We start from the raw sequence: 72,089 nt of genomic DNA on the forward strand, positions 1-72,089 counted from the left end.
CTCCAAAGCCATTTGATCCTCCCGCCTCTCAGATTCTTCTGAAAACCGAATGCTGCTTTTTGAACCATAGAATTTGGTGGCACAAAACGAGATGGAGGGAAGAAATTCAAAGTGGTGATTTTCTGAATTCCTTATTCTAATTATCCTTCATTCTGTGCCTCCACAGGCAATCCACAGGTTCCCCTAGAAAATGGACAATGTCTCCACGGTGACAGAACCTGTCCTCCTGGGGTTCTCGGAAGGCTCCCGGGAACTGCAGCTGATCCACTCTACGTTGTTCCTCCCGGTCTACCTGGCGACCCTGATGGGGAATCTCCTTATCGTTGCTGTCGCCATCCTCGACCGGCGCTTCCACAGCTCCATGTATTTATTTCTCAGGCACCTGTCCTTCATAGATGTTTGTTACAACTCCGGCACTGTCCCCAAATCCATCTTCAACTCCTTAACCAATAACAGCTTGATGCCACTCCAAGGCTGTGCCACCCAGCTCTTCCTAATAGGTTTCGTTGTTACTTCAGATTTGTCCATCTTCACGACGATGTCCTATGACCGCTACATCGCCATCTGCCACCCACTTCTGTCTGATGTGGAGACAAGGGGAATGGGCATAGAGATGCTCTATTGGGGTAGGGCAAGGGGGAGGCCCTGGGAGTTGGGAGAGGAAGGGGGCAGCAGAGCTGAACGAGAAGGGCTCCCCTTCCACTTGACTTTCTCCACACTCATGCTATTTTTATAGTATTTGTTAAATGCTTACTACATACCAGACACTGTACTAAGCGCTGGGGTAGATACAAGGTACTCCGGTCCAACGTGGGGCTCACTGTCTTAACCCCTATTTTACTGATGAGGTATTTTATTAATGACAATAATAATAGTATTTATTAAATGCTTCCTATGTGTTAAACACTGTTCTAAGAACTGGGGTAGGTACAATAAAATCGGGATGGACACAGTCTCTGTTCCACATGGGGCTCACAAACTTAATAAAATAAATGAATAATAATACTCATAATATATTTGTTAGTAATAATAATAATCATAATGGTATTTGTTAAGCACTTACTATGTGACAAGCACTATTCTATGTGCTGTGGGTGATGCAAAGTAATCCCCATTTTGCAGATGAGGTATCTGAGGCCCAGTGAAGTGATTTGCCCAAGGTCACATACCAGACATGTTGTTAAGTTTGGATTATAACCCTCGACCTTCTAAATACCAGGCCCTTGCTCTACCGACTAGGCCATGCTACTTCTTGTTCTGCTCCACCACCACCTGACTGGACCAAGCCACAACCTCTACACAGATGTTTCCCAAACCTCCCTCTCCTGTCCAGATCTCTCTACTTTTTTTCTTAAATGATATTTGTTAATCACTTATTATATGCCAGGAACTGTACTAAGTGCTCGCGTAGATGCACAATAATCAGGTTGGACACAGTCCATGTCCCTCATGGGGCTCAAAGTCTTAATCCCCATTTTACAGATGAGGTAATTGGGTCACAGAGAAGCAAAGTGACTTGCCCAAGGTCCCACTGCAGACAAGTGGTGGAGCTGGGATTGGAACCAAATTTCTTCTGATTCCCGGGCCTGTGCTCTATCCGCTGGGTCATGCTACTTGCCTTATTCTTTGAAGTCTCTCATTTCTTCCAGTCTTCAGGGTATCTCTACTTGATGTCCAATCAACACATCAAATTTATTCAAATTTATCAACAATTCAAATTTATTCCACCCAAAATCTGTCCTTCGGACTATTCCATTACTGTAGACCCCGCCACCATCCTCTCTGTCTCTCAAACCCATAACCTTGGCATTATCCTCGGCTCACCACTCTCATTCAACCCACATATTCAATCTGGCACCAAATCATATCAGTTCTACACAAGCCAAACTGCTAAAATTCTTCCCTCTCCTCTCCATCCAAACTACCACTACATGTATCCAATAATTTATCCTATCCTGCTTTGATTACTGCATCAGCCTCCTGGTTGACCTCCCTGCCTCCTGCCTCTTCTCACTCCAGTCCATCTTTCGCTCTGCTGTCCGGATCATTTTCCTAAAATGACGTTCAATTCACATCTCCCCACTCCTCAAAAACCTTTAGTGGCTGTCTATCCAGCTTCGCAACAACAGAAACCTCTTACCATCACCTTGCCCCCTCCTACCTTACCTCTCTGATTGCCTACTACACCCAATCTGCATATTCTGATTCTCTAATGTCATGTACCTCAATCTTGTTTGTCTCACCAATGATCTCTTGTCCAGATCCTTGCTCTGGCCTGGAACTCCACCTTCCTTCATGTATAATAGACAAACACAGTATTTGCTAAGTACTTACTATGTGCCAAGTCGCTCATCAGGTTGGGCACGGTCCATGTTCCACATGAGCTCACCATCTTAATTCTCATTTTACAGATGAAGTAATTGGGGTCCAGAGAAGTGAAGTGACTTACCCAAGGTGGTGCAGCAGCCTCATGGCAGAGCTAGGATTAGAACCAAGGTCCTTCTGACTCCCAGGCCTATGCTTTTTTCACTATTCCATGCTGCTTCCAACTATCTCCACCTACAAACCTTTATTAAAATCACATCTTTTTCAAGAGGCCCCTTCCAGCTAAACCTTCTTTTACCCTACTTCTGCCCCTTTCTACATCGCTTTACACTCAGATATGTATCACTAAAGCACTTGATACTCACTCCCCCCTCAGAAACAGAGCACATGTGTACATATCCATAATTTATTTTAATATCTGTCTCCCCTTCTAGATTGTAAGCTCTAGACAGAGAACCTCTCTACCAACTCTGTTGTATTGTACTCTCTCGAGAGCTTCTTACAGTGCTCTTTACACAGTAAGTGATCAATAAATGCCACTAATTTATTGAAAGACAGACTGTTCAGTCTTAATCAAGGCCAATGGCTACCCTAAAATGCCCCAGGGCCACATGGGTGCGGGAGGTAACACTCGTGGCACAGTCTGAACCTTGATGAACTTCAGGGATGATGTCACCAACTGGCTCCGGGGTTTCCCAGGTAATGAGGCCTCTCAGGCAGAGCTCAGGGCTGGTCCTCCCGGTGAAGCCCCCTCCCCCACCCTGCCCAAAACAGCAGTTGATTTAAAGGGACCATGAAGACTTTGGGGGAACATTCAGGACAATTTGTCTCACAAAGTCTTTCCTGTCACAGCCACCAATGTGTAATAGGAGGAAATTTGAGGAGAGAATACAGAATCAGCAGGAACCCCTAACCCTAGATCGTTCCAGTGAGTCTGGTTGGGGGGACTGGTGGCAAAAATAGAGGAGAAAGTTAATCGTCCAATTTCCTCACCTCAAAGTGATATTTTTGTTTGGGACATTTATTAAGGGCTTACTATGAGCCAACGGGTGGGAAAGATAGAGGAAGAACAGAACAGGCCTTCTGCCACTCAAGAGCCAAGCAATAGCACAGCAGGGGCCATAACCCCATTTTATGGAGAAGGAAACCAAGGCCCAGAGAGGTGCAATGAGGTGCCCAAGGACTGCCAATGGCAGAGCTGATAGCAGAACCCAGGTTCTCTAGTCTTACCACTATATCATGCTATCTCTAAAGGAAAGACCTCCCATGAGGAAAATCTCAGACTTTCTTCGAGGTGAATACGGGTTCACAAATTTTCTCATAGAAAAGATTCCTGCCCTGAACTAGGGTCTTATCTTTTATTCATGTTTCTCTTGGCAAGCCCGGCAGCAGCAGGCTGAGTTGTCGATCATCTGGGCCTATTCCTTAAGGGTTGTTAGTTTGGGACAGGGTGCAAGCCCTGACAGAAGGAAATGGATCTGTCTTTCCCCACCGACTCTCAGAGAATGGAAATTCGTAGACATGGAAGGGAGAATCTAGCCAGGCTTGGAAACATGAAAGTTTTTATTTGTGGGGGAACAATTATGTAAATGTATTGCTGCATTGTACTGTCCCAAGCTCTTAGTACAGTGATCTGCACATAGTAAGCTCTCAATAAATACGATTGAATGACTGAATTCAATCGTACTTATTGAGGGCTTATTGTGTGTCGAGCACTGTACTAAGCGCTTGGGAAGTACAAGTTGGCAACATATAGAGACGGTCCTTTATTAAATGAATTATTAAATATGTGTGTGTGTGTTTCTGCGTCTGTGTGCAAATTTGTTGGTGTTTTTGTGTGTCTGTGCAAACACATGAATGTATTTCTGTGATTAATAGGAGGTGTTTACGTGTGAGAATGCATCTGTGAGATCATGTGCTTAAAGCAATGTGTGTATCAGTTGGCATTATGTGTGCATGTATGTAAGATTGTGAGCAGAGCAGGAAATGAAGAAGTATGCAACTGTGAGTGTTTATCTGTAGTCACACAAGACTATATCAGTGAATGTTTGTGTATATATGAGTTCAGGTGTGTGCATGTAGATAGAAAGGCGGCAGAACACTCTAGTAGAAAGGACCCAGGTCTCTTTTGGGTTTTTTAATGGTATTTCTTAAATGCTACGTGCCAAGTACTGTATTAAGTTCTGGATCCAAGCTAGTCAGGTAGGACACAGTCCCCATTTTACAGATGAGGGAACTGAAACTCAAAGAAGAACATGACTTGCCCAAGGTCACACAGCAGACAAGTGGAGGAGCAGGGATTAGAACCAAGGTACTTCTGATTGCCAGGCCCGTGTTCTATCCACTAAGCCATGCTGATTCTAATCCCAGCCCTGCCATTGACATAGTATATGACTTGAGGAGAGTCACTTAACCTCTGGTGTGTGGGTTTCTGCATTCTTAAAAAGGAGATTAAATTCAAACACTTAGTACAGTGCTTTGCAGTAAGTAAAGCACTTACTTTGCAGTAAGTGCTCAATAAATACGATTGAATGGATATCTGTTCTCTGCAACTCTTAGATCATGAACCCTGAGTGCGATAGGCAATGTATCCAGTCTGATTACCCAGCACCAACCCCAGCTGTTGGCTAAGTGCTTTGACATGGAGGAAGCACTGAACAAATAATTATCTGTGTTAATGTTTATCTCTCTTCTTAGACTGTAAACTCGTTGTGGACAGGGAACATGTCAACAGATTCTTTTGTATTGTATTCTCCAAAGCACTTATACAATGCTCTGCATAAAGTAAGCGCTCAATAAATGCCATTGATTGATTGATATACTAGAGTTTAATATTCATGAACAGAGGTGAGCATGTGGGACTTTAGGTAACCCTGATGGTTCTATGGATATCCAGACATTTGCCAATACACCTTTTGTGTAAGGGACAGTTATGCATAACATTCCCTAAAATGTGTACTATCACAGAGCCATAATGATGCACACAAAAAATGGTAATTTCAGAAATGCAGAAGCAGCATGCCTTAGTGGAAAGGACACAGACCTTGGAGTCAGAAGACTTGGATTCTAATCCCGTTTCTGTCAAACGCTTGTTGTGTGGCCTTGGGCAAGTCACTTCACTTTTCTGTGCCCCAGCCCTCTTGTTCTCCCTTCTACCTGGACTGTGAGCCCCATGTGGGACAGGGACTGTGTCCAACCTGATTAGCTTGTTTCTACCCCAGCGCTTAGAACGGTGTTTGACACAAAGTAAGTGCTTAACAAAGACCATAAAAAAATATTTCCAGAGCAGGTCATCAAGGGACTATGACCTCAGATCCCATTCTGCAGTTCCAAAGCCTTCCTAGATCCCTGTGAAATCTGAATGCTGATGTTGGGGAGCAGACGCTGAGACAGAGGAAGGCTGGGTGCTGAAACTACAAGTGGATTTTTTTGTTTCTTTCAGACTCCTTTCTGTAAATTATGACCCTCCTCTGAGTTTCCTTGAACAGCCCACAGATTCTCCCAGAACATGACCCACATCACCACTGTGACCAGATTCCTCCTGTTGGCGTTCTAGGAGGTCCGGGAGCTGCAGCTGGACCACACCGCGCTGTTCCTCCTGATCTCCTGGTGGCCCTGATGGGAAATCTCTTAAGTGCTGCAGTCACTGTCCTCGACCGATGCCTCCACAGCCCCATGTACTTACGTTCTCAGGGACCTCTCCTTTGTCGATCTTAGAGAAGGAGTGTGGCACAGTGGAAAGAGCCCGGGCTTGGGAGTCAGGGGTTATGGGTTCGAATCCCGGCTCCCCCACTTGTCAGCTATGTGACCTTAGGCAAGTCACTTAATTTCTCTGAGCCTCAGTGAACTCATCTTTAAAATGGGGATTAAGATTGTGAGCCCCGCGTGGGACAACCTGATCACCTTGTATCCCCCCCAGCACTTAGAACAGTGCTTTGCACATAGTAAGCGCTTAACAAATGCCATCATCATCATCATCATCTCTGCCTCACCTCCGTCATCGTCCCCAATTCCATCCACATTCCGACCCAAACATGATCCATCTCTTTCCTGGGCTATGTAGCTCAGGTATTCTTGGTGGTTTTGTTAGTTGTTTTTTTTAATGGCATTTATTAAGTTAGTTGGTGCGGAACTGATCATCCTCACGGTAATGTCCTGCAATCCCTACGTGGCTATCTGCCTCCCACTGTGATATGATGTCACCATAAACCGAGAGACCTGCGTAAAGATGGCCGCCTCCTCCTGGCTTGGCGGGGGTATATTTGGGGTGATGTACACGGTGGGGTCATTCTCCCTGCCCTCCTTTGGGTCTCCTGTAGCTCCTCAGTTCTTCTGTGACGTCCCTTCCTTGCTGATGGTCTCATGTTCTGAGACTCACATGGTTTTTAATTTCAGTTGGCCTCTGGGTTTGTTTGTTCTTCAGTCTCCTTTGTCTCCTTCATCACCTCATACATCCGCATTTTCTGGGCCGTGCTGAGGATGCCGGCCACTGAGGGCCGGGCTAAGGCCTTCTCCACCTGCTTGCCCCACCTCGCTGTCGTCATGGATTTCATCTCTACGGCTTCCATTGCCTATCTTAAGCCACCCTCAGACGACCCCTCAGCCATGGACCAGCTGGTGTCCGTTTTCTACACCACGGTGCCCCACACCCTGAACGCTCTCATCTACCTCCTGAGTATCAGGGATATGAAGGCTACCCTGGAGAAAGTCCTGGAGTGGGGGATCCATTCCTTCAGAGATGCAGTGTGTCCTAGTGAGTAGAGCACTGGCCTTGGAGTCAGAATCATCTGAGTTCTAATCCTGACTCCGCCGCGTATCTGCTGTGTGACCTTGGGTGAGTCACTTAACTTCTCTGTGCCTCGTTCAACTCATCTGTAAAATGGGGATTATGATTGGGAGTTCTTTATGGGACAGGGACTGTGTCCAATCTGATCAACCTGATCAACTGGTATCTTGTACTTGGCAAGGAGTAAGAGTTTACCAAATACCATAAAAAACCCCTTCTCTTTGTTCTGACATTGCTCTGCGTGGTATTTACTAGCCACTCAGGCCATTGCCAGTTGTGGGGGTTTGAACCAGTAATGGGATTCATCAAAACTCACTAAGTGAACTGGAGTACATAAGTTTTTCATTCATTCATTCCTTCATTCCTTCCTTCATTCATTCATTCTATCGTATTTAGGGAGCACTTACTGGGTGCAGAGCACTGTACTAAGTGGAAGGGAGACTACAATATAAAAATAGACACATTACCTACCCATAATGAGCTTACAGTCTAGAGGGGAGACCGACATTAATATAAATAAATAAATTACAGATATATACACAAGTGCTATGGGGCCGAGGGAGGGGATAAATACAGGGAGCATGTCAGACTCAGAAGGGAGTGGGAGAAGAGGAAAGGAGGACTTAAGGAAGGCCTCTGGGAGGAGATGTGCCTTCAGTAGGGTTTTGAAGAGGGCTTTTACTTTCTCTAGTGACTACTTTTCCCTTTTCTACCATATGTACCCTCCCCCTTACTGGCTTCCAGTTTCCTTGTTTATTTTGCTTCTTTTATAGTATTTGTTAAGTGCTTACTATGTGTCAAAAACTGTTCTAAACACTGGGAAAGGTACAAGTCAATTAGGTTGGACACAGTCCCTAACCCGCCTGGGGTTCACAGTCTAATTAGGAGGACGAATGGGAGAACTGAGGTAGTTAAGTGACTTATCCAAGTTCACGCATTAAGCAATTGGCAGGGATGGTTCATAACCCAGCTCCTCTGACTCCCGGGACAATGCTCTTTCTCCCTGAAAAGTGGTGGACATTCACCCAGTTTCATACTGGACATTCCAAATCTCATTTGGCCTGTCCTCTGTCCTTTGGGGAGACAACGGTGACGGAAATGGACATACTCCAATGGGGATGGGCAAGGGAGAAACCCTGGGATTTAAGAGAGGGAGGGGACAGCAGAGCAGAACAAGGATGGTTGTCCCCCTCCCCCACCAATCTCTCTATTACCTGTTTGCAACTCTTCTCTGCTATGGAGTTCCCCCACTGCCTCGCACTCTGGAACCAATCATCAGACTGAATCCAGCCATCTGGGGGAGGCAGGGGAATTTCTGATTAGTTCTCATCTTAATATATCCTCCCAATTCATTTATCTTAACATTGTTATAAATATCCTTACATGCATCTCAACTTCTAGAGTGTAAGCTTCCCTTCGGAAGGAAGTGCACCACTTTTCTAATTCCCAAGTGCATAATGCAGTTCCCCACACCAAATCCACACTTAATAAATGTTGCTACTACTACTACTCTCTCCTATGAATCAATGTCTTCTTTTGACAGAAGAGTTTGCTTAAGCTAATGAAGCTTAGAGCTATGCCATACAGGGTTACCCATACTGGAAAAGTCTAAGCTGAAGCATCACAGTCAAGTCACCTGTGCTGGGCAGCAGTGGCATGGAAACGAATCAAAGGCAGATGATGAAGTTATCAAAACAATGAACAAAGACAACAGCAGAGACTCGGGTTTTCCTGCTTAGAACAAGGCAATGGTAAACCACTTCCATATCTTTACCAAGAAAATTTTATGGATACGCATACCGGAATGACCTCATGGCAGAAGATGTGACATTCTGGAGCAGGTGTGCTCAAGGAGTCACTTTGGATTGGAAATGATTTGACGCCATTTGAAGAAGGATACTGCTACTACGGCCACCATTTCTACTACTACCTTTGCCGCTATTACTACTACTACTATTACTATTATACTACTACTACTATAACCAGTACTATCATTATTAGTATCAGAGAAGCAGTATTAGTACCAGAGAAGCAGCGTGGCTCAGTGGAAAGAGCACGGGCTTTGGGGTCAGAGGTCATGGGTTTGAATCCCGGCTCTGCCACATGTCTGCTGCGTGACTTTGGGCAAGTCATTTAACTTCTCTGAGCCTCAGTTACCTTATCTGTAAAATGGGGAATTAAGACTGTGAACCCCACTTGGGACAACCTGATCACCTTGTATCCCTCCCCAGCGCTTAGAACAGTGCTTTGCACATAGCAAGCGCTTAACAGATGCCATTATTAATTAATTAATTATTACCGCTATTATTACTTGGATTTTCACCTTTTATTCACCGCACCTTTAGCTCCTAAGCACTAATGTACATATCCACATTTTTTTATAGTAATATCTGTCCTTTCTTCTGGACTGTAAGCTCCTTGTGGGTAGGGAGCTCTGTTACATACAGTACTCTCCCAAATCCTCCGTACATTGCTTTGCACAAACAGTAAGTGGACAATGAATATAAATATTTGACTGATTACTACTACTATCACTACCACTACTACCACTACTACCTGTACTATATGACTACTACTGTTGCTACTACCAGGCTACTACTACTACTGCTACTACTATTACTACTATATTTTTATGGCGTGACATTCAAGCATTCAGTTGCATTTACTGAGTACTTACTGTGTGCAGATCACTGTACTAAGTGCTTGAGAGAGTACAAAAAAAAATAAACGGACACATTCCCTACCCACAACAAGCTTACGAGTACCTAGTACTCAGGAGTGCTAAACCATGCATACAGTAAGCACTCATAAATTCCATTGACTGTTTCATTGATTAATGGCTATCTCCTCCTCTAGACTGTAAGGTCCTTGTGGACAGAGATCATGTTTACCAATTCTGTTACATTGTACTCTCCCAAGCACTTAGTACAGTACTCTGCACACAGTAAGTGCTCAATAAATACCTTAATTGATTGACAATTAACTCTAATTTTGTGCACAGAGAACGAATCTACCAAGCTGTGTGGCCTAGTTGATAGGGCATAGACCTGGGAGTCAGAAGGACTTAGGTTCGTGTCCCAGGTCTTCCACTTGTCTGCTGGGTTACCTTGGAGAAGTCATAAGTCATGTAACTTCTCTGTGTCTCAATTTTTTCAACCATAAAAAGAGGGTGAAATAGACTGTGAGTCCCATGTAGGAGAGGGACTGTATCCAACCTGATAAACGTGTATCTTCCCCAGTGCTTAGAACAGTGTTTGACATGTGGTTTAGTGGAAAGAGCATGGACCTGGGTCATGGATTCTCATCCCGGCTCTGCCACTTGTCAGTTGTGTGACTTTGGGCAAGTCACTTACCTTCTCTGTGCCTCAGTTACATCATCTGTAAATTGGGGTTTAAGACTTTGAGCCTCATGTGGGATAACCTGATAACCTTGAATCTACCCCAGCGCTTAGAACAGTGCTTGGCACATAGTAGGCACTTATGAAATACCATTATTACTATTATCATCGTCATATGTAGTAAGTGCTTAACAAACACCATAAAAACTGTTGTCCTGTACTCTCCCAAACACTTAGTACAATGCTGTGCACACAATAAGGCCTCAATAAATACCATTTATTGATTATTTGAACATAGGGTTGGGCTGGAGGGATGGTGGCAGGGTGAAGAGGGAGAGATTTCCGCTTAGATCTTTGCTCCAGTGACTCCTTCAGAGCTCAATTACTTGCCCACACCTCCTCAGGGGATAAGTCAAGCTCACAATGTCTCGTGGACATCTTTTTGCAGGCAGTAGGATCCCAAAGAGATGGGGATCGCCAGGGCCTCCTTAAAGCAGAAAAAGCCACCATCTTCTTGGCACCTCTACACCTCCAGCACCCCAAATCAGGGAGTAGGGTCATTGTCGGGATTTGGCTTGGGGTTTCAGCTCCCAGACAACATCCTCAGCTGCCTTTGGGACCCCAGATTCACGCATCTCTGTGGGTCCTGGACAGAAGACGCCTCTGGGAGCAGGCCCCAACCTGATGCCCAGTGGAGGGACCAGTCCAGTGGAGAGACTTGGGGTTGCCATCTCTGCAGTTTGCCCAGGTGTCCCGGGTAGGGGACAGAAGCAGGATCAGCCACAGGGTAATGTCCAGAGCCAGTTGCTATCCCTTTGACCAGTTCCTGCAGCTACATCACTGTATTCATGACCTTGAGGTCTGCCCAAGCCGGCCAGGAGAGATCTGTGGACAGGGTCACTGACGGGAGCTTTCCCCCCGGACTGGATAGAGGCATGTGGCTGGGGCCAAGGACCAAGAGCTGCGAGGGAGGGGGGAGGTGACACTACCTGGACAGAGGAACAGTATTTTTTTATATGTGAAAGAAGGTGTCAATGGGGAGAAGGGAGAGGAGGGAAGAGGAGGAGAGGAGAGGAAAGAAGAGAAGAGTAAACGGAGGTGGGGGCAGAGAGAGGAAAAGAGATGAGGAGGTGATGAGAGAGGAGAGGACAGGAAGGGAGAAGAAGGGTGGGGAGTGAACTAGAGGGGAGAGGAGAAGATTGGAGAGGAGTTGAGGATTGTTATTTGTTGCTGAGTGCACTGTTCAAGAGCTTGTACAGTGCTCTGCACACAGTAAGCTCTCAATAAATACTGAATGAATGGATGAAAAGCAAGGAGAGGAGAAGAGGAGAGGAAGAAAACTGGGGGAAGAAAGGGAGAAATGAAAAAAAGGCGAGGAGAGGGGATGGGAGGCAAGGAAGAGAGAGGATGAAAGGGGAGAGTAGAGGGGAGGAGAAGAAAGGAGAAAGGAGGAGAGGAGATAAGGAGGGGGAGAATAAATGAGTACCGAAGAGGAGAGGAGAAAAATGGTGGGGAAGTGGAGGAGGGAGAGGGGAGAAGATAGGAGAGGAGGTGAGGAGGAGATAGTAGAGAAGGAGGGAAGAAGAGAGAAGAGGAAAGGAAAGGATGAAAGGGGAGGGGAGAGGAAAGAAAAGAAGGGACAGAAGAAGAAAAGAGAGAATAGGGGAGGCGAGGGAACAGTAGAGGAGAAGAGTAGGCAAGGATAAGAGGAGAGAGGAGAAGAGAGGTGAGGGAAGAGGAAAAGAAAGAAGAGGGAAGGAGAAGGAATTCAATTCATATCAATAGTATTTATTGAACACTTACTGTGTGCAGAGCACGGTACTAAGCTCTTGGGAGAGTACAATACAACAATAAACAGACACATTTCCTGACCACCATAAATATAAGCAAATAAATACATAAATTACAGATCTGTGCATAAGTGCTGGGGGGCTGGGAGGAGGGAAAATGCAGGAAGTAAGTCAGGGAGACACAGAAGGGAGTAGGAGAAGATGAATGGGTGGGGGTATCTTGTCAGGGAAGGTCTCTTGGAGGAGAGGTACCTTCAATAAGGCTGTCAAGGCGGGGAGAGTAATTGCCTGTCGGATGTGAGGAGGGAGGGCGTTCCAGGCCAGAGGCAGGATGAAGGAGATGGGTCAGTGGCAAGACACACAAGGTCGAGGTACGGTGAGAAGGTTAACATTAGAGGAGCGAAGTGTGTGGGCTGGGTGGTAGTATGGGAGTAGCAAGGAGAGGTCGGAGGGGGCAAGGTCATTGAGTGCTTTAAAGCCAATTGTGTGGACTTCATGTTTGATGCAGAGGTAGATGGGTTCTTCGAGGAGTGGGGTGGCACGTTCTCACTGTTTTTGCAGAAAACTGATTTGGGCAGCATAGTACAGAAAGGACTGCAGTGGGGAAAGACAGGAGGTTTGGAGGTCAGCAAGGAGGCTGAAGCTGTAATCCAGGCAGAATAGGTTGAGTGATTGCTTTGATGTGATAGCAGTTTGGATGGAGGGGTAAGGGTGGATTTTAGAGATGTTGTGAAGGTGGGACAGACAGAATTCAGTGATGGATTGAATACATGGGTTGATTGTGAGAGAGGAGTCAAGGATAATGCCAAGGGTATGGGCTCGTGAGACCGGAAGGATGGTGTTGCTATCTACAGTGATGAGAAAGTCAGGGACAGGCTTTGGGTGGGAAGATAAAGGAGTTCTGTTTTAGACACGTTAAGGTTGAGGTGACGGGAGGACATTCAAGTAGAGATGTCTTGAAGGCAAGAGGAAACGCGAGACTGAAGAGAGGGAGAGAGATCAGGGCTGGAGATGTAGATTTGGGTATCATCTGCATTGAGGTGGCAGTTGAAGCCATGAGAGAGAATGAGTTTTCCAAGGGAGTGGGTGTAGAGTAGATGGAGAATAGAAGGGGTCCCAGAACTGAACTATGAGGGACCCCCATATTTAGGGAGACAGAAGAGGGACCCACAAAAGAGACTGAGAATGAACGGCCACTGAGACGAGGAGAAACTTGAGAAAACAGTCAGTGAAGCCAAGGTTGGATAACATTTCCAGGAAAAAGATACTCTCCACAGTGTCGAAGCCAGCCTAGAGGTAGAGAAGGATTAGAATAGAGTTGTGGACGTTGGACCTGGCAAGAAGGAGGTCATTGGTGACCTTTGAGAGGGCTGTTTCTGTAGAGTGAAGGGTACAGAATCCAGGGAAAGAAGGGAAGACGAGGTGAGAGAAGGAGAGGAGGTAAGAAGAAGAGGAGAGAGGAGAGGAGAGGGGAAGGACAATGAGAGGAGGGGAGATGAGTGTGTAGGAAGGATTGATGATGATGATGATGATGGTATTTGTTAAGCACTTACTATGTGCAAAACACTGTTCTAAGCGCTGGGGAGGTTACAAGGTGATCAGATTGTCAGACGGGGGGCTCACAGTTTTAATCCCCATTTTCCAGGTGAAGTAACTGAGTCACAGAAAAGTTAAGTGACTTGCCAAAAGTCACACAGCTGACAGCTGGTGGAGCTGGGATTTCAACCCATGACCTCTGACTCCAAAGCCCGTGCTTTGGAATGAGGATGCAATGAAAGCAAAGAGAAAGAGACAAGATTCAGCACTTTTCCACATTAAAAAAAAAATATTTTATGTATCTATTAATTTGAGTACATTAACCGTTTCGTCCTGAAGTTGTGTTTTTTTGCGGGGGTTGGGGGGGAAGAGGGCTGCTTTATCTTTGTTTATTGTACAGCTTTAACTGTTGTGAATTATTTTTCTCTGTGCATCTTTTCTGTTAGATGGTAAGCTCCTTGAGGGTAGAAAACATGCATCTTGCTACTGCTGTACTATCTCATGTTTTTTTTTCAGTGACTAGCCCTCTAGAAGCATACAGTAAATCATCATCATCAATGATATTTATTGAGCAGTTCCTGCATGCAGTGCATTGTACTAAGCGCCTCAGAGGTTACATTACAACAGAGTTGCTAGACCCGTTCCCTGCCACTGTGCCTCCTCTCCGTTTCCTGCTCTGCCTTCTTGCTACCTGGGTCATGATAGGCATGATGGCATCTTGGTACCCCTTCACCCTCTCTACCATGCCCCTTCGCTGGGAACTGGGCAGTGTGAGCAGGGTGTCATCTGGGACGTAAGACAGTGCCCTTCCCTATGCCCTTCTTACACCAGCCTCTCTATTTTGTAGTGAGGGAGACAACAATGATAATAATAATAACGATAACAATAATAATTATAACAACAATAATGGTTTTAGTTAAGCACTTACTATATGCCAGGCACTATACTAAGTGCTAGGTTAGACACAAGCAAATCGGGTTTGGCACAGTCCCTGTCTCACATGGGGCTCACAATCTCAATCCCCATTTTAAATATGAGATAACCGAGGCCCAGAGACGTTAAGAGTGACTTTCCCAAGGTCACACAGCAGACAAGTGGTGGAGCCCGGATTAGAACCCCTGACAACAAAAGGGCAAGTGTCAAATCAATTTTCTAGAGACCATTCTGGTCACTCCTGTTCATCCCTATGCCCCCAGCTCTTGTAAATATCCCCTGTAACAATAATGATAATAGTGATAATAGTGGTATTTTTAAGTGTTTACTATGTTCCAAGCACTGTACTAAGTGTTGGGGTAAATACAAGCTAATCAGATCCCACACTGGGCTCACAGTCTAAGTAGAAGGGAGACCAGTCATTGAATCCCTATTTTTCAGAAAAGGGAACAGAGGCAGACAGAAGGAAATTGACAGGCAAAAGCTCACAGCAGGCAAGTGGTTGGGCCAGGATTAGAACTCAAGACCTCGGACTCCCAGGGCTGAGCTCTTTCCATTAGGTAATACTGCTCTTCATTTCAGTCTTAGTCCATCATAGCATCAATAGTGATGGTATTTATTAAAATCATGAATAAGTGCCAGAGCATTGGAGTAGTTGCAGGATAATCCTATCTGACACAGTCCCTGTATCACATGGGGTTGCCAGGCCAAGATGAAGGGAGAACAGGTTTCTTATCCCCATTTTAAGGATGTGAAAACTGAGGGCCAGAGAGGTTTTATCCATGGGCACACAGCAGGCCACTGGCAGAGCTGGGATTAGATTTGGGTCACTTGAATCCCAGGATGATGTGTTTATTCCATTATGTGGTGTCTTTCTTCCTCTGTACTTACTCTCTTTCCTTCAATTTCAAAGGAGTGGGATATCCCATGTAACAATAATAATGAAAATTGTAGTATTTGTTAAACACTGACTTTCAGGCACTCTACTAAGTGAGGAGGTTTATACAAGATAATCAGGTTGGACACAGTCTACATCCCATATGGGGATCACAGTCTTAATCTTTATTTTACAGAGGAGGTAACTGAGGTCCATAATAAGTGAGTTGCCTAATGTCACACAGCAGGCAAGGAGCGGAGCTGGGATTAGAACCCAGGTCTTTCTGACTCCCAGGTCTGAGCTCTATCCAATAGGTCACACCACTTCTCACCTATGCTAGGTGCAACTGCCCTCAAGCAATGCTGGAAACCTGGATTCCTCTTCCATCTTCCACTTTAGTGTCAACATTGCCTCCATTTTCTTCCCTTGTTTCTTCTCCCTAGGCAAGCAACAAAACCTCTACGGAAATGGCCAATCACACATTTTTGCTGGAATTCCTCCTCCTGGGATTCTTGGAGGTCCGGGAGCTGCAGCTGGTCCACACCGCATTGTTCCTCCTTGTCTACCTGGAGGCCCTGATGGGGAATCTCCTCATCTCCTTGACTGACTCCTCCACACCCCCATTTTGTCTTGTTGTCTGTCTTCCCCTTCTGAACTGTGAGTCCGTTGTTGGGTAGGGATTGTCTCTATATGTTGCCGAATTGTACTTCCCAAACGCTTAGTACAGTGCTCTGCACACAGTAAACGCTCAATAACTACGATTGAATGAATGAATGTAGTTCTTTCTCAAGCACCTGTCTGTCCTCGATCTCTGCTACGTCTCCATCACCGTCCCCTAATCCATCCACAACTCCCTGACTGACCATAGACCCATCTCCTCCCTGGGCTGCGCTGCCCAAATCTACTTTGAATTCACTGGATATCGCCCCGCTCACAGTGATGCCCTATGACCGCTACGTGGACATTTGTCACGCCCTGCGCTATGACGTCATCATGGGCGGAGGGGCCTGTGGGCAGATGACCGCCATCTCCTGTCTCAGTGGAGCTCTCTCTTGTCTCATACACACCGTTAACATCTTTCTCTTGCCTTTTTGTGACTCCATCATAATCCGCCAGTACTTAAGCGACATCCTCCACCTATTACCTATGTCCTGCTCTCTCTCCATTCTGCCAGAATTGGTCATGATAGGCATTAGCGTCATGTTGGATTTTGGCTGCTTCCTGTTCATGGAGGTTTCCTATTTCCACATCTTGTCCACTGCACTGAGTATCCCGTCTGCGTAGGCCAGACCCAAAGCCTTCTCCACCTGCCTGCCCCATCTCACTGTGATAGCCATATTTTTCTCCTGTGGATTTATTGCCAACTTATAAATGTTCTCTGATTCCCCTTCATTGCTGAACATGCTGGTATCTGTGTTCTATACGATACTACCCCCCACACTCAATCCCCTCATCTACAGCCTGAGGAACAAAGACATGAAGGTTGCCCTGGGCAGGGTCCTCAAGGGGAAATCTCCCTGAAAAGCAGGGTGGTCTAATGGATATAACTCAAATCTGGGCGTCGGAAGACCTGGGTTTTAATCCCAGCTCTGCCAAGTGCTTGCTGTATGACCTTGGACAATTCCCTTCAGTTCTCGGGACCTCAGGTTCCTCAACTGTAAAATGGGGATCCCATACCTCCTCTACCTCCTACCTAGACTGTGAATCCCATTTGGGACAAGGACCCTGCCTGACCTGATTAACTTGCATCAACCCCAGGACACATAGTGACTTCTTCCTCTTGCCTTTAAGACATCTCTAGTTGGATGTCCTCCTGTCATCTCAAGCTTAACATGTCCAAAATTAACTCATTTTCCCACCCAAACCCTGTCCTACCCTTGACTGTCCCATCACTGTAGATGACACCAACATCCTTCCTGTCTCAAAAGCACCTAACCCTGGCATTACCTCTGATTCCTCTCTCTCGTTCAACCCACATATTCAATCCAGCACTAAATCCTGTCATTCATTCATTCATTCGTTTGTATTTATCTCTAGAGCACTCTATTAAGCACTTGTAAAAGCATGATATAACAATAAACAGTGACAGTCCCTGCCCATAACGAGCTCCCACCTTTAAAACATCCCTAAAATCAAACATTCCTCCCCAGCCAAAACTGCTTCCACATTAACGCAAAGACTCATTGCATCAGGCCCGGACTACGTCATCAGCCTCCTTGCTGACATCTCAATCCCCTGTCTCTCCCCACTCCAGTATATACTTAACTCTGCTGCCCCAATCATTTTTCTTCGAAAACGTTCAGGATATATTCCTCCACTCCACAAGAAACTCCAGTGGTTACCCGTCCACCTCTGTATCAGACAAAAACTCCTCATCATTGACTTTAAAGCACTACATCACCTTGCTCACTCTTTCCTCACCTAACTACCCTTTCCCCAATCCAGTACTCACACTTTGCTCCTGTAGTGCTAACTCTGTGCCTCATTTTTTCCTGTCCTGCCATGGGCCCCTGGCTCATGTCCTGCCTATGGCCTGTAATGCCCTTCCTCCTCAAATCTGACAGGCATTTACTCTCCCCGCGTTTAAAGCCCTATTGAAGGCACATCACCTCCAATAGACCTTTCCAGACAAGACCCCTCTTATCCTCTTTCCCCACTTCCTTCTGCTTTGCCCTGACTTGTTTCCTTTGCTCTTCCTCTTACCCAGCCCCATAGCACTTATGCACACATCCAATTTATTCACTACTATTGATGTCTTTCTCCACTTTCTAGCCTGTAAGCTCACTGTGGGATGGGACTGTGTCTGTTTATTGTTGAATTGCACTTTCTCAAATGCGTACTACAGTGCTCTGCACACAGTAAGTGCTCAATAAATATGATTGAATGAGTAAATGTAAAAAAAACCTCTCCTCCTATTTCATTTGGGAGGCGCTGAGGCCAAGTGGAAAGAGCAAGGGTGAGCCAGAAGACCCAAGTTCTAATCCTGGCTCTTCCATTAGCCTGCTGCGGGACCTTGGGCAAGCAACATAACCTCTCTGACTCAGTTTTGTTCTCTGGAAAATGAAGATAAAACATCTTATCTCCCTCCATTTTAGCTACTGAACCCTGTGTGGAACAGGAACTGTGTCTGAATGGAGTCTTCTGTTCCTCTCTCCTCAGGACCCTACTGCTATTTTTATTATTATGATATTTGTTAAGCACTAACTATGTGCTCTACTAAGCTCTCAGATAGCTACAAAGTAATCGTCAGACATAATTCATTTCCCATATGGGGGTCATGGTCTAAGTAAGGGGGAGAACTGGTATTGAATCTGCATTTTACAAATGAGGAAACTGAGTCACAGAACATTGTATATGGGTTTCGTGGTCTAATGATAACATAATAATGGTATTTGTTGAGTGCTTACTTTGTGTCAAGCACTGTTCTAAGTGCTGGGGTAAATACAAGCGAATCGGGTTGGACACAGTCCCCATCCCACATAGGGCTCACAATTTTAATTCCCATTTTATAGGTCAGGTAATTAAGGCCCAGAGAAGTGAGGTGACCTTCCCAAAGTCACACAGCAGACAGGTGTCCGAGGGGGATTAGAACCAGGTCCTCTGACTCCCAGACCCATGCTCTATCCACTAGGCTATGCTGCTTCTTGGTTCTAAGTGGGATGGAGTGGGGTTTAATCCCAATTTTACAGATGAAGAAACTGAGGCCTGTAAAAGTGACTTATCCAAGGTCAAAATGCTGGTAAATGGCAGAACTGGTAATAGAACCCAGATCCTCTGACTTTCAGGTCCATGCTCTTTCCATTAGACCAAGCTGCTTCTTTGTTTTGATTGTTTTTAATTGGTATGCATCTGTCACTTTCTTATGTTGTTGTAGGGTTTTTATTATGAGAAGCAGCATGGCCTACCGTCAAAAGCATGGGTTTGGTAGTCAGAGGACGTGGGTTCTAATCCTGACTCCATCACTTGTCTGCTGTGTGACCTGGGAAAAATCAATTCTCTGTACCTCAGTTACCTCAGCTGTAAAATGGGGATTAATACGGTTAGCCCCATGTGGTGTAAACGCGGTGTGGGCAGGGAATGTGTCTGCTAATTGTTATGTTGTAATTTCTCAAGCACTTAGTACAGTTCTATGCACACAGCAAGCACTCAATAAATAGGATTGAATGAATTATTAAATGAATGACAAGAACTGTGTCCAACCTGATTACGTTGTATCTACTCCAGCACTTAAAAACAGTGCTTGGCATACCGTAAGTACTTAACAATTACCATGAGTATTGTTATTATTATTATTACTTCTCTATTTTCGTGTTTCACAAGTTCCCCTCTCCCCCATTTTATACTTAGAATCTGAATCCTTTGAGGGCCGGGAGCCATGTCTAATTCCCACCTGAATACTCTCTCCCAGATTATTACAATACAGTTGACAAAGTGAGCACTTAATGCATACTATTACTATGACTACTAGTATTGTTCCAATGCAGTCCTTTGGCACAGAGTAATGGCTTATTAACAATGCCAATAGTAATAGTCCTTATGATAATTGTCATCATTGTTTGAAGTTACTGTGCATCCTGAAAAATGTCTTTATTTTCCTTCAGAATCTGTTATCCCTTTTTTCTATTCACTCCCTTCAAGGATGCAACCAGGTAGTTGGATATAGATACTAATTCCTCAGGCTGTGAGTCGTTAAAAAGATTCAAGGGCCAGGATATGGGTTTTAGACATGGAAAAATGACGAGGGTTGCTACAGAATGGCCTAGTAGATAGAGCATGGGCCTGGGACCCAGACGATCATGGGTTCTAATAAGAGATTTCTGCTGTGCTACCTTAAGCTAGTCACTTAGCTTCTCTGTGCTTCAAATAGCTCATCTTTAAAATGGGGATTGAGACTGTGAGCCCCACATGAGGCAGGGACTGTGTCTAACCGGATTTACTTGTCTCCACCACAGTGCTTGGTGTAGTACCTGGCACATAGTAGGTACTAAAATACAATAATTATTATTACTCTTATTACTTCACTCATGAGTACTTCTGATCTCAGCCCTGATCACAGCCCTCAGCCCTGATATCGTCCCCACATATTAGAATGCTATGTGGACTAGAGAAGCAGCATGACTTCCCACCTGACTCCTCACTCACACTCCTTTCCCCTGTAAATCTATATTACTCCCTCACAGAGATCTCCGCTCTCTTGACCCCATCCATCTTTCTGAGCGCCTCACACCCCACCTCGCCTCCCTTTCCTCTCTACCCAATCTTGATGATCAGATTACTGCTCTCGACTCTACCCTTTCTAATCAGCTAGACTAGCTCGCTCCCCTTTCCCTTCGCCGCTGTCTTACCACTAACACACAGCCCTGGATCACTCTAACCGTCCCCCTCCTTCACTCCTATGCTCGAGCTGCTGAACGCTGCTGGCGAAAGTCTAAACACCATGCCAACCTCGTTAACTTCAAGTTTATCCTTTCCTGCCTTAACTCTGCCCTCTCCTCTGCCAGGCAAAGCTATTTCTCCTCCCTTATTGACACCAATATCCATCATTCCCGTCAGCTCTTCCATAAATTCAACTCCCTTCTCAGACCTCCGGTTCTTCCCCCTCCTCCTTCCCTCACCCCCAAAGATCTGGCCTCTTACTTCATTAATAAGATTAAATCCATCAGGTCTGAGCTCCCAAAAGTTACTCCCCCCTTCTCCAACAGCCCAGCTCTCAACGCTCTCCGCTACTCTCCCATCCTTCCCAGCAGTATCCTCAGAGGAGCTCTCCTCCCTCCTAAGTGCTACTCCGCCCACCTGTGCTTTTGACCCCATTCCCTCTCATCTTATGAAATCTCTCTCCATCCATTCTCCCCTTCTTAACTTCCATCTTCACCTGCTCACTCTCCACTGGTTCCTTCCCCTCTGCCTTTAAACACGCCCACGTCTCTCCCATCCTAAAACACCCTCTCTTGACCCCACCTCACCTTCTAGTTATCACCCTATTTCCCTCTTACCAATCCTTTCCAAACACCTTGAACGAGTCGTCTACACGCGCTGCCTCGAATTCCTCAACGCCAACTCTCTCCTCGACCCCCTCCAATCTGGCTTCTGTCCCCTACATTCCACGGAACATGCCCTCTCAAAGGTCACCAATGACCTCCTGCTTGCCAAATCCAACGGCTCATACTCTATCCTAATCCTCCTCGACCTCTCAGCTACCTTCGACACTGTGGACCACCCCCTTTTCCTCAACAGGCTATCCAACCTTGGCTTCACAGACTCTGTCCTCTCCTGGATCTAATGTTATCTCTCTGGCCGTTCATTCTCAGTCTCTTTTACGGGCTCCTCCCCCACCTCCTATCCCCTTACTGTAGGGGTTCCTCAAGGGTCAGTTCTTGGTCCCCTTCTGTTCTCGATCTACACTCACTCCCTTGGTGAACTCATTCGCTCCCACGGCTTCAACTATCATCTCTACGCTGATGACACCCAAATCTACATCTCTGCCCCTCCCTCCAGGCTCGCATCTCCTCCTCCCTTCAGAACATCTCCATCTGGATGTCTGCCCGCCATCTAAAACTCAACATGTCCAAGACTGAACTCCTTGTTTTCCCTCCCAAACCCTGCCCTCTCTCTGACTTTCCCATCGCTGTTGACGGCACTACCATCCATCCCGTCTCACAAGCCCGCAACCTTGGTGTCATCCTCGACTCCGTTCTCTCGTTCACCCCTCACATCCAAGCCGTCACCAAAACCTGCCGGTCTCACCTCCGAAGCATCGCCAAGATCCGCCCTTTCCTCTCCATCCAAACCGCTAATCTGTTCTTTCAAGCTCTCATTTTATCCCGTCTGGATTGCTGCATCAGCCTCCTCTCCGGTCTCCCATCCTCCTCTCTCCCCCCACTTCAATCCATACTTCACGCCGCTGCCCGGATCGTCTTTCTCCAGAAACGCCCTGGGCATGTTTCTCCTCTCCTCAAAAATCTCCAGTGGCTACCAATCAACCTACGGATCAGGAGTAGGCCTCACCCTCGGCTTCAAAGCTCTCCATCACCTCGCCCCCTCTTACCTCACCCCGCTTCTCTCTTTCTACAGCCTAGCCCACACCCTCCACTCCTCTGCCGCAAATCTCCTCACCGTGCCTCGTTCTCGCCTGTCCCACCATCGACCCCCGGCCCACGTCATCCCCCGGCCTGGAATGCCCTCCCTCCCCACATCCGCCAAGCTAGCTCTCTTCCTCCCTTCCAAGCCCTACTGAGAGCTCACCTCCTCCAGAAGGCCTTCCCAGACTAAGCCCCCTCCTTCCCGCTCTCCCTCCTCCCCTCCCCACCCCCTCCGCCTTACCTCCTTCCCCTCCCCACAGTACCTGTATAAATGTATATATGTTTGAATGTATTTATTACTCTATTTATTTATTTATTTTACTTGAACATATCTATTCTATTTATTTTATTTTGTTAATATGTTTCGTTTTGTTCTCTGTCTCCCCCTTCTAGACTCTGAGCCCACTGTTGGGTAGGGACTGTCTCTATATGTTGCCAATTTATACTTCCCAATCTCTTAGTACAGTGCTTTGCACACAGTAAGCGCTCAATAAATGTGATTGAATGAATGAATGAATGAGTGGAAAGTATCAGAGGACCTGGATTCTAATTCTGGCTCTTCTTAATTCCTTGCTGTGTGACCTTTGACAAGTCACTTCACTTCTCTGGATTTTGGCTCTTCTTAATTCCTTGTTGTGTGACCTTGGACAAGTCACTTCACTTCTCTGTGCCTCAGTTATCGCATCTGTAAAATGAGGATTCAATTCCTGTTCTCCCTTCTTCTCCATGCTCCTCTTTCTCACATAGTTAGACCCCCGAGAAACTCTCCTAGGGAAATGGAATTCTGTTTCCCTTGCTCCCATGGGAATCAATTAATCTATCGCATTTATCAAGTTCTTACTGAGTGCAGATTGCTGTACTAAGCACTTGGGAGAGGACAATACAACAGAATTGGTGGACACATTCTCTGCTCACAAGAAGCTTACAGTCTATAGGGAAGAAAGTGCTCTCTCTTTGCAGCACTGTGCATCTCCCCAAAATGGCCCTGAGGAGCTGCTACCAAGATCCCTGAATCAATCAATCAATCAATCAATCAATCAATCGTTTGCATTCATTGAGCTCTTATCGTGTGCAAAGCACTGTATTAAGCACTTGAGAGAGTACAATGCAACAGAGTTGGCAGACAAATTCCCTGCTCGCAATGATCTTTTAGTCTAGAGGGGGAGACAGACATTAATAGAAATGAATAAATTTTCGAAATGTGCATGCGTGTGGTGGTGCTGAGGACGGGGTGAATATCAATTACTTAGAGGAATGTTTAAAGTGAATGGGTAAAGCAGAAGGGATAGGGTGTTGGGGACAAGAGTTAGTCACCTGTACCGACCATCACATACTTCACTATTAAAATTTCCTTCCCTCTCCTCAGAGACAAGAACTGTATCTAATTCCCATCTGTGTAGTATCTCCCATGGTTCACTATAGTGCTCTGCACACAGTAAGTGCTTAATAAATATTATCACTACTATTAAAAGAGGGCTGTATCACGGAAGATCTCCTGGAGGAGATGTACTTTCAATAAGGCTTTGAAAGTGGGAAAAATGATTGTCTGTTGACTATTAAGAGGGAGGACATTCCAGTCTAGAGGCAAGGCATGGGCAAGGGGTCAGAGGTGAAATAGATGAGATTGCGATACAGTAAGCAAATTGGACTGAATGATGTCAACAGGTCCCATAGTCACCTCAATGCATGCTCAACAACTGTTCATTAGTAATAATAATGATAGTATTTGTTTAGTGCTTATTATGTGCTAAGCACTGTTATAAGTGGTGGGGCATATATGAGGTAATCACGTTGTCCCACGTGGGGCTCACAATCTTAATCACTATTTGACAGATGAGGTAACTGAGGCACAGAGAAGTGAAGTGACTTGTCCAAGGTCACACATCAGACAAGTGGTTTAGCTGGGATTAGAATCCATGACCATTGACTCCCAAGCTTGTGCTCTTGCCACTGAGCCATGCTGCTTCTGATGTGGTATTCTCTAAACTATGTGCCAAACACTGTACTAACCACTGGGGTAGATAACAATGTCATCAGATCAGGCACAGTCTCTGTTCCTGGAATTTTTAAAATGATATTTGTTAAGCACTTATTATGGGTCTAAAACTGCTCAAAGGACTGGGATAGATAAAAGTCAATTAGGTTGGACACAGTCCCTGTCCCACTTGGGGCTGATTTTCCCATTGTACAGTCATTCTGGATTTACCATCGTTTCAGAGTTTCCTACGGAGTGCTGGGTTAGATACAAGATAATCAGGTTGGACAGAGTCCATGTCCCATATGGGGTTCACAGATTTCACTCACATTTTAGATATGAGGAAACTGAAGCTAAGAAAACTTAAGTGACTTGCCCATTGTCAAGATTGCTTGTTCTTTTTAATTTAATGGTATTTGTTAAGCACTTACCTTACTCTGTGCTAGGCACTGTACTAAGCATTTTGGTAAAAACAAAATAATCAGAGTGGACGCATTCCATGTCCCACCTGGGACACAGTCTTAATCTCTGCTTTACAGATAAAGTAACTGAGGCACAGATTAAGTTAAGTGACCTGGTCTAGTGGAAAGAGCGAGGACCTAGGAGTCAGAAGATCTGGATTCTAATCCTGGATTTACCACTTACCTGCTGTGTGACCTGGGACAAGCCCCTTCACTTCTCTGTGTCTCAAATCCCTCTTCAGGAAAATGAGCCTCATGCAGGACAGGAACTGTATCCTTCAAACATGCCCATGTCTCTCCCAACATAAAAAACCCTCTCTTGACCCCATCTCACCTTCCAGTTATCCCCCATATCCCTCCTACCATTCCTTTCCAAACTCCTTGAACGAGTTGTCTACATGCGCTGCCTAGAATTCCTCAACAACAACTCTCTCCTCGATCCCCTCCAGTCTGGCTTCCGTCCCCTACATTCCACGGAACCTGCCCTCTCAAAGGTCACCAATGACCTCCTGCTTGCCAGATCCAACGGCCCATACTCTGTCCAAATCCTACTCGATCTCTCAGCTGCCTTCAACACTGTGGACCGCCCCCTTCTCCTCAACACGCTATCTGACCTTGGCTTCACAGACTCCGTCCTCTCCTGGTTCTCCTCTTATCTCTCCGGTCGTTCATTCTCAGTCTCTTTTGCAGGCTCCTCCTCCCCCTCCCATCTTCTTACTGTGGGGGCTCCCCAACGTTCAGTGCTTCGTCCCCTTCTGTTCTCTATCTACACGTACTCCCTTGGTGACCTCATTCGCTCCCACGGCTTCAACTATCATCTCTACGCTGATGACACCCAGATCTACATCTCTGCCCCTGCTCTCTCCCCCTCTCTCCAGGCTCGCATCTCCTCCTGCCTTCAGGACATCTCCATCTGGATGTCTGCCCGCCACCTAAAACTCAACATGTCCAAGACTGAACTCCTTGTCTTCCCTCCCAAACCCTGCCCTCTCCCTGACTTTCCCATCTCTGTTGACGGCACTACCATCCTTCCCGTCTCACAAGCCCACAACCTTGGTGTCATCCTCGACTCCGCTCTCTCATTCACCCCTCACATCCAAGCCGTCACCAAAGCCTGCCGGTTTCAGCTCCGCAACATTGCCAAGATCCGCCCTTTCCTCTCCATCCATACTGCTACCCTGCTCATTCAAGCTGTCATCCTATCCCGTCTGGACTACTGCATCAGCCTACTCTCTGATCTCCCATCCTCGTGTCTCTCCCCACTTCAATCCATAGTTCATGCTGCTGCCTGGATTATCTTTGTCCAGAAACGCTCAGGGCATGTTACTCCCCTCCTCAAAAATCTCCAGTGGCTACCAATCACTCTGCGCATCAGGCAGAAACTCCTCACCCTCGGTTTCAAGGCTCTCCATCACCTCGCCCCCTTCTACCTCACCTCCCTTCTCTCCTTCTACAGCCCAGCCCGCACCCTCCGCTCCTCTGCTACTAATCTCCTCACCGTACCTCGTTCTTGCCTGTCCCACCATCGACCCCCGGCCCACGTCATCCCCCGAGCCTGGAATGCCCTCCCTCTGTCCATCCGCCAAGCTAGCTCTCTTCCTCCCTTCAAGGCCCTACTGAGAGCTCACCTCCTCCAGGAGGCCTTCCCAGACTGAGCCCCTTCCTTCCTCTCCCCCTCGTCCCCCTCTCAATCCCACCATCTTACCTCCTTCCCTTCCCCACAGCAACTGCATATATGTATATATGCTTGTACATATTTATCACTCTATTTATTTATTTTACTTGTACATATCTATTCTATTTATTTTATTTTGTTAGTATGTTTGATTTTGTTCTCTGTCTCCCCCTTTTAGACTGTGAGCCCACTGCTGGGTAGGGACTGTCTCTATATGTTGCCAACTTGTACTTCCCAAGCGCTTAGTACAGTGCTCTGCACATAGTAAGCGCTCAATAAATAGGATTGATGATGATGATGATCCTACCTGACTTGTATCTATCCCAGAGCTTAGAACAGTTTTTGACACATAGTAAGAGCTAAACAAATATGAGCTAAACAAATACCATTAAAAGAAATCTGTTATCCCTCCTACTGTGAGCCCCATGTGAGGACCTGATTATCTTATATCTACACAGACTGCTTAGAACAGTATCTGGCTTATAGTCTGAGTTTAACAAATTCCCTAATTATTATTAAGAGGTGGAGCAGATAACCAGGAGGAGTAAAACGTTCAGAGTCACCAGAGCCTGGCGGGAGATGTGGAATCCCTCCTGCTCTCCAAGAAGCTAGTGGATTCAGTCAGAACACACTGAAACGGGTCACTATTCTGAAGCTGAGCAATTTTCAGTAACTGTGCAAAGCCACTGATATTTCTGTGCAGGTGGCCCTGAACAGAAGTTAATTTTCCCCCTTACAAGCCTCTTCATCGCCACCTTCATGTTCCTGTTGCTCAGGCTGCAGATGAAGGGGTTCAAGGCGGGGACACTGCCTTGTAGCACAAGGACACCAGCAGATCCAGCGTAGAAGGGGAGTTAGAGGGAGGCTTGAGGTAGGCAAAAAGTCCAGTGGAAAGAAAAAGTATTATGACAGCAAGTTGGGGCAGACAGGTGGCGAAGGCTTTGGATCGACCTTCTACAGCTGGCATCTTCATGACAGCAGAGAAGATACAGGTATAAAAAACATCGATGCCCAGAAATCACCAGAAGTCTAGAACAATACCCATGTTGAAGGGCACAACCTCTCTGAGAGTGTCCTGTAAGCAGGATATGAGGAGCAACTTGGGAATATCACAGAAGAACTGATGGATGTGATTGGACTCACAGAAGGAGAGACGGTGTCAGCTGGGTGTACCACCGCCGTCAGGTTACCAAAGAGCCATGAGGCAGTAACCATCTTCCCACAGGCCCCTCGGTCCATGATGACATCAGAGCGCAGGGGGCGACAGATGGCCACATAGCAATTGAAGGACATCGCCATAAGATGAACAGCTCTGCAGGTGAAGAGAAAAGCAAAGGGAAGACCTGAAAGAGGCAGCCTAAGAAAGAGATGGACTTCATTTCAGTCAACATGTTGAATATGGATTTGGCGGTGGTGGCTGCATTGATGATGAGATCGAGGATGAACAGATTCCTGAGGGAGAAGTACATGGGGGTGTGGAGGTGCTGGTTAAGGGCCATGACAGAGATGATGAGGAGACATCCCCTCGGGACCGCCAGGTAGACCAGGAGGAACAGGATGGCATGGACCAATCGCAGCTCCTGAACCTCTGAGAGTCTCAGGAGGAGGAATTCTCTCATCGTTATCATCATCATCATCAATCGTATTTATTGAGTGCTTACTATGTGCAGAGCACTGTACTAAGCGCTTGGGAAGTACAAATTGGCAACATATAGAGACAGTCCCTACCCAACAGTGGGCTCACAGTCTAAAAGGGGGAGGAGGCTCACAGTCTAAAATCGTTGTGTGATTGCTCATTTCCTTGGAGATCTGAGTCTCTCCCTGAAGAGGAAAACAAAGCAGAAGTGTGGATCAACTCTTGAGCATCAAGTGTTCCTAATGGCAGGTTTATTTATTATGGTGTTTGTTAGGTAATCGTTATGTGTCAAACACGGTTTTAAACACTAGGGTAGATAAAAGTTAATCAGATCGGTTACAGTTCCTGTCCCACAAGGGCCTCACAGTCTAAGTAGGAGGGAGAAAAGGTATTGAAAATCCATTATACAGCTGAGGAAGCTGAAGCAGAGAAAACTGAAGCGATTTGTCAAATATTACAAAGCGAACAAGTGACTAAGCCAGGATTAGAACTCAGGTCCTCTGACTCCCAGGCCCAGGTTCTTTCCCAGGCTCCCAGATTTCATTGCTTCTCAAAATCTACTTAAAAGACGTCTCTGAGCATCAAAGCTCTGCTCATGTTAAAACAGCTACAGTAGATGGAAGATATGAGGAGAATGGACAATAGCAGAATATCCAAAGAGTTGCCAGGTGGAGAGTTAATATTGAGAAACTGAGAACAAGGAGGGCAGAAGAAATGTTTTAAGGACACGGTAAAGCCAAACTTCAGACAGTATTGCATCTGAACTGAAACTGGGAGTCCATTGCTGAAGGTAGGTACACCAGAACAGAATCTTGCAATCAAGAAAGGAGTTGTTCTCTTCAAAACAAACCTTTGTAAGGCATGAGAGACAAGGAGGCAAATGAGAAAACAGCACCAAGCACTGCAAACACTAAGCATGACAACACATTCAGGGATTGTCCTTTTGTGTGTACAATGTGGTCTGTGGACTGTGGAATTTACATTGTCCTTTTCAGTTAAATGAGCACTTGTAGATAAATTTTACCATCAGTGGTGTGTGCATTGAAGGAGGTAACAAGAAGTGACAAAAGGTAGTAGTAGTAGCTGTAATAATTATAATGATATTTGTTAAGCACTTACTATGTGTCAAACATTCTGCTACACCCTAGGATTGATAAAAGATAATCAGTTCCCACGTGGGGCTCACAGTCTAAGCAGGAGGGAGAACAGGTATTGTATCCCCATTTTGCAGATGAGGGAACTGAAGCATAGAGAAATTAAGCGACTTTCCCAAAGTAATACAGCAAACTAGTGGCAGAACCAGGATTAGAACCTAAGTCCTCTTACTTCCAGACCCATGCTCTCTCTTTGAGACCACACTGCTTTGCCATAGTAGTAATGGTCTTTATTCAGCTCTAATCTGAGATCCCCCTCTCAGGATCACATTTGGAGAGTTTCCAGTATTGGAGAGTTTTCAGTATTCTACTAGTCTCAGCTATGGGAGGGAGAGTCAAGCAGAGGCCTACCCATTCCATTCCTATCTTGGGAACTGGCTAGCGAGTGAAAGGCTATCTGCTACAATGCAAAACATATCTGTGCTGGGCAGCAGCGACATGAGAGAGAGTCTAGGGTGAAGACTCAAGTTTACTTCATAGAAGAAGGCAATGATAAACCATTTCCATATTTTTAACAAGGAAACTGGATGAATACACTCACAGAACGATTGCAGATGGAGAGTGGGTCATTCTGGGAGAGATGTGTCTGTTGAGTCACTATGGGTCGAGACCACTCAACAGCTTAAGACAAGACGAGACAATCTTGGCTCTGCCACTTGACTGCTGCGTGACCTTGAGCAAGTCAATATAATTTCTCTGGGCCTCAGTTACCTCATCTTTAAAATAGTAATTATGACCACTATCCCCAAGCTTGACGTAGATTGTGTCTAACCTGGTTAACTTCTATCTACTCCAGCGCTACGTCCAGTGGTTGGCACATAGTAAGCACTTAACACATACCATTAAAAAAACCTCACACCACTTGTAATACACATTACTGTTTGTAATTCACATTACGAAAGCAATAGAATAAGTGCAACAAAAGCATATGATGTGTTCCCTGCCCACAGCAACTTACAGTCAAATAGGGGAAGAGTCAAGTGTCGATCTTTTCTGTTAGTTTATTGATGCAAAACAGTGTTCTGGAGACTACCTACTTCTTGCCTGTCGGTATCTTAATGAAACCTTTAGAAAAGGGATACCAAATGCAGAGTTGCAATGTCAAAGCAGTGGGAGGAGAGGGAATGAATCCTTCTGGGGCTGACTAACTGAACCAGAGAAACAAGGATATTAAAGAAGGATATTTGGAAGTCACTCCTATAAGGCCAGCACCATAAAGCCACCACCTCCCCTCAAGCAGACTATTAACTGTGTTATTTTTAAGTGCTTACTCTCTGCCGGGCACTGTACTAAGTCCTGGGGTGCATACAAGCAAATCGGGATGGACACCGTGCCTGTCCCATGTGAGTCTAACAGTTTCCATCCCAATTTTACAAATGAGTTAACTGAGGCAGAAAGAAGTGAAGTTACTTGTCCAAGGTCACACAGCAGGCTAATGGCAGAGCCAGGAATGGAACCCATGACCTAACTCCTATGCCTGTGCCCTATCCACTATGCTCTGCTGCTTTTATTAGCTGTGTTCCATCTGGATGGAGATTGGCAGGCCGTGGGAGGATCACATTTACTGGTGGCTAGGATGACACCGGCATCCCAACCTCTTTTCCTGCCCCCCTGGATGCTAAGTTGACATAGACATGGCTTTCTTCCAGTCCGCATGGTGGTCGTGGCAACACTAGTAAGGAAGCAACTCGTTTTCATTCATTCATTTAATCGTACTTATTGAGCGCTTACTATGTGTAGAGCACTGTACTAAGCGCTTGGGAAGTACAAGTTGGCAACGCATAGAGACGGTCCCTACCCAAGATCGGGCTCACATTCTAGAAGACTGTTTTATCCCTCCTGACATTATCACACGAGGCCAATTCTCCTGCACAGGAAAACAATCTTTGGAGCCCCATTCAGAGGAGAGTTGACAAATTGCCAGGGGGTACGGAAGCAGCAGGGGATAATGGGAATCAGGGGACCTGGGTTCTAGTCCCAGCTCTATCCTCTGCCTCATCCTCTGAGAATCTTCATCATTTCTACATCTCAGTGGCCTGAAATATCTCAAGAATACAATCGCTTTTACCTACCCAAAAGGGTTACCATAGTAATAACAAAAACAGCAGTAATAATCATAATAATATGTAACACTTGCTATGTGCCATGTTGTTCTGACCATTTTGAAACCTGTCCACGTGTTTTGTTTTGTTGTTTGTTTCTCCCTTCTAGACTGTGAGCCCGTTGTTGGGTAAGAGCCTTCTCTATGTGTTGCCGACTTGTACTCCCCAAGCGCTTAGTACAGTGCTCTGCACACAGTAAGCGCTCATAAATAAGATTGAATGAATGAATGAATGAATGAATACCGAAAAAATCAGATTGTACGCAATCAATCAGTCAATGCTATTTATTGAGTGTTTATCGTGTGCAGAGGATTCTGTTAATCCATTGATGGTAGTTATTGAGCACTTGCGTGTACAGAGCATTCAATCAGTGTCATTTACTAAGTCTGTGGGCTGGGTTGTAATAGGAATAGGGGAGTTCAGCACTGCGGAGACACTAAGGACAATACCACTGCAGTAGAATGGACTGGGGAGTCCAGCTTGGTGGAGCTTCCCAGGATAATATCCCCTGTATTCTATCGGATGACTCCTTTGCACCACCTAACCCCATGAAAGTAAGCTTCAGCGGTGGAGAGTCAAAATGAACTAATATCCTGAGAGACAAATCAATTAATCATATTTATTGAGCACTTACAAGGAGAGTAAGTGAATGAGACTGGGGTCAGTGTTGGAAGACAGGAGGGAGAGTGCAGCATCATGGCCTAGTGGATACAGCATGGGCCTGAGAGTCAGAAGGTCATGGGTTCTAATAACACTTTGCACTTGTCTGTTGTGTGACTTTGGGCAAGTCACTTCAATTCTCTGTGTCTCAGTTCCCTCATCTGTAAAATGAGGGTAAAGACTGTGAGCCCTATGTGGGACAGGGATTGTGTCCAACCCGATTATCTTGAATCTACCCCAGTGTTCAGAACAGTACCTGGAACATACTAGACATTTAACAAAAATCATAAGTATTAATAGCAGCAACAGCATTTGTTGTATTTATTGTATTGTATTTATTTATTTATTTATTTTACTTGTACATATCTATCCTATTTATTTTATTTTGTTAGTATGTTTGGTTTTGTTCTCTGTCTCCCCCTTTTAGACTGTGAGCCCACTGTTGGGTAGGGACTGTCTCTATATGTTGCCAATTTGTACTTCCCAAGCGCTTAGTACAGTGCTCTGCACATAGTAAGCGCTCAATAAATACGATTGATGATGATGATGATGATGATGTTGTAACAGTAGTAATAGCATTTATTGAATGGTATTTCTTAAGTTCCTATGATGTGCTAGACACTGTATTAAACACTGGCGTAGTGTAATGGATTGATTAGGGTTGTTTACAACTCCCGTGAAGGATGATTATAACTTCTACACCTATTTCTTGTTAGGGGTTAAAGGACTGTTGATTACTCACGTAAGTGAAAGTATTGTATAAAAAGGATGTCCTTGTTCTTGAGGCTCACCCAGCTCCGGGAGTCTGGCCAGCTCCTCGGACGGGGCGGACCCTTGGGAACAACGGCCCTTGTGTCAACATAGATACAAAAATAACCAAAGCTTGTCAAAACTAAGTTACATAAGTTGTTTGTCTCGGACTATAAAACTGGGAAAGTCCGGGAACTCACTCGAAGCCTCACCTGGGAGTGGATGCACTGCCCAGGGAATTTCCCGATTCTAGAGACTCTGGGTGAGCTGTCCCGGGGCTTCTCAGCTGAAGTGTTAACCTGGATGTAGCAGATGAATTAGGATCGGTGATGTATGAACCCCTTTGACTTTCTCGATTCTAGAAACTCCAGGTGAACTGCTGTTGACCTGGATGCAGCACTTGAATTAGGATCGGTGATGCATGAACCCCTTTGACTTTCCCGATTCTAGAAACTCCGGGTGAACTGTTGTTGACATGGATGTAGCAGATGAATTAGGATCAGTGATGCATGAACCCCTCTCTTGTTCTTGTTCTTTATCATTTGTTATTGATTAGTACTTAGTGCTTTGCTTATTGATGATAATAAAGCCTTTAATCTTAATAAGAGGCTCCAGCTGTTTCTGCTTCCCAAACTCTTCTCCGCTTCCTCAGGCAAAACAGGTAGATAGACGATGATCAGTTTAGATACAGTCCATGTCCCACAAGGGGCTTACAGTCTTAATCCCCATTTTAAAGATGAGGTAATTGGGGTACAACAAAGCAGCATGATCTATTGGAAAGATCCCTGGCCTGGGAGGTTCATTGGACCTGTATTCTAATTCCGGCTACACCACTTGCCAGTCAGTAAGTGAATCACTCAGTCAATTCTTTTATTGAGAGCTTACTACATGCAGAACACTGTACTAAGCATTTGGGAGAGTACAATATGATAAATGTATTCCCTGCCTAGAACGATTTTATGATCTGTGTGGCCTTGGATAAATCACTTCATTTCTCTGTGCATCAGTTACCTCACCTGTAAAGTGGGGATTAAGACCTGAGCCCTATTTGGGCGTGGACAGTGTCCAACCTGATTTGTTTGTATCTACCACATTGCTAAGTACAGTGCCTGGCACATAGTAAGGAATGAAGTGTGGTGATAACAAATGATGAAAATGTGTATGCATTTTGCCTCTGGGAATAATCTAAGCCAAATGGCAGACGTGCAAAGAATTCTCTCTTCTGCAAAATTTCCTCTTTAATAATTTTCCCACTGTGACCTTCATGTCCCTGTTCCTCAGGATGTAGATGAGGGGGTTCAGGGTCGGGAGGGGCACCATCTTGCAGAACACAGACACCAGAAGGTCCACAACTGAGCTGGAGTACGAGGGGGCCTTGATGTAGGCAAAGAACCTCATGGAGAGGAAAATAGTGATGAAGACGAGGTGGGGCAGGAAGGTGGAGAAGGCTTTGGACCGGCCTTCTGTGGCCGGCATCCTCAGCACAGTCACCATGGTAAGGACGTAGGAGATGACGATGCCGACGAAAAAGCAGAAGTCGAAAGTCACATTGATGTAGATGGGCACCACCTGTCTGAGGAGGTCAGAAGAGCAGGAGATGGTGAGTAACTGGGGGATGTCACAGACGAAATGGCCTACAACTCTGGACCCATAGAAGGAGAAGGTGCTGACTGCGTGTAATGCAGCAGACAGCCCCCTGCTCAGCAATGAACCGGCGGCCATCTTCAGACAGACCCCCCGATTCATGATGACCTCGTAGCGCAGGTGGTGGCAGATGGCCAAGTAGCCGTCGTAGAACATCACTGTGAGGATGACCAGCTCTGTAAAAGCTGATGAAATAGCCAAAAAATCCTGGAGGACACAGCTCATGAAACATATGGATCTGTCATTAGTCAGAGAGTTGTGAATGGATTTAGGAATGGTGACGGAGATGAGGCAGAGTTCAAGAACGGAGAGGTTTCTGAGGAACAAGTACATGAATGTGCGGAGGTGCTGGTCAAGGGCGGTGATGGCGAGGATGAGGAGATACCTCGTCATGGCCGCCAGATAGACCAGAAGGCACAGTGTACCATGTACCATCTGCCACTCCTGGATCTCTGAGAAAGCCAGGAGCAGGAATTCTGTCACTGTGGTGGCATTGGTAATCTCTTAGGGTGTCTGATTCACTAGCTGTGTTCAAGGAGGTGTAGGAAAGAAAATGAACCAACATCAGTTTCAGATATGTATTGTGCATATATATCAAGTATCAAATACCAAGATGGGAATCAAAGATCAAAGGTCCTGAAATGTGGTGCACGATAACGGCCACGAAGCTTATGCCATCAATCAATCAATCTGAGTGCTTACTGTTCACAGGGCACTGTACTAAGCACTTGAGTGTACAATACAAAAGAGTTGGTAGACATGTTCCCTTCTCACAACGAGTTTACAGTCTAGAGAAGTTGAAAGATATTAATATACATAAATAATTTGTAATATATAATTTACATATCTCATACAGTTGTATTCACTGAGCACTTACTGTGTGCAGAGCACCTTACTAAATACTTGTACAATATAATAAAGTTGGTATAAATGGTCCCCGCCCACACTGAGCTTACAGTTTAGAGAGGGAGTCAGACAATAGTATAAATAAAAAAATTGCAGATATTGCTGAAAACACTTTGGGGCTGAAGAAGGGGTGAACAAAAGGAGCAAATGAAAGTGCAAGGGTGGCATGGAAGAGAGTGGTTGGAGAGGACAGTAAGGCTTAGTCGGAGAAGGCCTTTTAGAGGAGATGGAGTTTTTATAAGATAGTTTAATAAGACTTTGAAATTGGAAGAGTGGTCACTGTCGGTTATGAAGAGGAAGGGTGTTCCAGGCCAGAGGCAGGATGTGGGCAAGAGGTCGGAGATGAGATAGACAAGACTGAGGTACAGTGAGTAGGTTGGCACCAGCGGGCAAAATTCATTAGTATTTATTGAGCACTTACCATATCAAGTGCTTGGATAGTACAATTCACCAACACAGGCAATCCCTGCCCACAATTGGCTTAATAGAAGGGTGGAGACAGACATCAAAACAAGTAAAAAGGCATCAATAAATACCATCAATATAAATAAATAGAATTATGAATATATACACATCAAAACAGGTAAGCAGGAACTAATTTAAATAAATAGAATTATAGATATGTGCAGATATGGACAAGTGCTGGGAGGTTAGGCAAAGAGCGAGTCGGGGCGATGGGGAGGGGAGAGGGAGCTGTAGAAAAGGGGGACAGTCTGGGAAGGCCTCATGGAGGAGGTGAGCCTTCAGTAGAGATTTGAAGGGGGGAAGTGTGATCAGTGGATTTGAACAGGGAGGGCATTCCAACCAGTGGTAGGACATGGGCCAGAGGTCAATAGTGGGACAGGGAAGAACGAGGCACATTGAGAAGGTTTACCACCGGAGGAGTGGAGTGTGTGGGCTGGGATGTAGAAGTAGTGAAGGGAGGTGAGGTAGGAGGAGGCGAGGTGACGGACAGCCTTGAAGCCGAGAGTGAGGAGTTTTACCTCCTTCCCTTCCCTACAGCACCTGTATATATGTATATATGTTTGTACATATTTATTACTCTATTTATTTATTTATTTATTTTACTTGTACATATCTATTCTATTTATTTTAATTTGTTAGTATGTTTGGTTTTGTTCTCTGTCTCCCCCTTTTAGACTGTGAGCCCACTGCTGGGTAGGGACTGTCTCTATATGTTGCCAATTTGTACTTCCCAAGCGCTTAGTACAGTGCTCTGCACATAGTAAGTGCTCAATAAATGCGATTGATGATGATGATGAATTAAGCACTTGGTACAGTGTTCTGCACACAGTAAGTGATCAATAGATATGATTGAATGAATGAAAAAATACAATTGAATCAATCTGTTCATTGTTGCATTGTACTCTCCCAAGTGCTTAGTGCTTTGCACATAGTAAGCGCTTAATAAATGCCATCACTATTATTATTATTATTATTAAACTATATATTGTATATTATATAGTTGTGTAGTATTCTCCCAAGCACTTAGTACTGTGTCCTGCACAGAGTAAATTCTCATTAAACACTATTGATTGATTGATTATTGGCAGGAAGCCAGTCTACCATCTCTGTTGTGCTGCACTCTCCCTAGTTCTTAGTACAGTGGTCTACACAAAGTAATCACTCCGTAAATACCATTAATAGATCGATTCGTTGTGGCAAAGAACTTGTCAACAACTATGTTGCATTTAATCTCCCAAGAACTTAGTTTAGAGTCCTGTACACTGAAGCACAGAAGGGTATTGGTCTCCTCAGGAGCACAGTTCTCTCACTGGTGTTGAGCCTGGTCCACTCCCAGGGGAGTCCTGCATGCTAGTCTGGGCCACAGCCTTGATGTATGAGGGTCCAGAGGGTTCAGATGACCCCAGTGCCGAGGACACTAGACTTCGAGAGATTTAGAGTCACCTTCATGGAGGGTCAGACCAAAGTGGCATTGTCCCTACTCTGAAAGATGTGAATTGATTATTAAAATAATGATAATGATAATAATAATAATATTTGTTAAGCACTTACCACTTGTCAAGAACTGTTCTATGTGCTGGGGAAGATACAAAAGTTAATCAAGTTGGCACCATTCCCTTTTTTTATGGTATTGACAGGTGGTATTCACCCCATCTTCAGCCCCCCAGCAAATATGTGCATGTCTATATAGTCAACATTCTGAATTATTTATTTATATCAATGTCACTCTCCCTCGCTAGACTTTAAGCATGTTGTGGACAGGGAATGTGTCTACCAAGTCTGTTGTATTGAACTATCTCAACCACTTACTATAGTGCTCTGCATACAGTAAGTCCTTAATAAATACCATTGATGAGGATTGTGGTAAGCATTTACATGTCCCAGACACAGTACTAAGAGCTGGAGTAAATACAAGGTCACCAGGTTTAATCCATGTCCTACATGGGGCTCACAGTCTTAATTCCCATTTTATAGATGAGGGAACTGAGGCAAGGAGAAAAAATGGATTTGCTCAAGATCACTACACAGACAAATGGCGGGCCGGGATTAGAATCCAGGTTTTCTGACTCATTCATTAATCATTAATTAATTCATTCATTCAATTTTTTAAGCACTTACTGTGTGCAGAGCACTGTACTAAGCACTTGGGAAAGTACCATACAACAATAAAGAGTGACAACCCCTGCTGCTAATGAGCTCACAGTCTGGAAGGGGAGAGACAGACGTCAGTAAAAATAAACAATTAGTAGAAATAAATAAAATTACAGATATACACATAACTGCTATGGGGCTGGGAGAGGGAGGAAGAGCAAAAGCAAGTTAGGGCAACGCAGAAGGAAGTGGGAGATGAGGAAAAGTAGGAATTAGTCTGGTAAGGCCTGTTGGAGGAGATATGCTTTCCGTAGGGCTTTGAAGGTGACGGAGAGAATTGTCTTGCCGATTTGAGGAGGGAGGGCATTCCGGGCTAGAGGTAGGACAGAGGTCAGTGGTCGACTGTGGGACAGGAGAGATCGAGGCACACTGAGAAGGTTAGCACCATCGGAGTGAAGAATGTGGACTGGGTTGTAGAAGGAGAGAAGCTAGGTGAGGTAGAAGGAGCCTAGGTGATGTAGTGTTTTAGAGCCAATTGTGAGGAGGATAAGAAGATGGATAGGCAGCAAAAGGAGATTTTTAAGGAGTGGGGGTGACAAGTCTTGAACTTTTTTGTAGAAAGATGATCCAGGCAGCCAAGTGAAGTCTGGAGTGGAGAGGGGAGAGGCAGGAGATTGGGAGGTCGGCAAGGAGGCTGATGCAGTAATCTAGGCGGGATAGGATGAGTAACTGTATGAACATGGCAGCAGTTTGAATGGAGAGGAAAGGGCAGATTTCCCTGCCCTTTCCCTGCCCTTTCCCTGCCCTTTCCCTGCCCATGAACGATGTTGTGAAGGTGGGACCTGACGGATTGAATATGTGGATTGAATGCGAGAGAGGAGTCAAAAATAACGCCAAGGCTATGGGCTTGTGAGATGGGAAGGATGATGGTGCCATCTACTGCGACAGGAAAGTCTGGAAGTGGACAGGGTTTGGGTGAGAAGATAAGAAGCTCAGATTTGGACATGACTTCAGAATCCTCTGATTCCCAGTCCCATGTGCTCCCCACCAGGCCACGCTGCTTCTCACAAGTAGCCCCACATGGGACTCACGGTCTAAGTAGGAGGGAGAACAGGCATTTAATCCCCATTTTACAGTTGAGGAAACTGAGGCACAGAGAGGCTTAGTGACTTGCCCGTGCTCACACAACGGGCAAGTGGCAGTTCTGGGTTTAGAACCTAGGACCTCCGGCACCCAGACCCATGCTCTTTCCACTAGAGAAAAATTGTGCCTCTGCAAATATTCATTCAATCATTCATTCTGTCGTATTTATTGAGCATTTACTGTATGCAGAGTACTGTACTCAGCGCTTGGAAAGTACAGTTCAACAACAGAGACAATCCTTACCCAGCAACAGGCTCACAGTCTAGAAATGCGAACCTCTAACAACACTAAAATTGTGTTTTGTCTCCTCCTTTCTCCTCTCCCTCTCCCAGCAGACCACATCTCCACAACAACGTCAAGTGGGGCTAATTGATTTCATCACCCTCCTTGGGACTTTCGTCATCACTCCTGTCTCCAAAAGCCATATCAGGTTATTAAATATCACCAGTTTCCTTCCAATGCACTGTGACCTGATGAAAATAATTTGTGCACGAAGAGCAGCGTGGCTTAGTGGAAAGAGCACGGGCTTTGGAGTCAGAGGTCATAGGTTCAAATCCCCACTCTGCCAATTGTCATCTGTGTGACTTTGGGCAAGTCACTTCACTTCTCTGGGCCTCAGTTACCTCATCTGTAAAAGGGGGATGAATACTGTGAGCCCCCCGTGGGATAACCCGATCACCTTGCAATCTACCCAGCGCTTAGAACAGTGCGTTACACATAGTAAGCGCTTAATAAATGTCATCATCATCGTTATTATTATCAGAGCATTTCAGATACACATTTGAGTGTCTTAGTGGGTCTCAGGGTGCTTCAGTGACAGCAGAACTGAAACACTGACTAATCTCCACCTCTGTATGGATGGAGATTATCCCTGATGCTGGGTGATCTGACCCTGAAAAGAAGTTCCTTCCATTCTCCACCCGCTTTGTTCCCTTGACGATCCTGAAACACAGAGAGAGGCTGATACTTGACCAGGGTCTCCCAGCGAGTTGCAAGAGGGCTGGGATAGGATCTCAAATTACCCTGTTCCATCTGTCTGTCAGTCAGCCTTCCAGCCTGCCCTTGTTTCAGAAAAAATCAGCATTTCCATATAGTAAGAATTAAGGGACTGTGATGAGTTTGTGTACGCAAACAGACTCAGTGGCCTTTGGTATAATTATCCTGTTGGGGTACAGCAGGAAGTAATCTAAAATCTGTATTTGAGACTAAAATCTTTGCCTGTCTCCCCCATTAGATTAAAAGATCCTTGAAGGCAGGGCACACGTACCATGATTTGTTAGATGATATTTGTTAAGCACTTACATTGTGCCAGGCACTGTACTAAGTTCTGGGGTAAGGTCCTTGAGTCAGGGAAATGTACCTTGCTTCTGGTTAATTTTTCCAAGCTCGTTGTAGGCAGAAAATGTGTCTACCAATCCTTTTATATTGTACTCTCCCAAATATTTAGTATAGTATGCTGCACACAGTAAACTTGATTGAATGATTGAGTGAGTGATTGAGTGGACATTGAAGGCCAGTTATTCACTGAATGATTAATATAATTTCCAAGTTTTTGTTCCAATCTGATCCAAAATGGGTCCCTGCTATATGTAGGAACAGAATGGGGGAAAGTAGTCAAAGATAGAAAACTGAAAAGGTTAACTATTTGTCATCCAACAACATATGGACAGAATACTTTTTTAATGATAATCACATTTGTTATAATATAGTAATGGAATTGACACCTGTCTACTTGTTTTGTTTTCTTGTTTTTTTCCCTGTTCTAGACTGTGATCCCATTGTTGGGTAGGGACCGTCTCTATATGATGCCGAATTGTACTTCCCAAGCGCTTAGTACACTGCTCTGGACCCCGAAAGCCCTCAATAAATATAATTGAATGAATGAGTGATAACAACAATTATATTTGTTATTATAGAATAATGGAATTTGTTAAGCATTTACTGTGTGTTAAGCACTGGGACAGATATAGTAGGTAGCTGGGTTATATAGTAGCTTAGTGGAAAGAGGGTGGGCTTGGATCATGGGTTCTAATGCTGCTTCTGCCACTGGTCAGCTGTGTGACTTTGGGCGAGTCACTTAACTTCTCTGGGCCTCCGTTCCCTGATCTGTAAAATGAGAATGAATTTTATGAGCCCTACATGAGACACCCTGATTACCTTGTATCGACTCCAGTTCTTAGAACTGTGCTTTGCACATAGTAAGCACTTAAAAATTCCATCATAACGGCCAGACTGTGAGCCCGTTGTTGGGTAGGGACCGTCTCCATATGTTGCCGATTTTTACTTCCCAAATGCTTAGTAGCGTGCTCTGCACACAGGAGGCGCTCAATAAATGCGATTGAACGAACGAATGGAGAAACACCATGGCGTAGTAGATAGAGCACGGGCCTGGAAGTCAGAAGGACATTGGTTCTAATCCCAGCCCTGCCACGTGTCTGCTGTGTGACCTTGGGCAAGTGTTACCCTTTGCCCGGGGACCAGTTTGTTCAGGAATTGGTTTGGTGAGAGAGACCGGAGATGGAAAGGCTGAGTTTTATATAAAATATATTCCGTAAGACGAATTGAATTATTTGATTATCTTGGACTTGACGATATGAACCTCCCTTTGGAGAGGACTATAATTATTTAATGATATTAGAGCTTCCCTATCGGGAGGAATATAATTATGTGTTACTGGAACGTGGTAAAACTCCCAGGTCACACCTAAGAGGAATTCACTTATTGTTTGTTTGCACGTGGTGAGGCAGCTAGCTCCCACCCAAGTGCACTTCCCACTTGGGATGAATACACTTAGACGTTACCTACCCGTGGCAAAGCGCCTAGCTTCCAGCCCCATAAACGTTCATCGGGACACTCAGCAATCCCATGGTTCCTCACGTGGTGCAGGCAGAGTGGGCAACCCAGGCTCTGGACAGAGGTGACACACAGCCGGTTGCTACAAGTCTTGATCCACTGCACAGAAGGTCAGGGGCTGCACATATTCATCACGTGTGCTCCTAGAATACTCCAGCTTCCGGCCTCAGTTTATCCAATCTCTGCCCTCCCCCTCTCCTCCATACTAATTTGATGGGCACATGGGCAAGGGACACCTTCTGAATTCTTGGCTTGGGCTTTCACGCTAGCTGTTTTGCTTGTGGGGACGGTATCCCACCTGCACTTCTGATTTCTGGCTTAATGGTTTGGGCAGTCACTAGATAGCATTTGACTTTTATATGATGGATACCCCGCGTTCACCTTGAAAGACCTGGTCACTTCATTCCTCTGTGCCTCAGTTACCTCATGTGTAAAATGGGAATTAAGAATGTGAGCCCCCTGTGAGACAAGGACTGTGTCCAATCTTGTATCTGCCCCAGCTCTAGTACAGTTCCTGACATATAGTAAGCATTTAACAAATACAAAAAAAAAGAAAGCAGGTCTGACTGTACTAGAATCTGATTTTCTTGCACCTAAGCCAGCACTCAGTGCAGTGCCTGGAACATCGTAAACACTTTACAAATTCTCCAGCTATTACCATTATTCCCTCAAGTGCTTAGGACCACACTCTGCAAACAGGAAGCTATCAATAAATACCATTGATTGCTGATTCAGGGAGGGGTCAGGAGGAAAGTTTGTCTTCTTTTAGCAACTTCCACAGTTCCTCATTCCCAGTTCCTCTACATGTGGGCCTAGATGCATGACTCTCACAGCTCATTATAGGTATACTGAGGTAGACAAAATCATTGTCCACTAGGCTCAAAAGAAGGTAATGCCTAATGGTTAATTATGGCATTCATTAAGCTCTTACTGTGTGCCAGGCACCATACTAACCCCTGAGGCACTGTATTAGATATCTTAGGCATCAACTACTAGTATCAGGAGACATTTTTTATTACTTTGAAACTAGTAATTAACTATACCAGAAATAAGTAGGTTTTCTAGGCCAACAACAAGGAAAAAACAAAGTTCTTGGACCTAGATGGAAGAAGTTCTATTTCGAAAATATTGAGCTGGAATAGTGGTACCTTTCTAAGCTCCTTTTCAGTTTGTGTTCATGACTAGACCAAGCAACACGGCCTACTGGGAAAAGCATGATCCTGGGAGTCAGAGGAGCTGAGTTCTAATCCTGCTATGCCAATTACCTGTTGTGTGACCTCGGACAAGTCACTTAATTTCCCTGTGTCTCAGTTCCCTCATTCCCAAAATGGAGATTCAATATCTGTTCTTCCTCCTACTTAGACTTTGAGCCTCAGGCGGGACCTGATTATCTTGAATCTACACCAGTGCTAGACTGTGCTTAGCACATAGTAAGAATTTCACAAATACCATAATTATTATTATTATTAGTGCTAGAAATATGAGAACAGAAGTATTACACTCTAGGAGACCAAGAGAAATAACTGGTTAATCAGCAGAGTTATGGGACAGGGGAATTGAGAGGCAAACTTTGCCAAAATCTCCTGTGCTTTCTTGCAGTTTTTGCCCACAGGGGCACCTTTGTCACAACTGTTTTCATACATTCAATAAACTATGTTTTCTTGTTGTGTCACAAAACACAAGTTTCCTCCAAACATTCCTTTCACTCAGCTGGCCAGTTGCAAGGTGGTGATGGAATTCCTGCTCCTGGGTTTATCGGAGGTTCGAGAGCTGCAGCTAGTCCACGCCACTCTGTTTCTCCTGGTCTACCTGGCAGCCCTAACTGGGAATCACCTCATCGTCGCCATCACGACCATTGACCGGTGCCTCCACACCCCCATGTACTTATTCCTCAGGAACCTGTCTGTCCTGGACCTCTGCCTTATCTCTGACACCGTCCCCAAATCTTTCTTCAATTCAGTGACCAACAACTCCATTTCTTTCAAGGGCTGCGTTCTGCAAGTGTTTTTCTTTGTTTTGGCTGTTGTCTCTGAGGTGGCCCTGCTGAACAGTGATGTCCAACGACCGCTATGCTGCCATCTGCCACCCCTTGCGCTATGTGCTATGAACAGAAGGGCTTGTGAGATGATGGCAGCCACCTTCTGGCTCAGTGTGGACCTCTCTGGTCTCATGTACATAGCTGCCACCTTCTCTGAACCTTTCTCTGGGCCTCACAGGATCCAGCAGTTCTTCTGTGACGTCCCCCAGCTTCTGAAGCTCTCTTGTCCCCCAGGAAACACACGTGAATATTCACTCATTGTCCTGTCTGCCAGTACCTTCACCGCCTCTTTTGTGTACATAACCGCCACGTATGTCCGCATCTTCTCAGCCGTGCTGAGGATTCCATCAGCAGAGGGCCGGTCCAAAGCCTTCTCCACCCGCCTACCCCATCTCATCATCGTGACTTTCTTCGTATCCACGGGTGTTTCCGAATATCTAATTCCATCCTCTAATTGTCCATCAGGTCTAGACTTGCTTCTGTCCACTTCCTATTCCATAGTACCCCCGGCTCTGAACCCTGATATCTACAGCTTGAGGAATCAGCCTATGAAAGCTGCTCTAGAGTAGATGTTATGTCCGGAATAATAATGATAACTGTGGTACTTGTAAACACTTACTGTGTGTCAGGTACTGTACTAAGCGCTGGGGTGGATACAAGCAAATCTGGTTTGACACAGTCCCTGTCCCATGTGGGGCTAGCAGTTTCAATCCCCATTTTACAAATGAGGTAACTGAGGCACAGACAAGTGAAGGGACTTGCCCAAGTTTCCACAGTAAACAGGTGGCAGAGCTGGGATTAAAACCCATGACCTTCTGACTCCCCATCCCGTGTTCTATCCACTACATCAAGTTGCTTCTCATAATGTTTCTCTAACAGAAAATGTGCTCTAACAGAAAATGACCATTTCCTCTGGAACAGGTCAATCATCTATTCTGAGAGCTAAAAATTATCTTGCCCCAAGGTAATGCGAATTGACAAATCTCCCCTACTACTTTATTGGCAAAAGAGTCTGTCTCCCTCTCCTCATACACTATCCTGTCCCCATTTCCTGTTCTCCTCCTGCCCAGATGTCCTCTAGTTTGTAAACTCTGTGGGCAGGGATCGTGTCTATCAACTCTGTTGTACTATACTTTTCCCAACAGTTGGTGCATAGTAAGTGCTCAGTAAATATCACTGACGGATTGATTATTTTTGTTGGGGATTTTTTGACTGTTGATTGAGGGATTACTTGACTGATGAATGCCTATCTGATTATTTCCCCTATCAGGAATTCATTTCAATGTCCAGCTCCCCCTCTAGACTGCAATATTTCTGTGGGTAGCGATTGCATCTACCAACTCGGTTATATAGTACTCTCCCAAGTGCTTGGTACAGTACTCTTCATACAGTAAGCGCTCAATAAATACCATTGATTGATTGACTATAAGCTCATTGCAGGCAGGGAATGTGTTTACCAACTCTCTGGTACTGTAGTCTTCCAAGTTCTTAGTACAGCGCTCTGCACATAGTAAGCACTCAAGAAAATATCACTGATGGATGAGAACTGGTCTCCCTAGTGTTTGTAACACCCAACCCCTTGACCCACGCCCTGGACCCCAGACCATGTCACCTCTTGGAAACACTTGCTTTTCTACTCCTCCCTTATTGAATCCTTTCACATTTCACTCTCAGTGGCTATTATTTTGGTTTCGAGAAGCAGCATAGCCTGGGCCCAGAGAGGACCCTAGTTCTAATAACAGCTCCATCACCTGTCTGCTGTATGACCCTGAAGAAGCCACTTTACTTCTCTGGGTCTCAGTTCCCTCACATGTAAAAGAGGGAACCAGTACCTAGCTTCCTCCGACTTAGACTGTGAGACCCATGAGGGACCTGATGATCTTGTATCTACACCAGTGCTTAATACATAGTGAGTATTTGACAAATATCATTATTTTCTCAGATTTCCTTCAGGGTCGGAAATGCTGTGATGGTGAAGATGAAGATGATAATGATAGGAATTTGAAAGTAGGGGAGATTTGAAGGGCTCATAGGGTTTGGTGGATGAAATCATTAGGGGCAAAGAAATCATCTGAATTTAAAAAGGGCAAGGGCTCCAGACCTTCGTATAAAGAGTTAGAGTCCTCTACAGAGGGACATAGAGAAATGGCATATCAAGGAGCCACAGAATTTCATTCTCAAGAACAACATCCTTACTTCACCAATCCTTTCTGTTCCATCACTTTATTAAAATTATATTTGTTAATCACTTACTATTTGTCAAGCATTTTTCTAAACATTGCATTCGATATAAGTTAATCAAGTCGGACGTAATCCCTACCCCACAAGGGGCTCACAGCCTAAGTATTGAATTTTACAGTTGATGAAACTGAGGCCCAGAGAATTGAAGTGACTTGCTCAAGGTCACACAGCAGACAAGTGGCAAAGCAGGGATTAGAACCCAAGTCCTCTGACTCTATCCCCCTCTGTTCAGTCCCTTGAGCTCACTCGCTCCTTCTTAATTCTGCATGGTAGCACCGCCCACTTTTATCACAGGAGAGAGTAAGTTCATCTTGTAATCTGAAAGTCCTGAATTTGAGTCGCAGATTGTGGTGGGCACTGTTTCTTTTTAATGGTATTTGGTAGGTGCTTACTATGTGCCAGGTATTGTACTAAGCGCTGGGGTGTATACAAAGATATCAAGTTGGCCACACTCCATTTCCCACATGGGGCTCATGGTCTTACTCCTTATTTCACAGACAAGGTAACTGAGGCACAGAGAAGCTAAGTAACCTGTGACTTGCCCAAGACCACACAAGTCCTGTGACTTGCCCGAGGCCAGACAACAGGAAAGTGGCAAGGCTGGGATTAGAACCCAGGTCCCTCTGACTTCCAGGTGTCTTATCTCTTCACTAGGCCATGTTCCTGCCTCAGAAAAGATCCCTCAGTATAAAAGATGAACCTAGGTAGGATATTGGTTCCTCACGGAGATGGAACCTTGTCTTCCTCAAATGTGCCTCCCAGAACTTGGCCAGCTTGGAGTTACTGCTTAGCATCAAGAAGGAGCTGACGGTGGCATAACCGCTGACCACAAACATATTCACATTCAGGAGGGTGATGTTGATCCTGAGGGAACTTCCCAGAAACAGTGACAGTATGACGTCCGTGCAGTAGAAGGCTACAAAGTAGCTGATTAGCAACAGGATGGTCTGGGTTGCTCTCGTCTCGAGGGATTTCTGAAGAGGCTGGTGCTAGCCGTGGAGATGCCGGACCTTCCAGCTGTGTCAGAAGAGGAGGAGGACTATATAACCACTGGAGCATCCCATGATTCCCAAGGAGAGGACACCGTGGAGTGCGATAAGGAAGAGGAACAGCCCTACGAGGCTGCTGACGGGCTTGATGGAACAGTAGTCATCAAGGAATCTGGGTTCGTGGCTGGTCACGTTCAGAGATGCAACGGTGTTGAACAGGAGGTTGATGTCCACGATGGAGCTGAGCAGCCACAGGAGGTTAAAGATTGGGAGGATATTCTTTTGGACCCGGGTTTTGATCTCGGTACAGAGAGAAGAACTGGGGCTGATGATCACCGCCTGGACCATACTCATGAGGTGCAGATGGAGAGGCCTCTGGTCAACCGGTACACATAAGCGAACATCTTACATTCGATGTCTATCTGCAGGAGCCACAGATGCTGAGCTGATGCTGACACAGTGACCTTTCTGGTATGGAACATCGCAGTGTGGGCCAGGTGGACAATGACCAGGTCCGTGGCCTTCAGCTTGGGTTCCAGGAGGATCGTGGAAATGTGGAGACTGATGAGGAGAGAGTTTCCCATGACCCCGACTCCGGTCTGGAAGAATAAGCAGATGCCCTGGACCACATCATTGGAGAAAGTCAGCATTCTCACTTCTCTGGGTTGGTAGGTAGAGTCTATATTATAGCTATTATTATTATGTAATAATAATAGCTATAATTCTATTTGTTCTGACGACTTTGACACCTGTCTACATGTTTTGTTTTGTTGTCTATCTCCCCCTTCTAGACTGTGAGGCCGTTGTTGGGTAAGGACCGTCTCCATATATTGCTGACCTGTACCTCCCAAGCGCTTAGTACAGTGCTCTGCACATAGTAAGCGCTCAATAAACATGATTGAATGAATAAATGAATGAATAAGGAGGATCAGAATATGTGAAGGAAAGTAAGAGATGCTGTGCAATGGTTACTAGGAAAAATCTGATGGAATCCAGAACCCAACAGAACCCCTGGCATGGGCCAAAGCAATAGAAACTATCCCTTAATCGATCATATTTACTAAGTGCTTACTGTGTGCAGAGAACTGTACTAAGCATTTGAGAGAGTAATAATAATAATGATAATTAGGTATTTGCTAAGCACTCTTTAAAGCACTGGGGTAGATACAAGGTAATCAAGTTGTCTCGAATAATAGTAATGAAAATAATGGCATTTATTAAGCGCTTACTATGTGCAAAGCACTGTTCTATGCGCTGGGGAGGTTACAATGTGATCAGGGTGTCCCACGGGGGGCTCACAGTCTTAATCCCCATTTTCCAGATGAGGTAACTGAGGCACAGAGAAGTTAAGTGACTTGCCCAAAGTCACACAGCTGATAACTGGCGGAGCCGGGATTTTAACCCACGACCTCTGACTCCAAAGCCCATGCTCTTTCCACTGAGCCATGCTGCTTCTCTACCACTGCTTCTCAGATGGGGCTCACAGTCTTAATCTCCATTTTGCAGATGAGGTAACTGAGGCATAGAAAAGTTAAGTGGCTAGAACCCACAACCTCTGACTCCCAAGACCGTGATCTTTCCACTGTCAAGCAGAGTTGATAGACATGGCCCCTACCCAAAATGAGCTTATAGTCTACAAACTGTAGGCATCCAACTTCATCCTCGTAATCATAATAATAATAATTTTTATGGAATTTGTTAAGAAGTTACTGCATGCCAAGCACTGTTCTAAGCGCTGAAATAGATACAACATAATCAGGTTGAACACAGGCCTTGTTCTATTTGGGGGGGTCACAGTCTAGGAAATAGGATATAATTCCCATTTTGCAGATGAGGAAAGCAAACTACAGAGAAGTGAAAAGACTTGGCCAGGATCAACACAGGAGAACAGTGGCAGAGCCAGGATTAGAACCCAGGTCCTCTAACTCCCAGTACCATGCTCTTTCCATTAGGCCACGCTGCTTCTCATCACATCCCATGCAGTGTAACTCAACATCCCCCCAAACCTCTGTCCCAGACTTTCCCATAACCATAGGCAAGATCACCATCATCCCTGTCTCATAAATTCACAACCTTGGTGTTATTCTTGACTCATCTCCTTCATTCAACACACATATTCAATAGGTCATCAAATCCTGTCGACTCTACCTCCACAACATCTATAGAATTTGTCCTTTCCTCTCCGTATAAACTGCTACCACACTGTTCCAAACACTTTTCCTATCCCACTTCTACTACTGCATCAGCCTCCTTGCTGACCTCCCTGCCTCCTGTCTCTTCTTCAAGTTCATACTTCACTTCCTGCATCGTTTTGCTACAGTGTCCATTACAGAGGTGCGTTTATCATGCATAGATTAATGGTACTTAATGAACACTTGCTGGGTCAGTCAGTCAATCATATTTACTGAGCACTTACTAAGCACTTGGGAGAATTCAATATAACAATATAACATTCATTCATTTATTTATTCGTATTTATTGAACACTTTCTGTGTGCAGAGCACGGCATCAAGCACTTGGAAAGTACAATTCAGCAACAAATGAAGACAATCTCTGCCCACAGCAGGCTCACAGTGTAAAGGGGGAAATATATTTTAATCAATCGATCAATCAGTTAATGGTACGTATGAGCGATTACTATGTGAAGCACCTCTCAGGGTCACACCTGGAGAGTTTCCAGTACTCTGCTAGTCTCAGCTATGGGAGGGAGAGTTAAGCAGAGACATACCCATTCTATTCCTAGATTGGCCAGTGACTAGCAAGTGGAAGGCAATCTGCTACAAGTCCAAACTCACCCATGTTGGGAAGCAGCAGTATGGGAGAGAGTCGAGGGCAGAGACTCAAGTTAACTGTGCGGAAGGAGGCAACTACTTCCATATTTCTTACCAAGAAAATTGTAAGGATACACTACCAGAACGATTTTAAATGCAGAGCGGTACGTTCTGGGAGAGATGTGTCCATGGTGTCTCTATGGATCGGAAATGACTCAATGGCTTAAGACAAGACTATGTGCAGAGTACTGTACTAAGCGTTTGGGGGAGTGCAACAGAATTAGCAGAAACATTCCCTGCCCACGATGAGCTAACAGTCTAAACGGTGAGACAGATAGTAATATGAATGAAACCAAGAATCTGTGAAACATTGAAATGTACATAAATTCTGTGGCGTCAAGGGTGGGACAACTGTCAAATGCTCAAAGGCACAATGATCTTGAAGTCTTTTACCTCTATGTAAAATGGAGATGAAGACTGTAAGCCCCATGTGGGACATGGACTTTGTCCGAACTGATTAGCTTGCATCTACCCCAGAGCTTATTGCAGTGCCTGGAAAATACCATATATAAATACAGATACCGAATACCAAATGTAGTGTTTTACGAATACCATAAAAACCTAGATAATTCATTCAATCATTAAATCATATTTATTGAGCACATACTATGAGCAGAGCAGTGTTCTAAGCGCTTGGGAAGTACAAATCAGCAACATATAGAGACGGTCCCTACCCAACAACAGGCTCATCAGATTGGACACAGTCCATGACCCACACAGGTACTCACAGTTTTGATTCTGCATATGAGGTAGTTGAGAAACAGAAATCCCCCTCTGAAATGCAGGCTCTTTGTGTTCAAGGAATGTGTCTACCAGCTCTATTACATCGTACTCTTCTTAGCAGTTAGTACAGTGGTTTGCACACAGTAAGCACTCAATAAATACTATTGATTCTTTGCCCAAGGTCATGCAATGGACAAGTGGCAGAGCCAGCATTATAACCCAGATTCTGTGACTCCAAGAGCCAGCTCTTTCCACCAGCTGCTACTCGTCTTCTTATCTCCCTCCATCTCCAGTATCATATTCTGATGCAGAAAAAAGTCACTTACCGGGCTGGTGTGTACCAGAGGAATGTGGGCATGTCTGAGCCATCAAGGTCTGGTGGTCAGTGAGTTGAAACTCACTGTAAAGAAAGATTTCATGAGCTCATCTCCCTCCAGGGCTGCCATTATTCTGTTATTGGTAGGAGCCTGCTGGTGTCACATAGGATCAGAGAGTGGGGAGTCCCTGCAAGTCCCTGATAAACCACTTGTTTCCTCATGGCAAAGCAGCCAGGAACCGCTGGGCCTTAACTGTTCTCTGAGCTTCAGGTAGCTCCAAACCAGAGTCTGTCAGCATGGAGCTGTCAAGTGAGGATGGGGATCTGGAACCAGGAGCGCAAAGGAAATGAGAGGGTAAAAGTAATAGAAAATGTATTTGCTAAGCATTTAATAATTGCCAATTGTTGAGCCACATACAAGATAATCAGGTCCTGCATGGGATTCAAAGTCTAAATCCCTACTTTGCAGATGAGGGATCTGAGGAAGAGAGAAGTTAAGTGACTTGCCCAAAGTCACAGCAGACAAGTTGCAGAGCTGGGATTAGAACCCAAAATGGGATTAGAACCCAGATCCTTCTGACTCCTAGGCCCGTACTGTTTCCACTCAGATATCGATCAATTACATTTATTATGTGCTTACTGTGTACAGAGTACTGCATTAAGCAATTGGGAGAATACAATATAACAGAGTTGGTAGGTGTGCTCCCTGCCCACAAGGAGTTTGCAATCTAGAAGGTTAGACAGACATTAATCAGTTAATCAAGGTATTTATTGTGCACTTACTGTGTGGAAAGCATTGCACTAAGCTTCTGGGAGTGTACGTTGTATTACACTCTTTACGCTGCCTCTAATTGTTGCAATTGGAGGAGGAATGGTGGAAATAGTAGAGTAACATTATTTATTGAGCAGCAATTGGGTCCCATTCACTGTATTAAGTCCTAGGGAAAGTAGTAATATCATTATTATTATTGCTATCATTTTATTTGTTATGCAGTTACTATGTGCCGAGCACTGTTCTAATCACTGGGTAGATACAAAGTTATCTAGCTGAACACAAACACTGTCCCGCAAGGGACTTAAAGTCTAGTTGGGAGTGAGTAGGATTTAATCCCCATTTTACAGACTCATTCCTTCATTCCTTAATTCATTTAATTGTTTTATTGAGTGCTTGGTCTGTGCAGAGTACTGTACTAAGCTTTTGGTAGAATACAATAGAACAGTAAAACAGACACATTTCCTACCTATCACGAGTTTACAATTTGCAGAGGGAGACAGACATTAATATAAATACATTACAGATGGGGAAACAGAGTGAAGGGATCAGTTCATCCAGAAATGAAATTGACAGAGAATATCCTCCTCAGGGTGGCCTTCATGTCCCAGTTCCTCAGGCTATAGATGAGGAGGGTTCAGGGTGGGTGGGCACCACCGTGTAGAACACGGACACCAGCAGATCAAGCGTTGAGGGGGTGTCTGAGGGAGGCGTTAAATATGCAAAACCGGCAGTGAAGACAAAAACATTAGTCACGGCTCCGAGGTGAGGCAGACAGCTGTAGATGCTTTGGTCCGGCCCTCAGTGAACAGGAGCATCAGCAAGATGGAGAAGATGCGGAAGTAATAGGTGACGATAGCGACAATGGAGAATGAACCAAAGCCAATACCAGTGACCATGCTGACATCGATGACAAGATGCATTTTGGAGCAAGAAATCTTCAATAAGGAGGGAATGTCACAGAAGAACTGCTGGGTCGTGTTGGACTCACAGAAGTTAAGCGTGAACGTCCCAGAGGAGTACATCAACCCACACAGGCCCCCACTGAGCCAGGTGGTGGCAGCCATCTTTCCACAGGCCCCCCGGTTCATGGTTCTGTCCTAATCCTCCTCGACCTCTCAGCTGCCTTTGACACTGTGGACCACCCCCTTCTCCTCAACACGCTATCTGACCTTGGCTTCACAGACTCCGTCCTCTCCTGGTTCTCCTCTTATCTCTCCGGTCGTTCTTTCTCAGTCTCTTTTGCAGGCTCCTCCTCCCCCTCCCATCCTCTTACTGTGGGGGTTCCCCAAGGTTCAGTGCTTGGTCGCCTTCTGTTCTCAATCTACACTCACTCCCTTGGTGACCTCATTCGCTCCCATGGCTTCAACTATCATCTCTACGCTGATGACACCCAGATCTACATCTCTGCCCCTGCTCTCTCCCCCTCCCTCCAGGCTCGCATCTCCTCCTGCCTTCAGGACATCTCCATCTGGATGTCCGCCCGCCACCTAAAGCTCAACATGTCGAAGACTGAGCTCCTTGTCTTCCCTCCCAAACCTTGTCCTCTCCCTGACTTTCCCATCTCTGTTGACGGCACTACCATCCTTCCCGTCTCACAAGCCCACAACCTTGGTGTCATCCTCGACTCCGCTCTCTCATTCACCCCTCACATCCAAGCCGTCACCAAAACCTGCCGGTCTCAGCTCCGCAACATTGCCAAGATACGCCCTTTCCTCTCCATCCAAACTGCTACCCTGCTCATTCAAGCTCTCATCCTATCCCGTCTGGACTACTGCACCAGCCTTCTCTCTGATCTCCCATCCTCGTGTCTCTCTCCACTTCAGTCCATACTTCATGCTGCTGCCCGGATTATCTTTGTCCAGAAACGCTCTGGGCATATTACTCCCCTCCTCAAAAATCTCCAGTGGCTACCAATCAATCTGCGCATCAGGCAGAAACTCCTCACCCTGGGCTTCAAGGCTCTCCATCACCTCGCCCCCTCCTACCTCACCTCCCTTCTCTCCTTCTACTGCCCAGCCCGCAACCTCCGCTCCTGCACCGCTAATCTCCTCACTGTACCTCGTTCTCGCCTCTCCCGCCCTCGACCCCCGGCCCACGTCATCCCCCGGGCCTGGAATGCCCTCCCTCTGCCCCTCCGCCAAGCTAGCTCTCTTCCTCCCTTCAAGGCCCTGCTGAGAGCTCACCTCCTCCAGGAGGCCTTCCCAGACTGAGCCCCTTCCTTCCTCTCCCCCTCATCCTCCTCTCCATCCCCCCATCTTACCTCCTTCCCTTCCCCACAACACCTGTATATATGTATATATGGTTGTACATATTTATTACTCTATTTATTTATTTATTTATCTTACTTGTACATTTCTATCCTATTTATTTTATTTTGTTGGTATGTTTGGTTCTGTTCTCTGTCTCCCCCTTTTGGACTGTGAGCCCACTGTTGGGTAGGGACTGTCTCTATGTGTTGCCAATTTGTACTTCCCAAGCGCTTAGTACAGTGCTCTGCACATAGTAAGCGCTCAATAAATAAATACGATTGATTGATTGATGATGATGTCATAGCTCAGGGGGCGGCAGATGGCAGTGTAGCTGTCATAAGAAATCACCATGAGGAAGCACAACCCTGAACCCATGAAAAAAATCATGCGCAGGACTTGTGTCACACAGCCCCAGTAATAGATTGAGCATTGGTCAGTCAGGGAGGTGATGATGGATTTGGGACTGTGACGGAGATGAGGCAGAGGTCGATGAAGGACAGGTTCCTGAGGAAGAAGTACATGGGGCGTGTGGAGGTGCCAGTCGAAGGCGGTGGTTGTGATGATGAGGTTATTCCCTGTCAGGGCCATAAGATGCACCAGTAGGAACAGTGTATCATGCACCAGATGCAGCGTCCAGACCTCCGAGAACCCCGCGAGAAAGAATCCCGTCAGCGTAGTGAGGTTAGCCATGTGGTCTACGGTCTTCCTGAGAGTGCCAAGAAAGAGATTGTGAAACATCCGGAGCAAACATAGTCAGAAGGATGGTTTTGTTGGTTTCAAGTGAGCATGGGTTCCCCTCTGTGTGTCCTGATGTTCATCTTAGACTCTCAAACAAGGCAGCCTTCCTCCCTCTTTTCTGAAACTCCTCCCCCCTCCAAATACCCAGATCACTACTCTCCCCACCTTCAAAACGTTATTAAGGTCACATCTCCTAAAAGAGGCCTTCCCCGAATAAGCCCTCTTTTTCCCAGCTCCCACTCTCTTCTGCATCATCTATGCGTGTGGATCTGTGACCTTTGATATCCTCTGACCTCTGATATCCTCCCCACCCTCAGACCCACAGCATTTATTTATATAGCTATAATTTATGCATTCTAAATTATTTATAGTAATGCTTTGTTCCCCCTCAAGACTGTAATCTCCCTGTGGACAGGTAACCTGTCCACTAACTCTGTTGCATTGTAGTCTCCCAAATGTTTTGTACAGTGCTCTGCACAAAATAAGCACTCAATAAATACCACCAATGATAATTGATGATAGATTGTGTTTTGATGGCATTGCCCCCAAAACCTCCAATGGTTACCTATAGCTTCTACATCAAGCAGAAAGTTCTAGAAAAAGCCCATGCCTGGTAGTCAGAGGACCTGGCTACTAATTCTGACCCTGCCACTTGTCTACTGTGGGACCTTGAGCACGTCACTTCACTTTTCTGTGCCTCCAATACCTCATCTGTGAAATGGGGATTAAGAATATGAGCCCCATGTTGGACATGGACTGTGTCCAACCTGATTATCTTCACCCCAGGGCTTACTAGAGTGTTTGGCACACAGTAAGCACCTAACAAGCATCATTAAAAGGAGAAAAAAGAGTGGGGAGAGGGGGAGAGAAGGAGGGAAATGGAACTGAAAATAGGCTATTTTCTGTCCCCATCTCCCCAGCCATTATTCTTCACCTGCTGCTTCCGAAGTCTCACTCTTCCTTCATTCCAAGGTCCCCATCTAATTATGTCACACTCAGCTCTCCCACCTCTGACCCCCTCCCTGAGATGCCCAAGATATCTTATAAGGTTCACAGGCAAGGGGTTAGTCAGAACATGGGGAACGGGTTTTTTGTGAATTCGTTTTTGTTATTTTTTATGGTATTTGTCAAGCACTGTATTAAGTAATAAGGCAAATACAAGCTCATAAGATCCCACATGGGGATAAAAGTCTAAATAGGAGGGAGAACAGACATTGAGTCCCCATTTTACAGTTGAAGAGCCTGAAGCACACAAACATTGTGATATTTTATGGTATTTGTTTAGTGCTTATTCGTGCCAGACACTGTACTAAGCGCTGGGGTAGATACATATAATCAGGTTGGATGCAATCCATGTCCCACATTCATTCATTCATTCATTCAATCGTATTTATTGAGCGCTTACTGTGTGCAAAGAACTGTACTAAGCACTTGGGAAGTACGAGTTGGCAACATATAGAGACAGTCCCTACCCAACAGCGGGCTCACAGTCTAGAAGGGGAAGACAGACAACAAAACAAAACATATTAACAAAATAAAATAAATATAACAGTAAATATGTATAAGTAAAACAAATAGAGTAATAAATATGTACAAACACATATACAGGTGCTGTGGGGAGGGGAAGGAGGTAGGCCGGGGGGATGGGGAGGGGGAGAGGAATGGCGGGTGTTCAGTCTGGGAAGGCCTCCTGGAGGAGGTGAGCTCTCACGAGGGCTTTGAAGGGAGGTCGACGGTGGGACAGGCGAGAACGAGGCACAGTGAGGAGATTAGCGACAGAGGAGTGAAGAGTGCAGGCCGGGCTGTAGAAGGAGAGAAGGGAGGTGAGGTAGGAGGGGGCGAGGTGATGGAGAGCCTTGAAGCCGAGGTTGAGGAGTTTTTGCCTGTTGCGTAGGTTAATTGGTAGCCACTAGAGATTTTTGAGGAGGGGAGTAAATGCCCAGATCGTTTCTCCACAAAGACGATCTGGGCAGGAGCGTGAAGTACAGATTGAAATGGGGAGAGACGGAAGGATCGGAGATCAGAGAGGAGGCTGATGCGGTAATCCAGTCTGGATAGGATGAGAGATTGAACCAGTAGCGTAGTAGTTTGGATGGAGAGGAAAGGACGGATCTTGGCGATGTTGCGGAGGTGAGAGCGGCAGTTTTTGGTGACGGACTGGATGTGAGGGGTGAACGAGAGAGCAGAGTCGAGGATGATACCAAGGTTGCGGGCTTGTGATACAGGAATGATGGTAGTGCCTTCAACAGTGATGGGAAAGTCAGAAAGGCAGGATTTGGGGAGGGGGAAGATAAGGAGTTCAGTCTGGGACACACTGAGTTTTAAATGGCGGGCAGACATCCAGATGGAGATGTCTTGAAGGCAGGAGGAGACACGAGCCTCAGAGCGCCTCAGAGCGCCGCCATAGACTCCCCGGACTCCGTTCCCGAGAGGCCCGCCCGCCATCACACCGCGCGGCCTTGCTGCTCTCGGAAGGATCCTCTCCTCAGAGCGCCGCCATAGACGCCCGGGACTCCGTTCCCGAGAGGCCCGCCCGCCATCACACCGCGCGGCCTTGCTGCTCTCGGAAGGATCCTCTCCTCAGAGCGCCGCCATAGACGCCCGACACTCCGTTCCCGAGAGGCCCGCCCGCCATCGCACCGCGCGGCCTTGCTGCTCCCGGAAGGATCCTCTCCTCAGAGCGCCGTCATAGACGCCCGGGACTCTGTTCCCGAGAGGCCCGCCCTCCATCACACCGCGCGGCCTTGCTGCTCCCGGAAAGATCCTCTCCTCAGAGCGCCGCCATAGACGCCCGGGACTACGTTTCCGAGAGGCCCGCCCGCCCGCTCGCCATCACGCCGCGCGGCCTTGCTGCTCCCGGAAGGATCCTCTCCTCAGAGCGCCGCCATTTACGCCCGGGACTCCGTTCCCGAGAGGCCCGCCCACCCGCCCGCCATCTCAGCGCCCCCACGGACGCCCCCCATGCTTCCACCCCCCCCCCCAATTAGGAGGCCTTCCGTAAAGTGCCCCCCATTCCCCCTTCCCGGTCCGGTCCTGACTGACTCTCCCCCCGCCCCCAGGTAAAAAGCCCTTGTTAGCACCATGTTACATTAACGACAACCTCATTCACACCTACTCAGCCCTCCCATGCTAGTTGACTGTTCGCTCCCCTCCCCAGGTATCTCTGCTCCCTGACACCCCTTAACTGGCCCATCCTACTCCAGCACTTAATAGTTTGTATCTGCTCTCTGTGACATCATTATCTGCCAATTTTATTATTGCCATAGCATATTGATTGCTTAACTACACCCTGTGATGCCATCGCCTACTTTTATCATTGCTACTGTTTTATTGCTTCTGCATCTCTATTGTTAATCTCCCGCTATACTGTCACTCACCCTGCTGACCTCACCATGAACTTTCAGTTCCCTTGCTCCCAACTGCCATTCCCATTCCTCACCTTCCCCTTCCCCTCTCCCACCCAGCTTATTCCCTCCCTCTCACCCACCAAGACCACTCCCCCTCACCCCCTAACAAGGATTCCTCTGTACCAGCGCAGGTCCTCCGCTCATCCCTCCCGGCCCCCTCCCTCCCCTTCTCCCCGCCCCCACCCCATCGCAGTTCTCCTTTCCCATCGCCACCCCCTTTCCCACTCTCCCCACCCAGGCCCCCGGCAACTCATCCCAATCCAAACCCTCCCCACCCCTCGCACCCTTCCCCCTCCCTCCCCACCCTCGACAGCTGCTGCCAAGTGTGGCCTCTGGAACCCCTGCTCCGTTTTAAGTAAAATCCCTTTCATCCTGGACCTTTTCCTTTCCAGTTCTCTACTCCTCCTCGCCCTAACTGAAACATGGCTGTCTCCGGACGACACGGTCTCTTCTGTTGCTCTCTGCAGTGCAGGCCTCTTCTTCCCCCACTCCCCCAGACTCACCGGAAAAGGAGGAGGCGTCGGTTTCCTTCTCGCCTCCCAATGTCGCTTTCGCATTATCCCTCCTCCCCCTTCCCTTTCCTTCCCTTCCTTTGAAGCCCACATTATTCGCCTCTACCACCTCCTCCAGATTCTTGTAGCCGTCATCTACCGCCCTCCCGGCCCCACTTCCAACTTCTTTAACGACTTTGACACTTTCCTCACCTTCCTTCTCTCCTTCTCCATGCCCACTCTGATCCTCGGAGACTTCAACATCCACATGGATATCCCTGATGACTTCTCTGCCGCCCGCCTTCTATCTCTCCTCGACGCTGCCAACCTCTTCTCCACCCCACCTCACCCTCTCACCAACTTGGTCATACCCTCGACCTCATCATCTCCTACCGCTGCACTGTGTCCACCCTCACAAACTCTGAAATCCCTCTCTCTGATCATAATCTTCTCACCTGCCTCCTCACTCACACTCCTTTCCCCTGTAAATCCATATTACTCCCTCACAGAGATCTCTGCTCTCTAGACCCCATCCATCTTTCGGAACGCCTCACACCCCACCTCGTCGCCCTCTCCTATCTACCCAGTCTTGATGATCAGATTACTGCTCTCAACTCTACCCTTTCTACTCAACTAGACTTACTCACTCCCCTTTCCCTTCGCCGCTCTCGTACCACTAACCCACAGCCCTGGATCACTGCCACTGTCCACCTCCTTCGCTCTTATGCTCGAGCTGCCGAACGCTGCTGGCGAAAGTCTAAACACCATGCCAACCTCGTTCACTTCAAGTTTATCCTTTCCTGCCTTAACTCAGCCCTCTCTTCTGCCAGACAAAACTATTTCTCCTCCCTTATTGACAACCATGCCCATCGCCCCCGCCAGCTCTTCCGTACATTCAACTCCCTTCTCAGGCCCCCGGTTCCTCCCCTTCCTCCTTCCCTCACCCCAAACGATCTGGCCTCCTACTTCATTAACAAAATTAAATCCATCAGGTCCGAACTCCCCAAAGTCTCTTCCCCCTTTTCTCCAACCCCCCGGCTCTCAACACTCTCTGCTACTGTCCCATCCTTCCCAGCGGTATCCTCAGAGGAGCTCTCCTCCCTCCTCTCAAGTGCTACTCCGGCCACCTGTGCTTCTGACCCCATTCCCTCTCATCTCATGAAATCTCTCGCTTCATCCCTTCTCCCCTCCTTAACTTCCATCTTCAACCACTCACTCTCCACTGGTTCCTTCCCCTCTGCCTTCAAACATGCCCATATCTCTCCCATCCTAAAAAAACCTCTCTTGACCCCACCTCACCTTCTAGTTATCGTCCCATATCCCTCCTACCATTCCTTTCCAAACTCCTTGAACGAGTTGTCTACACGCGCTGCCTCGAATTCCTCAACAACAACTCTCTCCTCGACCCCCTCCAGTCTGGCTTCCGTCCCCTTCATTCCACGGAAACTGCCCTCTCAAAGGTCACCAATGACCTCCTGCTTCCCAAATCCAACGGCTCCTACTCTGTCCTAATCCTCCTCGACGTCTCAGCTGCCTTTGACACTGTGGACCACCCCCTTCTCCTCAACACGCTATCTGACCTTGGCTTCACAGACTCCGTCCTCTCCTGGTTCTCCTCTTATCTCTCCGGTCGTTCTTTCTCAGTCTCTTTTGCAGGCTCCTCCTCCCCCTCCCATCCTCTTACTGTGGGGGTTCACCAAGGTCCAGTGCTTGGTCCCCTTCTGTTCTCAATCTACACTCACTCCCTTGGTGACCTCATTCGCTCCCACGGCTTCAACTATCATCTCTAGGCTGATGACACCCAGATCTACATCTCTGCCCCTGCTCTCTCCCCCTCTCTCCAGGCTCGCATCTCCTCCTGCCTTCAGGACATCTCCATCTGGATGTCTGCCCGCCACCTAAAGCTCAACATGTCGAAGACTGAACTCCTTGTCTTCCCTCCCAAACCTTGTCCTCTCCCTGACTTTCCCATCTCTGTTGACGGCACTACCATCCTTCCCGTCTCACAAGCCCACAACCTTGGTGTCATCCTCGACTCCACTCTCTCATTCACCCCTCACATCCAAGCCGTCACCAAAACCTGCCGGTCTCAGCTCCGCAACATTGCCAAGATCCGCCCTTTCCTCTCCATCCAAACTGCTACCCTGCTCATTCAAGCTCTCATCCTATCCCGTCTGGACTACTGCACCAGCCTTCTCTCTGATCTCCCATCCTCGTGTCTCTCTCCACTTCAATCCATGCTTCATGCTGCTGCCCGGATTATCTTTGTCCAGAAACGCTCTGGGCATATTACTCCCCTCCTCAAAAACCTCCAATGGCTACCAATCAATCTGTGCATCAGGCAGAAACTCCTCACCCTGGGCTTCAAGGCTCTCCATCACCTCGCCCCCTCCTACCTCACCTCCCTTCTCTCCTTCTACTGCCCAGCCTGTACCCTCCGCTCCTCCACCGCTAATCTCCTCACCGTACCTCGTTCTCGCCTGTCCCGCCATCGACCCCCGGCCCACGTCATCCCCCGGGCCTGGAATGCCCTCCCTCTACCCATCCGCCAAGCTAGCTCTATTCCTCCCTTAAAGGCCCTGCTGAGAGCTCACCTCCTCCAGGCGGCCTTCCCCTACTGAGCCCCTTCCTTCCTCTCCCCCTCGTCTCCCTCTCCATCCCCCCATCTTACCTCCTTCTCTTCCCCACAGCACCTGTATATATGTATATATGTTTGTACATATTTATTACTCTATTTATTTATTTATTTATTTTACTTGTACATATCTATCCTATTTATTTTATTTTGTTGGTATGTTTGGTTTTGTTCTCTGTCTCCCCCTTTTAGACTGTGAGCCCACTGTTGGGTAGGGACTATCTCTATGTGTTGCCAATTTGTACTTCCCAAGCGCTTAGTACAGTGCTCTGCACATAGTAAGCGCTCATAAATGCGATTGATGATGATGATGGTGACGAGCCAGAAGGGAGGGAGCGAGAGAATGGGCAGAGATGTTGATTTGGGTGTCCCTTATTGACACCCACGCCCATCATCCCCATCAGCTCTTCCATACATTTAACTCCCTTCTCAGGCTCAGTCGTATTCATTGAGCACTTACTGTGTGCAGAGCACTGTACTAAGTGCTTGGGAAGTAAAGGTTGGCAACATATAGAGACGGTCCCTACCCGACAGCGGGCTCACAGTCTAGAAGGGGGAGACAGACAACAAAACAAAACATATTAACAAAATAATATAAATAGAATAGTAAATATGTACAAGTAAAATAGCGTAATAAATATGTACAAACATATATACAGGTGCCGTGGTGAGGGGAAGGAGGTAAGGCGGGGTGGTATGGGGGGAGGGGGAGAGAAAGGAGGGGTCTCAGTCTGGGATGGCCTTCTGGAGGAGGTGAGCTCTCAGCAGGTTAATGGCAAGCAGAGTCCAGGGACTCTTGGCAAAATTGTCTTGGAGGTGGAGGAGGATGGAGTCCTATGGATGGCAGCTCTGGAGTAGGGCGGAACTGTTAAAAGGGTCAGGGAGCGTAGATGCCTGTGGAGAAGAGTGAACAGCCAAATAGCATGGGAGGGCTGACTAGGTGCGAATGAGGTTGTCATTAAAGTACCTTGGTGATAACAAGGGCCATTTTACCTGGGTAGGGAAAGTGGCGATGGCGGGGGGGAATCAGTGAGGTCCGTACCGGGAAGGGGGAAGTGGGGGGCTCCTTAATGATGGTCGCTTAGGCGGTGGGGGGATGAGAACAAGGGGATACAATGACCCATGAACAAGCAGGGGGACACAATGTTCACGATCTAGTAGGGGGACACAATGTCCCACAGTCCCAGTTGGCTACTTGGACAGAGTATAGGTTGCTTCGAGGGGTGAGTGTAACGATAATAGGGTGGGGCAGCCCAGGGAGTTCGGTGTGGTCGGGCGGGGATGCAGATGCCCGGGTTGGGGAAGGCCAGGAGCCCGACTGCGGGCCATAAGCGCCCGATAGCAGGCTGCACGGGGACGGACGGGCGGGAGGACGGATGGAAGGAGGGAGGGAGGGAGGGTGGGGGAGCCCCGGCCTTCGCGGCGGCGTTCGAAGGAGAGGATCCTTCCGGGAGCAACGAGGCTACGCGGTGTGGTAGCGGGAGGGTGGGCTGCTCGGGAATGGAGTCCCGGGTTCCAATGGCGGTGCTCTGCGAAGAGGATCGTTCCGGGAGCAGCAAAGCCGCACGTTGTGATGACGGGCCGGCCATCTTGATCCTCATTTTACAGATGAGGTAATTGAGGCACAGAGCAGTGAAGAGACTTGCCCAAAGTCACATAGCAGACAAGTGGTGGAGTCTGGATCAGAACCCAGGTCCTTCTGACACCCAGCCCTCTGTTCTGTCCACTAGGCCACGCTGCTTCTCCAAGGTCACACAACGAGGTCACACAAACCTTCACACAGGTCACACATCCATGTGCCCAAGGTCACCCAGGAGGCAGGTGGCCGAGTAGGGATTAGAACCCAGGTCCCACGTTGCTTCAGAGGGTCTTCTCCAGGAATGGGAAATAATAATAATAATAATATTTGTAGTTGTTAAGCGCTTACTATTATCCAAGGAGTGTTCTAAGAGCTGGGGTGGATACGAGGTAATCAGATTGTCCCAGGTGGGGCTCAGAGTCTTCATCCCCATTTTACAGATGAGGTAATTGAGGCCCAGGGAAGTTAGGGGACTTGCCTAAAGTCACACAGCTGATAAGTGGTGGAGGCCAGGATTCAAACCCATGACCTCTGATTCCCAAGCCCATGCTCTTGCCACTAAGACATGCTGCTTCTCTTCTTTTCATTCCCTGAGGGTAATAATGATAATAATGATGATATCTGTTAAGCACTTACTATGTGCAATGCACTGTCCGAAGCGCTCGGGTGATTAGGTGATAAGTGATAAGTGGTGGAGCCTGGATGTGAACCCATGACCTCTGACTCCAAAGTTCATGCTCTTTCCAATACGCCATGCTGCTTCTCAAAAGGATAATTCAAAATAAGTAGTAAGTTACATCAAACATTGAATCTTTTTCATCCCTTCATGCGTGAAAACAATTCAGGTTAAATGAGTTTCATCAATGGCATATAAATTAGAATTGGCTCATGGAGGATCTGAGAGTCATTTAGGGAATGAGAACAGAACCAGGGTTAGTCTTCTTAGAAATAAATTCCCAAAGCATCCTGGGAGGAAGTGATCCTCAAGGAATGAACAGAAGGGAAGCAGTATGGCCTAGTGAGAAGCAATGTGGCGTAATGAAAAGAACATTGGGCATAGGAGTCAGAGGACCTGGTTTCTAATCCTGGCTCAGCCACCTTTCTTCTGTTTGACCTTGGACAAGTCACTGAACTTCTCTGTGTCTCAGTTACCTCATCTGTAAAGTGGGGGTTTATACTGTGAGCCCCAGGTGGGACATGGCCTATGTCCAGCTTGATTAGCTTGTATCTGCCCCAGTGATTAAAGGAATGCCTAGCACATAGTGAGAACTTAACAAATATCATTTTAAAAAAGTCTCATTTTCTCCAGTTGAGGTAGAGCTGTGAATCAGTTCACCAATCAATTCCCATTTCATTAACATTGTAAATATTGTTTTTATGTCATCCTTTGCTTTATTACTGTAATATTGCAGTTAGGTCTAGCAGGAAGTAGCATCGCCAAGTGGATAAAGCATAGGCCTGGGAGCCAGAAGGCCTGAATTCTAATCCCAGCTGCACCACTGGCCTGCTGTGTGACTTAGGTAAATCACTTACCTTCTCTGAGCCTCAGTGTCCCCAAATGCAAAATGCAATACTTGTTCTCCCTCCTACTGAGACTGTGAGCCCCATGTGGGACCTGATTATCTTGTCTCTATCCCAGCACTTATAACAGTGCTTGAGGCATAACTTAATGTATACTTCAACTTAACAAATACCATTTTTAAAAAACAAAGAATGGATTTGCATTACACATTGCCTTTTCTTTCTCTGACAAGAATTGATATCATTTCTTGTCTCACTCTAACTCTTCTGAAGTATTTATTTGTTCATTGCTGTTATCATGCATTCCTGACATTCTAGTCAAGTATTTTGTCCCAACATATTGATATTTCTATATAGTACAGTTTGATTTTTGAGAGTTTTGACACATAGTTTTGAAACAAGCAAATAAGACAAAGACTACTATATTAATATTATTAATATTAGCAATAATAATAATAATAATAATAATAATAATGGCATTTAGTAAGTGCTTACTTTGTGCACTGTTCTAAGCCCTGGGGAGGTTACAAGGCGATCAGGTTGTCCCACGGCGGGCGGGGGAGGGGGGGGGCGGTGTTCATAGTCTTAATCCCGATTTTACAGATGAGGCAACTGAGGCCCAGAGAAGTTAGGTGACTTGCCCAAAGTCACACAGCTGACAAGTGGCGGAGGTGGGATTAGAACCCATGACCTCCGATTCTAAAGACCGGGCTCTTTCCACTGAGCCACGTTCTATTGAGTGGGAATATAGCAGCATGGTCCAATGGATAGAGCACGGGCCTAAAAGTCAGGAAACCTGGGTTCTATTCCCAGCTGTGCTTGTCTGCTGCATGATCTTAGACAAGTTACTTCACTTCTCTGTGTCTCAGGTACCTAGTCTGTAAAATGAGGATTTAGACTATGAGCCCTATGTGGACAGGGGCGGTGTCATACCCAATTATCTCGTATCTTCTCCAATGCTTTGTACAGTACCTAATACATAGAAAGCACCATCTCCACTTTACAGAACACTGTAGCAAGCACCTGGGAGATTGCAGCAAACTTTGAGGAAGACTGAAAGAGAAAGGTCAGAGACAGAAACAGTGCAAGATAGAGAAATAGACATGGAAACATTTGGAAAAACACAGAGACCAAGAAAGGTAAACGAAATGTAGCAGGGAAGGGGTCAGAGAAGTAGAGGTTGAGAAAGAACGCCATGAAGCAATCATTCCATTGATCAACCATATTTAGTGATTATTGTGTGCACTTAATAAATAATAAATTATAATGATGAAAATTAATTGTGTAGTCAACAATAAATAAGCACTTGGGGGTAGATATAGTGTGGTTCATAAATGGCCGCCTACAAAGTCAAAGAATGTCAGATGGGAAAACAGAAAGAGAAAGAAAAGAGGAAGGAGATGAGCAAGAGAAGGCAAGGAGAAGGAGGGAAAGAGAAAGAGTGGAAAAAGAAAGAGGAAAAGAGTGGGATAGACAGCAGGAGAGAGAGATAGGATAAAGGGGGAAACAAGGAGAAAAGAGAGGAGAGAGGGATAGAAGCGAGCAGTGACTGACAAAACGATACCTATCTGTAACACTCTTTACATTAAATAAATACATTCATTGAGCACTTACCGTGTGTAGGAGCACTGTACTAAGCACTTAGGAGAGTATAATCAGTCAATTGACGGCATTTATTGAATTCTTACTGTCCACAGACCACTATATTGACGGCATTTATTGAATTCTTACTGTCCACAGACCACTATACTAAGTACTTCCCCTTTATTTAAACTCACTGGGGAAGGCTTGGGATGAAGGCTTTAGACTTTATAATCCTTTATAACCCCCCAGACCATAAGATCACTGTGGGCAGGGAACGTCTCTACCCACTCTGCTGTATTGTAACACCCCCCACACACACACCCACACACCCACACACCAAGCACTTAGCACAGTACTCGGGGCACACAGTAAACATTCCATAAATACCATTGATTGATTGGTTGAGGGTGCCTATCCCTGCTGGTTACAAATATTCACATTTCGATTAGTCTCCCAACTGTTCCTGGCTCTACTGAGATGCTCCAGTGTAGAGGGATAATCTGCTCCCTTTCTCCTCCTGCACGACTTTCCTGTAGACCCAGGCATCTCCTCTGACAAAGGACTAGCTGTTCCTTGGAGGATACCCGGAAGGCATCTACGGGGAGTTCTGCCTGGGAGTGGCATTTCTTGGAAGTCCATCCAATCTTTAACAAACGTAATAATAATAATAATGGCATTTATTAAGTGCTTACTATGTGCCTAGCACTGCTCTAAGCGCTGGAGGAGATACAAGTTTATCAAGTTGTCCCTAGTGGGTTTAACAGTCTTAATCCCCATTTTACAGATGAGGCACAGAGAAGTTGAGTGACTTGCCCAAAATCACATGGCTGACAATTGGCAGAGGTGGGATTTGAACCCATGACCTCTTACTCCAATACCCGTGCTCTTTCCACTGAGCCACTCTGCTTCTCATAAGAGGTGGGGAGACAGGTGTTAGATATGAGGAGGGAGGGCATTCCACACGAGAGGACGGACGTAGGCAAGAGGTTAGTGGCGAGATGGATGAGATTGTGGTACAGTGAGAAGGTGGGCATTAAAGTAGTGAAGTGTGTGGGCTGCATTGTAGTACTAGAGTAGCGAGGTGAGGTAAGAGGGGACAAAAGTGATTGAGTGTTTTAAAGCTAATAGTAAGGAGTTTCTCATGATGATGAGTTGGATGGGCAACCATTGGAGTTTCTTGAAGAGTGAGGACACATGGCCTGAACATTTTTGTAGAAAAATGATGCCGACAGTAGAGTGAAGTATGGACTGGAGTGGGGAGAGACTGGAGACATAGGCATTATTATAGATAATTCACAATATGTCATTTACAGATATGTACATAAGCACTGTGAAGTTGAAGGTGGGTGAATAACAAATATCCAAAGTCAATGACTCAAATTCATAGACGAAGCAGAAGGGAGAGGAAGTCAAGGAGAAGAGGGTTTAATCGGGGAAGGCCACTTGGAAGAGATGTGACCTCAATAATGCTTTCAGGGTGGGGAGAGTGGTAATCTGGTGTATATGATTGTGTAGCCGAGAAGAGAGGAGTTTCAGAACAGAAGCAGGACATGGGAGAGAGATTGGCCACAAGATACGCGAGATCGGCGTTCAGTGAGTCGGATGGCATTAAAGGAGCGAAGTGTGTAGGCTTGGCTGTAGTAAGAGACCAGTGGGGTAAGGGAGGAGGGAGTGAGATAATTGAGTGCTTTAAAGTAAGGATCTATTTGCTGCGCCAGTGGATGGGCAGCCAGTGGAAGTTTTCACGGATTGCAGAAACATGGACTGAAAGTTTTGTAGAAAAATGAAGTGAAGTTTGGACTGAAGGGGGGAAAGACAGAGAGGAATGACAGCACCAAGATCTCATATGGGATTGTCTAGGCCTTTCCACTGGGTCCTGCATTGAACCATCCCAATGGAGGTGGGAAAACTGTGCAGAGACGACGAAGGGACCAGCTGGGCTCTGGGGACCACTGGTCCCCTCCATCCACCATGACCTGAAGGGATTATTATTCAGGAGCCTGCATTGCCAGCAACATCACTTCTGAGTGTGTTCTATGGCTTGTGGGCCCCACGGGAAAGAAGAAAAATGGGGAGAGATTATGTGCGATTAGGAGAAAAACTCCCATCCTCTTGATGCACCAGCGAGCAGAAAGAGGCGGGCCGTGAAGACGCCAGCCGCTCCACACCCTTCCAGGTGAATGTAGAAGTGAAAGTAAGTGCTGGAAACTCTCCGGAATGGTGGTGATATAATAATAAGGATAATGATAATAGTAATAATAGCAATAACAATAATTGTGATATTAGTTAAATTCTTACTAGGAACCTGGCACCATACTAATTCTGGGTTGGATTCAAGCAAATAGGGTTGGACTCAGTCCCTGTTCCACGTAGTAATCAGAGTCTTAGTCCCCATTTTACAGGTGAGGGAATTGAGGCACAGAGAAGTGAACTGACTAGCCCATGTTTAACCAGCAGACAAAAGGCGGAGCCAGAATTAGAATCCAGGTACTTTAAACTCCTAAACCACTAGGCCATGCGGCTTCTGTCATCCAGCCCATTCCCAGATTGAGTCTCAGCCCTACACTCTGCTCCCACCCTGTCTCCCCACCACTGGCAGGAAGGTTCCAACCATTCATCCCAAAACACAAAGTCCCCAATGTCCAGAGAGTGTGGGGATGGCCTAATGGAAAGAAACAGGGCATGGGAGTCAGGAGATCTGGGCTTTAACTCTGCTTCTGCCACCTGTCTGCTGTGTGGCCTTGGGAAATTTACTTCACTTCTCTGTGCTTCAGTTTCTTCATGCAAAAAATGAAGGATTCAATCCTCCTCCCTTTTACAAGATTGTGAGCTCCGTGTAGTCAGGGACTAAGCTCAACCTGATTATTTTTATCTACCTTAGTGCTTAGTACAGTTCTTGAAACATCAATCAATCATTCAGTCATTTTAATTGAGCACTTACTATGTGCAGAGCACTGTACTAAGCGCTTGAGAGAGTACAATACAAAAGAATTAGCAGAAGCATTCCCTGCTCACAATGGGTTTACAGTCTAGAGATGAGCTTACAGTCTAATAGTAAGTTTTTGAGTAATACAACGATTATTATAATTATTATAATCATTCTTTCAGGTTGGGTACAGTGTGAGCTCCTGAGAACTCGGGGATGGGGATGGTCAGTCCACTTTACCTTTTTTAATGATGTTTGTTAAGCACCACATACCAGGCACAGTCCTAAATGTTGAGGTGATAAAAGCTAATCAGATTGGACACAGTCCATGTCCCACATTGGGCTCACAGTATTAACCCCCATTTTATAGATGAGGCAATTGAAACACAGAGAAGTTAAACGACTTGCTCAAGATCATGTAGCAGAAAAGTGGCAGAGCCAGGATTAGAACCCAGGTCCTTCTGGGAAAGATGAATAAACTAGGATTGTTGAGCTCAAAGAAGAGAGGCTGAGAGGGTCAAGGAGTCTGGAAGAGTCTAGGAGATAAGGAATGGGAGATAAGGTGTCCAGAAAATAAGGAAGAGAAGCAGCGTTGCTCAGTGGAAAAGCACGGGCTTTGGGGTCAGAGGTCATGGGTTCAAATCCCGGCCTGGCCACTTAGCTGTGTGACTTCAGGCAAGTCACTTAACTTCTCTCTGCCTCAGTTACCTCATCTGTAAAATGGGGATTAAGACTATGAGCCCAATGTGGGGCAACCTGATCACCTTGTAATCTCCCCAGCGCTTAGAACAGCGCTTTGTACGTAGTAAGCGCTTACTGAATGCCTTTATTATTACTATTATTATTAGTAGTAGTAGTATTTAGCAGGAGATGAGGGGAGGAAAGTTGGAAAAATCCCTGAGCTATGAGGATGAGGGAATAATAAAAATGTGTATTAAGTCCTTTTTTATTTGCTTAGCACTTAGGCAGTTCACAAAATAATTGTATTGGACACAGTCCCAGGCCTAAATGGGGTTCACAGTCTGAGAGAGGGAGACCAAGGATTTTTCTCTCTATTTTATGGATGAGGAAACTGAGGCCCGGAGAAGGTAAGTGACTTTCCCAAGGTCACCAATCACACAGAGAGCAGAGCAGGAGCTGGAATCCTGGTTGTGGGACATCCAGTCCTAAGTTCCTTTCCTTGGGCAGGCTTGAGGGGTGGTTTCATATCTGGATCAGGCATCTGAAGGGGACTGATATCCGGGGGCTGAGGAACTAAAAGTCAGAAATGGGAGGAGGGAGCAGGAGGCATTCTGCTGCAATTCTTGGGAATGTGTGTTGTTTGATGTAAATAAATTCATAGAGAGGACACAGCAAAATATAGACATTTCTCTCTCATCTTTTTTATGGTATTTGCAAGTGCTCACTATGTGAAAGGCACTGTACTAAATTCTGTGGAAGGTTGGAGCTACTCGCATCGGACGCAATCCATGGCCCACATTCATTCATTCAATCATATTTATTGAGCACTTACTATGTGTAAAGCACTGTGAATTAAACGCTTGGGAGTGTACAATATAACAACAAAGAGACAATCGCACGGTAGGGACAGAATTCCTCCTGCTGGGTTTCTCGGAGGTCCGGGAGCCGTAGCTGGTCCTCCTGGTCTACCTGGCGGCCATGATGGGGAATCTCCACATCGCCATCGTCACCATCCTCGACCGGCACCTCCACACCCACATGTACGCCTACTTCAGGCAACTGTACGTACTCGACCTCTGCTACATCTGCGTCACTGTCCCCAAATCTATCCACAACTCCCTGACCGTCAATAGATCCATTTCCTTCCTGGGCTGTGTCAACGAGGTCTTCTCGGTGGTTCTGTTTGCTGCGTCAGAGCTGTTAGTCCTCACGGTGATGCCCTACGACCGTCTTGCTGCATTCTGCATCCCCCTGCGCTACGAGGTCCTCATGGACCAAGGGGTTGTGAGAAGATGGCGGCCGCCTCATGGCTCAGTGGGGGGCTGTTTGCAATGATGTCATCCTCTGGGACGTTCTCCTTACCCTTCTGCTGGTCCTTCCTGATACCATAGTTCTGCTGTGATATCACCTCCATGTTCCGACTCTCCTGCTCCGAAATGCACCTCGTTATTGATGTGATCCCAGTCACTGGGACCCTTTCGGGCATCTTCTGTTTTGTTTCCATCCTCGTTTCGTACGCGCACATCTTCCGGGCCCTGCTGAAAATGCCGGCCACCTAGGGACGGGCCAAAGCCTTTTCCACCTACTGCCCCACCTTGCCGTCACGACTATGTTTTTCACCACGGCTATCTTCGCTACGTAAAACGACCTTCAGACCCCTCCTCTGCTCTAGATAAGGTACTGTCTTTGTTCTATGTCGTGGTGCTCCCCACCCTAAACTCCCTCATCTACAGCCTGAGGAACAGGGACGTGAAGGAGGCGGTGGGGAGGGTCCTAAGTGGGAGTCCTTTCACCCAGGGTAAAAAGTTTCTCCTTCTCTCTTAACTGTCCTTTGCAACTACCTTGACTATCACATGCAACCCCCTGGATTGTTGCATCAGCATGCTGCCTAGGTAACAGAATTCAGTGGCATCCCTGACATCTAAGTGGCCTGTGCAATTTTGGATGTTCTTTGGATTCCCTGAGGCAGGTTGGTACATGGCCTCTATTTTCTTCAGGATTACTGTCTGTCCATTCCCTTGTAACACCTCCCCACAGTCACCATCATAAACGGTTTTTATCGATCGCTCACTGTGTGCAGAACACTACACTAAGCATCTTGGGAAAGTACAATACTATAGAGTTGATAGACAATATTCCCTGCCCCCATAATTTTATAGTCAATAGGAGAAGTAACATGGCTTAGT

At 46.2% G+C, this 72,089-nt stretch overlaps 1 protein-coding gene and 1 non-coding gene across 2 annotated transcripts; one reads left to right on the forward strand and one right to left on the reverse strand.

Annotated features, from left to right (window-relative positions):
* Positions 1-17,039: 17,039 nt before the first annotated feature.
* LOC119922625 (olfactory receptor 14A16-like) lies at positions 17,040-35,114 on the reverse strand. The gene is made up of 6 exons (XM_038742343.1): positions 34,569-35,114; positions 34,395-34,451; positions 33,290-33,376; positions 28,545-28,596; positions 27,513-27,586; positions 17,040-17,102 (listed from the first exon to the last, which is right to left on the reverse strand). The coding sequence occupies exons 1-6, from the start codon at positions 35,112-35,114 to the stop codon at positions 17,040-17,042; spliced, it is 879 nt and encodes a 292-aa protein (XP_038598271.1).
* A 14,980-nt stretch (positions 35,115-50,094) lies between these two features.
* On the forward strand, positions 50,095-50,232 carry LOC119922637. Its single transcript, XR_005448678.1, has one exon. It is a non-coding gene; the product is annotated as a small nucleolar RNA SNORA7 (small nucleolar RNA).
* Positions 50,233-72,089: the final 21,857 nt, after the last annotated feature.

This window comes from Tachyglossus aculeatus, unplaced genomic scaffold (assembly GCF_015852505.1).
Source record: "Tachyglossus aculeatus isolate mTacAcu1 unplaced genomic scaffold, mTacAcu1.pri scaffold_115_arrow_ctg1, whole genome shotgun sequence".
In the NCBI taxonomy this organism is placed as follows: Eukaryota; Metazoa; Chordata; class Mammalia; order Monotremata; family Tachyglossidae; genus Tachyglossus; species Tachyglossus aculeatus.

What these genes read in the sequence shown, in the direction of transcription:
- LOC119922625 (XM_038742343.1), bottom strand. Translation starts at nt 35,114, where the DNA reads ATGACGAGGTATCTCCTCATCCTCGCCATCACCGCCCTTGACCAGCAC. An exon ending in TCACACAACGATTTTAGACT is followed by an intron (nt 27,587 to 28,544) that starts GTGAGCCTCCTC and finishes TTGTGCTACAAG; the next exon opens with GCAGTGTCCCCGCCTTGAAC. An exon ending in AGGTGGCGATGAAGAGGCTT is followed by an intron (nt 17,103 to 27,512) that starts GTAAGGGGGAAA and finishes CCTGCTTTTCAG; the next exon opens with GGAGATTTCCCCTTGAGGAC.